The following is a 60948-nucleotide window of genomic DNA, read 5'->3' as shown; positions in this document are numbered from 1 at the left end:
TAATGTAAAATTAATGTGAATGTTAGTTACCGCACACACAGACAAACATCATAACCTGCACTTGACTGATGGCTTGGCTAGCAATCAGCATTTTAAATCATCTGTTAGGTGTTCTATGGGGTTAAGGTCAGTGCTCTGTGAAGGCCACTGGAATGTTAAATTATGTCTGTATGGACCTCCATTTGTGCACAGGTGATAGACTTGCGGGAACAGAAATAAGCCTTGCACAAACATGTCTATGTAAACGTTTAATATATAAATAAAATGCTTAGTTAATTTTTAGAGTTATATTTAAGCACTGAGGGTGTTTGGGGCTTGTTATTTTCATACTATGCTGAAATTGTTTTCCATGTTTATAATTATAATTCATCTCAAATTTCCAATCAAAACATTCAATAAGCTTGCATTTAATAACAACATTATCATCAACCTCTTCAATACTGCACTTATTTCTGGTAGACGTAGTGTTGGTTCTAAAGTTTTGCAATTTTGAGCTGTTTACACAAACAAGCTGCTCGTTGGTAAGGGTGGTCAAACTATGTCCATTTAAAGTCTGGGGACTATCACAGTGAACCTGACTTAAGTCCTCCACGGTGTCTTTACTAAAGTGCAGCCACTCTTGAAGGTACCGCAAGTCACAATCACATCGCCAAGGATTACCATGAAGCCTTACCAAACATTGAAAATCTAGGCTGTCAAATAAGCCACGTGGTAGATTCTTCAGTCTGTTCTTGGACAGATAGAGCCGTGACATTGTTTCCAGATCTTTGAACAGATCTGCCTTTAGTGAGGTTAGATTGTTCTGTTGCAAATAAATGGTTTTGATTTGGAGCAGCCCTCTGAATACACTGCCTGGTAACTCTGCAAGCTTATTGACAGACAAATCAAGATGCTCTAAGGAAGAAATGTTCTGGAACTGTTCTGCCTGAAAAGTGGATAGCTGGTTCTGGGACAGGTCTAGATGAGTGAGATTATGAAGGCCGTGAAATAAGGTTGTAGGAAGTTGAACAAGTCTGTTTCCTCTGAGGTTAAGCTTCTTTAGAGTTGAGGGAAACAATCCATCACTAAGCTCCAGTATTTTGTTGTCTCTGAGATTTAGTTCCTCTAGTTTGTTTAACTGGGTGAAAATGTTTGAAGGAAGCTGAGTAAGCTGGTTACCCTGCAGGGAGAGTATTTGTAGCTGAAGGTTACAATTAAAGGTGTCCACATTCAGAGAAGTGATCTGGTTTAAACCTAGATCCAACATCTTCAGCCTGCTCAGGTTACTGAAAAGATTAGTGTTAATTGTAGAAAGTTCGTTTAAGGACAGGTCAAGCTTATGAAGGTTGTAGAGGTTGTGGAACATGGTCATGTCTAGATGTGTAAGGTTATTTCCTCTAAGCTGAAGTGTCTCAAGCTTTTGCAAAAAGTTAAAAGTGCCTGCTAAAAATTCTAGCTGGTTGTTGTTTAGTAGAAGCTTGGTCAGATTGCTCATCTTATTAAAAGTTGCTACGTCCAAGGCTGTAAAAGGACTCCCAGTGATCTCAAGCTCCTCCAGATTATCCAGTCCATCAAATGCATCAGATAAAATATGTTGCACCGGGTTGTTGATGAACACAGCTTTGGTCAGACCGAGATTTTCTTGGAAGGTGATAGTTTTCATGTGAGATGCCAGCACAATCAGTGTTTTCACCCTTGACGGGATATCCCTGGGCAAAAAACTCATCTTTGAATCTGAGCAAATCATCGTGGTCCCAGAGAAACAGTTACATGGTAGTGGGCAGCATGTAGTAACAAGGAAGTTGACTTGAAGTAGAAGAAATAAAGCAACTACATGGACCCTGTTCATTTTCCCTGGGAAGACAGTGAAGACAGTTTCTGATAAGTATGGAAATCAAGACAGCTTTGCAATGCTTTGCTCACTTTGTTTGATTAAAAAATATTTAAAATGTCATTTTGTAACAGTAAAACACCTGTCAGTTTATATATTTGCAAAATATTATGACTTTATGAGCAGTGCACCAGGTAAAGTAGAGTCTACACATCACCAGGGCCTGGGAACCTGTGTTTTGGTCCTAGCCTCAGTCAGTCAGTCAGACAGGTCAGTGTCTGTGAGAAATGTTCTTCTGACATTTGCATCATTATTATCTTTCTCTTTTGAAGCTATGTAAATTATGTTTAGTGGCGACAACTCCATAAAGACCCACTAAAATAAATGTAACCATAATACAAATTCAAATAATGACTTTGGCTTTACATTAGCTGATATCTACATCCATTTCAACCAACTGGCAAATCAATTTTTCATGCCCACCTCAAAACAGTTACATAAAATAGAAGACAACAGAAGAACATAATTTATAAAAGAATATAATTCTCTCACTTTTAAATGAAAGTCTTTTACCTGTTGTTTCACTACAACAGACCACAAGGTTTAGTGAAGACTTATAGACCCTAAAATTATTCAGCTCCACCATGGCTTCCAGATCTCCTAAAGAAGTAAAATGTGTTTTACATCACTTATAATTTACTCAGTACCATGTACTGGCCAACACTACACTTGTCTTTAGAACTAGATTAGAAATGTCTCTTGCATTGATTGTATGTCTTTGTATTTATTGTACTGTATTTTATCTGTGCATGTTGTATTGTTTTGCATTTGTGTTCTGTGTTGCACCCTGGTCCTGGAGGAACGCTGTTTCGTTTCAATATGTACTTGTATATAGCCTCTCTTGAATTCTCCATTCTTAACGTGTTCAGTCAAGGTAGACTCTCCTTAATCTCTAATATCACAGCTCAGAAGCTTGAGCAGTGTAGAGGTGGATGCTCTTTTATGTAGCTTAATTGATGGAGTTTAAGAGAACATATCATTACCTTCTCCAACTGTCTAATCCATATGAGGGCAGCACACACTCACTTACTTAGGTACTGCCAGAGCCGTAGATAGAGAGAGTTGCGACACTCCTTGATCTCGCCGCTACGCGGTCACGTGGTTCATGTAACCCTCAATAGTTCCAAACAAACCCGGCGCTGTCATGTTCTCAAATGGGACAGGCAGCAGTAAATGAAATATTAAACGGCAAATAATAAACATTTGTACAATTTCTGGGTATTTTCAACTGCGTTTACATTTACTGCATCTGCTTTAATGTCAATTTGGTATATAAAGTGGAAGATTGATGTTTATAATGACTTGTTAATAGGTCGTTCTTGTTAACACACAGTACATTATATTAGCATACATTACATAATGCGATATCCTTAAGTAGTAGAGACAATATACAGTATAGACATTAAAGTTTTTTATGTTTTGATTTTTGCATAAACTAATCTCCCTTCACTTTCCTGAGGATTCATAATAATAATCATTTTTGCTAAACACTAAGTCATGTGCTGGATTCATAAGGTTTACCTGCACTGAATGAACAGATTGATAAACACATTACCGTACCAAAAACATTATAGTGCAGGTACATGAAAAAGCATTCATTCATCTCTTATTTCATGAGTGATTAATAATTGATTCCTACATGTAATACATTAATGAATTCATTATGAATATGCACTAGTTCATTTTGTCTAATGTAAGTGGTGGACAAGGTAGACAAACCATGTAGTTGAGTTAAAGTAGAGATATCCAAGGTAACATATTACTCCAGTAAAAGTAGTAGTAAAAGTAAAAATACTCTTTACCTCCACTAAAGTACTAAACTAAATTTACCTTCAAATGTACTTAAGTATGAAAGTAAAAGTATAATGATTTATTGTGGTTCTAATGTTTTATGATCATTTCTGTAACAAGAATCTTGATTAATCAACTCATTTTAGGTGAAAAGACTCGTGTGTCATTAATTAAGCTTAACTGACTAAGCTAAATTGGGTTATACCTATTAATTAAGATAAACATGTAACATTTAGTGCTGAGCAAATGCTAAACAATAACAGTATTAAGTATATTAATGACATTAAATTCATAATTTTTTTAAAACAAAGCAACATACAGCTAAAAATGTTTGATAAGTAGTGGAAATGAATGGGGCTCTATGGGTTGTTTGGAACTATACAGAGCTCCACAACCCGGAAGCTGGGCAGAAAAAATGTCCCGCCCCCTTTCCAACGGTTCCCTATGGGAGTGTCGCCACTCTGTTCTCTCTACCGCTCTGGGTACTGCTACCTAGAAACAATTTAGAATAGTCAAAAGAGCTACTATTATAGCTGTAAAGTGGTGTGAACATGTGGTTTTGGAATGGGACGTCCAACAAGATCATGTGTGAACATACTTTTGGGCATACGCTGTACATCTTTAACCACATGGCTGATTACGACCTATACAATGACATTGTAGTGCACAAAAACTTAACTTTATTGTTTGACTGGCCAATGTATTTCTACAAGGAACATTCAAGCAATGTCATTGTTTATCATCAAACCTACTGTCCTGCCAAAAAAGAATTACACAAATGTGTGGGGTAAATAGCTATCCAGACTTTGGATTTGGTTTAAAGGTCAAAACGACCATGTACATTTTAAGTTTAATAAACACATGGCATACAGAGCAGAAAATAACTGACTTACCTGTGTGTAATGGATATATTTCACCTCTGATATTGAATTAGCCAGGTTGGTAGTTTAAGCTGTGTTTGGTTTCAGGAGTCTGATACATGACACTGTGTCCTTGTCTGCTTTGTAAAAGTAAAATATTTGCTATTGGTCATGCTGTGACTTCTGTTACAGGAAAATGTTACAAAACAGTTGACACTGGTCAAAGTATTAAAACAGATTTAAATGCAGAACATTACGCTGCTGTACCATAATTATACTGTTATATCTTTAAATAATGTTACAATGTGCATTGTCATTATTTTGGCAATATAATAATACATGTGTTCATATAAAAGAAAGTGTCACCTTTTATTGATAATAGTCTGTATGGTCCTTTTTGGATTTTAGCATGGATAACTTGACGACTGGTTTTCTCAAAAACAAGCTGAAACACAGACTGAGATTTCTAAATGTACTAAAACTTGAAGGAGAAATGTTCTTTTTGTAGTGATTGACAATTATATGAAGGAGCACACACACACACTTTTTATTCTAGTGGCGATGTACATGTTGGTGTATTGAGCAGCAGGTGGCGCTATTTGATCAGGTCTGGCCTGTACTGTCATGAACGTGATAAAGACTACCTGTGTCTGAGTGAGCACAAAATACCATTTGCAGTATGCACTTTACATTTAAAAGTAAATTGAAGTTGTTACAAAAAATAAAAATAAATTAAAGCCCTGTAAAGTGTAGCATTATTTTAGTATTATTTAGGATTATTTGCTGAATTCTTACTCCATTACAGATGTGCAGAAAGACTTATGCTATAAGATCAACCCTAAACTTTATACAGGGCAATGAATAATATAAAAATCTAATCATTTAAACTGGTAGTTCAAACCTGGTTTCTGGTCATCTGTTGGAAAAAGTGATCTTTCAATCGCATAAAAGATGCAGACGGTAGGTTGGCTACTCTGTGCCTCTATGTGTAGTTAAGTTATATAAAGTATATGATTTGATATAAATAAATAAAGGTGTTAACTTGCCACTCCGTTGTTACAATATTATGTATTTGTTTAAACATAGTAACGTTACATGTCTACATGTACAGATGCTACCAAATATTACAGAGTGAGTCAGAGGGTTTTCTCTATTATTAGAATAAATCACTGCATGATACATTCATTTAATAACTTATTAGGATTTTAACGTCATGCTTTACACACTTTGGTTACAATAATGACAGGACAGGTAGTTACTAGTTACACAAGATTCATCAGTTTAAGTTTTCAATGTCAAACACAGTCATGGACAATTTTGTATCTCCAGTTTACCTCACTTGCATGTCTTTGGGCTGTAGGAGGAAACCGGAGTGCTCGGAGGAAACTCACACAGACAAGAGGGGAACATGCAAACTCCACACAGAAAGGACCTGGACCGCCCCACCTGGGAATCAAAACCAGGACTTGTATTTGATACATTTAAATTAAACAGTTAAACACATCAATTTATATATACTGTATATATATATACCCTGTCCATTTTATCAGCTCCACTTACCATATAGGAGCACTTTGTAGTTCTACAATTACTGACTGTAGTCCATCAGTCTACGGAGCAGGTATTATGTGTATGGTGGGTCATTCTCAGCACTGCAGTGACACTGACATGGTGGTGGTGTGTTAGTGTGTGTTGTGCTGGTATGAGTGGATAAGACGGGATGGAGTTTTTAAACACCTCACTGTCCCTGCTGGACTGAGAATAGTCCACCAACCAAAAATATCCAGCCAACAGTTATAATGTTATGGCTGATCAGTGTATATATGCTCAAAAAAATCAATCAACTTGAGTGGAGATGTACGCATTGGTATATTGAGCAGCAGGTGGCGCTATTTGATGCGGTGTCTGGCTGCTGTACAGTAATGAAGGTGATGGAGGTTTTGCAGAATGAGAGGATGGATGTTGAATGAGAGGTGTGGCGCTGGTGAAGCTCTTACGTGTTGTGATGATGTTCATCTCTGATGTAAACTCCAGCCCACTGATACTGAAGCAGGTCAGAACTTTCCTCACTTCACTTTCTGCTCTTACTGGAACGTCCAGTCTTCTAGCGGACATGGCGAACAAGGGGATTCAGCTGCTCGGCTTCATTTTGGCTTTTTTCGGCATCATCGGTTTAATTATTTCCACCACTATGACTGAGTGGAAGATGTCTTCGTATGCCGGTGATAATATCATCACAGCACAGGCGGTGTATGAGGGGCTCTGGCAGTCCTGCGTCTACCAAAGTACCGGCCAACTCCAGTGTAAAGTCTACGATTCCCTTCTGCAGCTGCCAAGTAAGTTTTAATCATTATTTCTGTGTATTCTATACATTAGATTTAGTTTGTTCGTTTATTTGTAGTCGAGGACACCTCTCTTATAAATACCATTAATGTCTGGTTTAGTTTTATTTTAATTAATTGCAATTAATTAATTATTTGTATTTAGTTTTATTTATTTTACCTTAAGAAATCCTCATCCACTGGCATGCAAAGCATCATTTTTATTCTTTTCTTTTTGTTTCTTTTTTTGGTTTGTGAAAAATTTTGTTTGTATAGAATTAATATATGTTATCATATAATTATTCGTATATAATCATATAATTCATATAATGGTACATAAATATTTAAAATATACTACTATTTTATTGTAGTCCATCACCATCCCCAGCTTATGTTGTATTTCCATAAAATAAATTTTTTGTTCATATTGTTTAGAACCCTCTCTTACAATATAATGAATTGTTTTTTAAATAATATAATATTCAGCAATAATATAACAATTAATAATAATAATATTAACAATTGTTTAAGTTCTGTTTATACAGGACCCCCTTAGAACTGTCTGGTGTGTCTGATTTTCCCTTAAATTCTCTTCATGAACTTGGTTTATTTATTATGTGCTCAAACATGTAGGAACATATAAGGTCTTAGTCTGAGTATTACAAACACCATATAATTCTGAGTAAATTTATGTTTTTTTTTTTTTTATAAATATGTATTTTATTTTTTATTTTTTCATCATCTTGTTTAAACTATTTAGTATTTATAATTTAAAACTTTTTCAACAGGATTTAACAGCAAAATTTTAATCTAGGTTATTAATCTTATTATGTATGTATTAATATTATTAGTAGTAGTATTAGTACCAGTAGTAGTTGTGGTAGTAATAGTAGTAGTTTTAATAATATTATTGTTATTGTAATTTTTTTTACCTGTTTGTGCTATTAAAGTACAACCCGTAGTATAGGACGTCTAGGATTTTTTATGGATTTTGGATTTGGAGTTTTACGGATCCTTTTTTCTTCCTTAGTTCTTAATTATTTTCTTCTTTTCACACTAAAGGCAAAATGTACCACCATAAATACCGCTTCCTCCTTGTTTGTCTCGTTTAAGCATCTCTTCTTGCAAGTTGAGGCAGGTTGGACAAATGCCTTGAATTCTTTACCTGTGTCTGAACGAGCTCGACCATTTCAACCCAGAGAATACCAACATTTGCAGTATGCACTGCACACTTTACACTTTAGATTAGTAAATTAGTGACTTATTTACTAATAATTCAATTCAATAAAGTAAATTAAGGAAATACCCTTCCGAAAAAACGAAGCCCCAACAAGTGTAGCACAGTAAAATGAGTATTTATTAAATCTATACTCCAGAGCAGAAACAGTTATCATGTAAGATCAATCTTAAACGTCATACAGGGTTATAAATAGTATAACAATCTAATAATATAATGATAAGGTAGTACAACTGGTAGTTTAAACCTGGTTTCTGGTCATCTGTTGGTAAAGTTTATCTCTGGGTGCTTTGTTCCTTCAACAGCTTAAAACATGCAGATGGTAAATTGGCTAGTCTATGGCTCTATGTGTAGGAAGGTAATAAAAACTATGTTTTGATATTAATGAAATAGGCATGACCTTGCCACTTTTTTTTATATTAGCAATTTACAGGCTCTTCATTTAAAATATATCATTTAATATTACCACCAATGTACAGATGTTACTAACTATTACTGTCTGAGTCTTGTAGAGCCGGGATGTTTTAGATACTATTAGATACATTTAACACCAAAAGTTGAGTCAATAACTTCAATCAAAATAAACAAGGCACTGCTTTTTCTTATGGTCTCAGTGATTTCCATTACAGCTTGACTATGACTAAGCCTGCTTGCTAAAGCAGCCTATTACAGGCTTTACTGTGCTAGCCTTACTGAAACGTTGTTTGGCCGAGGTGTTGTAACACGATCTAATAGTAGCATGATTAATTACTCTCACTCACTTTCTTAACCGCTTATCCAATTAGTGTCTGTGAGAAATCTCACACCAGGATTACAACACTGACCCTAAAATCCCTGAATTTGATTATTTCCTCTGGTTACTGTCTGTGAAGAGTTTGACATGTTCTCCCAATGTTTGCCGAATTTCCTCCAGTAGTCCAAATTCCTTCCCCTCCCAATAGCATTGCAGTAGGTGGATCAGCTACTTTAAATTCATCCTGAGACATAGAGTAAGTATATAAGTTAGTGTATGGTGCCCTGTGATATATAGTATTTCAGCCTTGCACCCAGTGCTTTCAGGTGGCACTGAATCCACTGCAACCCTGACCAAGATGAAGTGGTTATTGTAGAATAAGTCAGTCAGTGCTGTAAAATAGAGACAATATTATTAATTAATTTGGAATAGTGCACTGTGAATTGTTGGAATATCAAATGTATGTCATTATACGCAAAGTAGGTGGCACAGTGGCTTACAAGCAAGAAAGGTCTGAGTTCGATTCCCTGGTCGTGCAGCCAGGGTCCTTTCTGTGTGGAGTTAGCCCTAAGAATAGGGTGAATATCTGTGTTTGTCTGACCTATGTTGGACTACCAACCTGTTCAGGGTGTTTCACCCAAAGAATCAGACCCACTGAGACCCTGACCAGGATAAAGCATATAAATCACTGAAATGCAAAAGACAACTGACATCTGTGCTTTTATTTCCCTCTTTCCTACAGTGGAGATTCAGGCAGCTCGAGGGTTTATGGTGACTGGCATCATCCTTGGTGGAATCGCAATCCTGGTAGCCGCGATGGGCATGAAGTGTACCAAATTCATGAGTGAGGACAAGCAGCTTAAAAGCAAAGTGGCTCTAGCTGGAGGAGTGTTGTTTCTTATTGCAGGTGTGTGAATATAGAATGGTTTTCCATATACCTTGACAGGGGAGCACTGATTACAGTATCATGCCCACCAGCCATGCCGCTAATGGCCGACAGAGGAGCATGGAGGCACAGATGACTGAAAGTGCCAGTTCCTTTAACTATCAGTCTTTGCACCTCATTAAGCATTAATTCACTTCAACTGGACGAGTCACATAGTGACCTCAACTTCTGCCATGCTATACAGCAGGTTGACCTGTTACAGTTATTAAATATAAATGCAAATAGAAAATATAGTGTGGGACAAAAGTTTTAGACAACAATGAAAGTAATTTTATTTGGCATTTTTCTTGACTTTCATACAGTTTACCATTACAAATTATATAATAAACATAATAATTTAAGTAAGAAGTTAACTGACATAAATTTTAGAATTACTTGGTCTTTAGTTTAGCCATATTTATAATAGTTGAAAAATGGCTTCAATTGTATAAACGTAAATGAGCTTCTGATACGTAGATCAAATCTACCTACTCAAAGTGGTCTGAACATGTGCTTCAGTAAACAAGATAAAATTCAAGAAAATCTGATCTTCATTGCAAAGTGACATGATCAATTTCACTTTCTTGTCACTTTCTTTCGCTTTCTTGTCTGTAGTTTACTAAAACAATACCAAAAACATAAATTTTTTTTTTTTTTAGATTTTAAAGATTCAGTTTTTAGCTTAAATTGTTCTGCTGTTTATCGTGTCAAATTTCTAATACAATTTATTTATTATAAATTCAAGAAATACTAAATAGAAGCATGTTCATTAGTGGTGTTAGACTTGTGCCCCCCCCCCACATTTTACTGTACTTTTAAGTGAAGGAATAAGATAATTGTATATATCTGTTTTGCAGTAATATTTGGGAACGTTAATATATTATTGTTAAGTGTAATGTTGGGCAAGTTTGTTAATAATTGATCATTGTTAATTATTTTATTTATTTTATTTTATTTTAATTGTTTATTTTTTTTTTTCTCTTTAACCATCCTCTTACCATTGCACTGGAGCAAAAAAACATGTGCATCCTCTTACTACCAGGTTTAATTCTTTTGAAGTTTTACTTCATGTTGCTTTAAATATTAGACTGCAATTAAAGATTCGATTTCTCTCATCATTTTATAGAGATAATTAACAACAAACATTTTGATCCTGTTTTACACAAATTCATTGGTAAAACCCAAGACAGTGGATTAAAGAAACAAAAAACTGTGTATGTAGTGGTACTTAGTACCAGTACGTTTGCATTTTACTCTTTGGTGTGTCATGAGTTTTTCTTCTCACATGCTGCCAGTACTCATTTTTGCCCTGTTCATATTAGCTATCTTGGCAATTTAGAATAAACGTATATAAACTGTATTACCAAGGGGGCACTAGGTGATGCTCACCTTTCCCATTCCTCCTGTCTAGTACAAGACAAGTGATGTTAATGCTAGTCTAAGTAACGTTCATTCAGAATGTAATACTAAAACACACACACACAAACAATATTGGACAGACTTTGTATTACAGATTTACTGTACATGTAAATGTTACAAATATTTATTTATTAAAATTTTTATTCATTATGTGTTGCACATGTACCAACATCTAAAATTGCTTGTATCATTTCAAAGCTGTGCATACACATTTAAATAATATTTGTGCAGATTTGTGCAGTACTTTGTATGAAGACTTCAATTCCTACTTATTACTCACATGACTGGATAGTCATCAAAGCATTTCACTACTAGTTGTACCATGTATGATTATGTATGTGAAAAGTACACTTTAATTTGATTTGATTTGAAAGTCCTGCCTGTTGAAATCAGTTTGATTTTGTTTCTTTTTGCAGGTTTAAGTGCTTTTGTTGCCACTGTTTGGTATGGAGATAACATACGACGGAATTTTTTTAACCCCTTCACTCCGACTAATTCAAGGTGAGCAGTCTGATGTAATTATATGGTATTAATTATGGAAATCAGTAAAGCGTCAATAATAATTTTATTATTAGCATGGCTCTAAGCAGGATGGTCATCTGTGAGACTCTGGCAACTGTACTTGTTAATATTCCAAACCCATACCTGTTTCCTGATGTTTACTCAATTATTTACAGATAATCTATAAAGGAATTAATTGAAAGTAAATAGAGTGGGTGAAATAAAGGGAAATGCAAAATATATAACATATGAACATATAAAACATTAAAATAATATAAAAATCTAACTTAAACAAATTAAAGCTATAATATACAGTTGGAGCCAACTAACCTAACAACTAAATAAGCCAGTTTAATACACAGTCAGCTGTAAATAAAATAAGCTGAAAAATAATTTTACAATGTATATAAAATCTGTTTTCTACCAGTAACCTGTTGATATTTGTATAAATTGCAGGTTTGAGTTTGGAAAGGCTCTGTATATTGGTTGGGGAGCCTGTGCTCTGACTATAATTGGAGGCAGCATGCTCTGCTGTAACTGTGGCAGCAAGTCATCATCAAAATCAGAACCTCGTTACCCTGCTGCCCGCCCTGCCCAGCCTGGCTCTGGCTACGTGTAACACCAATCTGCCAGTCCATTGTAGGACGGTGTTTCTTCTCAGGAATGTCACTGCAAAGGAAATTACCTATCTATGCCAAGATAAAATCTAGAGACTTGTTGTAGAGATTCATTTTCTCCATAGTTATCATCGTTTATCGTTTGTTCGTGTTACTGTACTGCAAAATATTTACTGGCATAGCTTAGATCACTGGAAATATCCATTCAAGAGATTTTATTTGGATTTCATTCAATCCAAAGCAACTTAAAATTGTGTCCAAATCAAACAATTATGGTTTAAGGGCTTTGCTCAGGGGCCCAACAGTGGTTGGGCTTTAACCAGTGATCTTTCTGATTACTAGTTCACTACCGTAACCACTGAGCTACCACTGGTCTGTAAAGAAGAAACAATGAGAAAGATCTTTTATATATTTTGCAATACAAAATTCTAATCTTTTAAATGCAATAGATGTTGAAGTGCCAGACTATCTGGAACATTTAGGTTAGTTTTAGGCACACCTGAGGAAGACTAACAGTTGATGGGTTTGATCACATTGGCTTGTGTTATGCCTTTCAGCCAAGACAGCCAGCTAGCAGCAGTTAGCATGCTGCTCTGTGATCGTTACCACAAAAAGCAACAAACTGATTTCTTTATTCAAATTAGCTTGTCATTACAGACATTAGGGACTGGATTGCAGTACTTTTACCCACAAGGCAGCCTTTAGTTATGTTTTTTATTTGCCTCACAAATGATTAAATTTTTTTTTTGTGTGTTTTCTTGCTGGGTCAAAAATATACATACAGCAACTTAGATTATTCATTTGATAAAAGGTAAAACAAAGAAAAAACATAGAAAGTTCAATATCATTATTTTACGTTGTGATATGTGATTTCTTTTTAATGAAGAATATTAAGTACAATTGGTCACTCACTCACTGTCTTAACTGCTTATCCAATCAGGGTCATGGGGGGGGGGGGTGCTGGAGCCTATCCCAGCTTTTCATACATACACACATACACACACACACACATATTCACCTATTAACCTGACTGCATAGTATTGAACTGTGGGAGGAAACCAGAGCACCCGGAGGAAACCCACGCAGACACTGGGAGAACATGCAAACTCAGCACAGAAAGGACCCGGACCGACACGCCCGGGGATCAAACCCAGGTTCTTCTGGCTTCCCAGTACAATTGGTAAAAACATTTAATAGAACATTCTAGAGAACTTCGTGCAGTTAACTATTGATTTGTATAAACTGAAAACACTGTGATTGTGATTAATTTCCTGATTGTTGGCATTTAATTTTTTTACTTTTTGTTTTTAAGATTATAACATTTTTGCCTACTTGTTATGTTTCATATTGAGTTTCAATGCTAAATCATACATTTCAAAATGGTTGAATAAATGTTACCTTTTTATGATCTCTGTCAATACTTATGCTTTCTTTGGTCATGCTCAGTCTATGTAGAGCTTGGTCTTTTGCATATGTTCATATGTCAAGTCAAGTCAGGTCAAATTTATTGTCCTGACATTGTCTCAAAGCAACTTTACAGAATCCAGGACCAACAGACCAAATACAGTAGAGCCAACAAACCAACTATTGAGCAAGCCGAGGGCAACAGTGGCAAGGAAAAACTCCCTTAAAATTACAGGAAGAAACCTTAAGAGGAACCAGACTCAGCAGGGACCCATCCTTCCTGCCTGGATGATACTTTAAATAAATAGGATTTACACAAATCATACAAACACAAAACTAAATTGAACTGAAAGTTATAACTAGCAAAAAAAAAAAATTGGAGTTCTTCATTATTCAGTCCAGTCTGTGATAAAGCCCATTGTAAGTTCTGGACATTTTTGGTGCAAACATGCCAGGTTCCCGTCACATCTAGTAGAAGCAGCATTGTTGGCACAGCAGTTTCGACTTGCAGTCTTTAACCTCGAGAGGGTGAACAGGTTTCCATCAGAACCACCTCGGGGTAAAACAACAGAAGATGTAGTTACAATATGTGCTTCCACCGAGTGCTTATTCCATCTCATTAACATGTCACATACAGGCTGGCTTCTCTAAATTAATAAATGTTATTAAGTGTAGGTGCCAGAAAATCAGCTTGCACAATAAAAGTGCAGCAAGTAAGCTGATATGGCGTAACAGTAGGAGCTACGCTGCTGGTAACAACAGTGAGGCTAGGCTCACAAATACAGAAGATACATGGCATTACGTGAACCTAGCTATTGGGAGAACACATATCAGTGCACCCTTAATGCTGGTCCCAAGCCTGGACAAATAGGAGGGTTAAATCAGGAAGGGCATCATCCGCTGTGGCAACCAGCATTAAGGACCAGCATTAGGAATGCGGCAAAACCCCTTCAGTCACAATTAACCATTCGCTTCGGTTACTGCACATTAATCCACTGATTCAGATCTTTGAACAAATCATGCTACTTTACAAGAGGAAATACAGTTTTTACTATTTTATTATGATCTGATAATCCAGTTACATTTACATTTTCGACATTTAGCAGACACCTTTATTCAAAGTGACTTACAATAGTGTGACTCTACTGTCTAAGCAATTGAGGGTTAAGGGTCTTGCTCAAGGGCCCAACAGCAGCAACCCAGCAGTGGTGGGGCTTGAACCGGCAACCTTCTGATTACTACTCCAGTATCTTATCTTATCCACTAGGCTACAATGTACCTGTTAAAATTACCTAAATTAACCACAACTAGTCCTGATTTCAGCCAGAAATATCCATGTTTTGGCATTTTATGAAAATATTATTTTGATCAGAATTACGAGTTAAAATGCTGACTTGAATCCAATAGAGATGATGTGACAAAAATTAGAATGAGCGACCTGTGCCCAGAAACCTTGAAGTGTGTTTAATTTGAAGAAGTTCTGTAAAGAGTGAGCTACAGTTTTTGTACAGTGAGATAAAAATAATAATATTAAAATACTGAAAGGGTTTAGTTGCAGTCATTGTTGCTAATGGTGTTGCAACTTGCCAAAGGCCAATTCATTATTTTACAAGAGGGATATAAGTGTTGGATAACTTTGTTATTTTAATTAATAAAGTTTAATTAAGGTTTTTTTTTTCTTTTTCTTTCCTGCGGCCACTCCCTTATTTAGTGTTCACCACAGCAGATCTGGTCCACATACCAGACTCGGCACAGCCTTTATGCTGGATGCTCTTCTTGACCAACCCTTCTATTTTTATTGGGGTTTGGGACTTGCATCTCCCAATGGCTAGGCTGTTTCAACCATCCCCCCTCAGACATTAGTCAGTCATGTCTGTGCAGATGCCTGACTGGCCAAAAGCACTGCTGCAATTTGAACCCTTGATCCCCAGATCTCAGTAGTGGTGGGCCACCCGAGCACCCTGAGGGTTTTTAAGTTTCCTTTTGTGTAAGACCATGTTTTAATGTTGGTATCATAAATAAGTGGTATTGAAGGTAATCGAATATGTAGGTGGCATTTTTGACACCACTGTATATGTTCCTAAAATATCACACTCATTCATTATTATAGAAATGACTCAGTGCACTTCACCACAAGAACATGTCTGCTGTGGTGATTAGTCACAGTCACATCTAATTACAGTTCTAGATGTATGAGTAATTTGTTTGAGTGGCAGTGAATTTTCTTTTACTATGCTCAGCCTCCGCTCTGGAATGAACTCAAACTGACATTTTGTGGCTGCTAAAGAACTCGTGGTATGTTCATAGGTTTAGAATCCTGCACAATGCTGGGGGGAAAGGCTGAAACAGGGCTGTGAGTGTGTTTACAAAAACACAGTGCTCATAATAGTATTAAATAGTAATAAATGCAGTTACTATAAAAAAACGGACAATCAATGGCAAACATTTACATACACGCATAAGGGACATGATGTTTTTGATACTTCATTGATTTCTGACACTGTTCTTTTTTTACGACTAAATGATTGAAATACACTTGTTTCATAAGTCAAAGTTCAGCAATATAAGAGTATTAATTTGGCCTTCTAGTTCCCTGTTAATGATAATGATTAACTATTGGCCATATACGATGCTTACAAAAGCATGGTTTGTTTAACTGGACTTATTAAAACTGACATTAAAAAGTAATTGTAAGAAAACTCAAACAGAAGAAAGATGTCCAAAAATTTAAGTGGATGACACTGTCCACAGTTAAATTAGATTAAAATTTATGGCTTTCAGGAGACACTTTTATCCAAAGCAATTAAGAATTAAGGCCCTAGCTCAGAAGCCCAACTGTGGCAACTTGGTGTTGGGGATTAAACTAGGGATCTTCTAATTACTAGATCATTGCCTTACCCACTGAGCTATGACTTCAGTTTTATATCGCTCTAGGCTTAGAAACTGCAGCATATTAAAGACGCCCTTACTATTTCAGTTGTGAACATGTTGCATGTTAAAGCTTGACTGAAGTGTGTAGCAATAAAAAATCACACCCTGAACAGGGCACCATTCATTTCTGGACAACACACTTATTTATTCATTTAGTCTTTTACATTTAAGGGCAATTTAGAGCAGCCAGTTCACCTGCTGTAAGTAAAACAACAAAACAACGAAATAAGAAAAACATATCAAACTCATTACTGGAGCCAAGATTCGAAACAGAAACCACGCACCACCCTGTGTAGAAAAATATAAAGCAGTAGTTTCAGTCTACTTGTCTGTCATCTTGAGGAGCTACAGGTAAGAACTTAGATGATGATTCATTCATCCATCATACATTGATATCAGATCATTTGCTTTATAAACAAATTCCTCTCAGCATAAGGTAGCAGTTTCGGTTATAAGAGCTCTGTACTGGATGTAAGCGCTCTGTACTGGTTATAAGAGCTCTGTACTGGATGTAAGCGCTCTGTACTGGTTATAAGCGCTCTGTACTGGTTATAAGAGCTCTGTACTGAATATAAGTTGTTAAATTGTGTTAAATGTACCTATCACACAACTCATAAACAAGTCATCCAAAGAAGAATCTTGCTCTTTGAAAAAACTTTAATTGATAAATCCTTACAATATAATATATATATATATATATATAGTTGAATATTTCTGATTGCAACTGTATGTATATTTTTTGACTTTGAACTGTATCTGACAATTTTATCCAGGTTCTTGAGAAAGTATATGGTTGGAAACTCTCCCACCCCCCTCATCTGTAACCCCCATTCATCTTATTAGCTGATAACTCCAGCATAGCTCCTCAAACATGTTATAGAATCAGGCTGTGGAGAAACCTGTGGAGACATATCCTGCATGTGTGACAATGTAGCAGAATAAAAACTGAAAATGTGCATTCTCCTTTAAACAGTAGATATGATCATGATCCTTTCCTGCGGTAGAAGTGTAGAATGCATTTTCCAGCAATGCTTATGGCTTCAAGGGAAAGATCTTTTGGCTGGGTGTGGTGACTTGTACGTGTCTGTACCTGCTGCCATAAAATGTAGCCTGAGAATATGAGTTAGTTTGCTTTTACAGATTTGGCCAAGATTAAAGCCTGTACAATACCATGCAGAGATAATACATAGGTAGGTAGGTAGGTAGGTAGGTAGGTAGGTAGGTAGGTAGGTAGGTAGGTAGGTAGGTAGGTAGTTGGTTAAGCAGGTAAGGTAGGTTCAACTTTGTCATTGATCAGTACAAGTACAGGGCAACAAAAAAGTGCAAGAAATAGTTCTGTGCAACAGAATATAGAAAACAGTGCAAAGCAGTATTGTATACATATTATGGAATATGAATACATCCATGACGCATATGTATTATGTATCAGCCATAACATTAAAACCACCTCCTTGTTTCTACACTCACTGTCCATTTTATCAGCTCCACGTACCATATAGAAGCACTTTGTAGTTCTACAATTACTGACTGTAGTCCATCTGTTTCTCTGCATGCTTTGTTAGCCCCCTTTCATGCTGTTCTTTAATGTTAAGGACTCTCCCAGGACCACTACATAGTATGTATTATTTGGGTGCTCTGTACTGGTTATAGGAGCTCTGTACTGGTTATAAGTGCTCTGTACTGGATATAAGAGCTCTATACAGGATATAAGAGCTTTGTACTGGATATAAGCGCTCTGTACTGTATATAAACGCTCTGCACGGGTTATAAGCACTCTGTACTGGATATAAGCGCTCTGCACGGTTTATAAGCGTTCTGTACTGCATATAAGCGTTCTGTACTGGATACAAGAGCTCTGTACTGGATATAAGTGCTCTGTACTGTATATATGAGCTCTGTACTGGATATAAGCGCTCTGTACTGGATATAAGCGCTCTGCACGGGTTATAAGCACTCTGTACTGGATATAAGCGCTCTGCACGGTTTATAAGCGTTCTGTACTGCATATAAGCGCTCTGTACTGGATACAAGAGCTCTGTACTGGATATAAGCGCTCTGTACTGGATATAAGAGCTCTGTACTGGATATAAGAGCTCTGTACTGCATATAAGCGCTCTGTACTGGACATCAGCGCTCTGTACTGGATATAAGAGCTCTGTACTGGATATAAGAGCTCTGTACTGTATATATGAGCTCTGTACTGGATATAAGAGCTCTGTACTGGTTATAAGAGCTCTGTATTGGTTATCAGCGCTCTGTACTGGTTATAAGCGCTCTGTACTGAATATAAGAGCTCTGTAGTGGTTATAAGCGCTGTGTACTGTATATATGAGCTCTGTACTGGATATAAGAGCTCTGTATTGGTTATTAGCGCTCTGTACTGGTTATAAGAGCTCTGTACTGGTTATAAGCGCTCTGTACTGAACATAAGAGCTCTGTTGTGGTTATAAGCGCTCTGTAGTGGTTATAAGAGCTCTGTACTAGATATAGGAGCTCTGTACTGGTTATAAGCGCTCTGTACTGGTTATAAGAGCTCTGTAGTGGTTATAAGAGCTTTGTAGTGGTTATAAGAGCTTTGTACTGGATATAAGAGCTCTGTACTGGATATAAGAGCTCAATACTGGATATCACTGTTCATTTCTTTAAAAATATCAGCGAATATCAGCGACAAACCGGATTAAAATGTTATCAGATGAACTTAGATATAAAAATATAAAAAATAAGAAAGAACAGTGCGAGAGGGTTTTACAGTTTCTCACTCGACTGCACCCAAACCTCTATATTGTGACGTCACGCGCAGAACACTTATGCACGTTAGGCGATGACGTCATATAGCGAGTTCTAGCGCTTCAGTCATTAGCTACTTTCCTTACTGAGGAGTTGGCAACACTGTTTGTTCTGTTTGTGGGATTAAACTCAGATTGAGGAACCATGCATCGCTACGAGCTTTCTCTAGTGCTGAAGGCCATGAAGAGAACCTGATGGAGAGAGGAGCTGTGGTGAGGAACCTGGAGAACCTGATGGAGAGAGGAGCAGTGGTGAGGAACCATACTTATCATTTTTTCCTTTTCTGCCTCTCTCCTCTTTATTACATTTTCTAACAGTGCCACCAACTGGTCAAACCAAGTAACAGTATTTATGAACATGTATTATTCCAAATGTAACACAGTACTTAAATACTGTATACAGAACACAACATTTTCCCCCTTTGTAAACAATTTAACCATGTATCATTTAAGCATTAAATCTGCAGTCAGCACTGAAAAGAACATTAAACTGAACAACACACTGTTAAACTAAACCTGGTTCTTCACCACAACTTTCTATCATTTGTCTTATTACTTGGGGTTCAGGTGTTATAGTCTTTTAACCAGGCTGGTGGTCTGCGTTTATGCTGATTTACTCTCCGGTTGTCTACTGCAACCCTGGGAGATAAAACAGAACTGTGTTCCTCTGTTTGTGTAGGTATTTGATTAGGTAGGTGCACTGCATCCTACGAATGTCCATCACTTAAATGGTAGCTGTGTTTTCCTTTCTTTGCCAGGATCTTAAGTGAACCTGTGATTTCTAACTTGGACCATATCACCTTCTTTAAACAGCAGTGTTTTGGTGCAACTTTAATGTCTCTATAGAATACACCTGTGGTGTATCCTATACAGGCCCATAGTACTAGAAAAGGTGACGCTGTGTGTTCCAGCTGACCCGTAGTTTAAGGATTAACAGTAAAGACGTCTGGAACGCCTGTCTATGTAAGACAGAGATATTACCACGGATGAAATCACTATATAAGCGTCATTGTGTGACAGTAGAACTGGAACATTGTACTATTGGTGACGACAGGTAGTATAAGTTACTTTGTCCGCTGTCAGTCTGTGGGATAGTCTTAGTATTTAGTATTCTAATTTCCCCATTAATATGTATAATTAATGGGTCTCATGAGCAAGATTTACTACGTGTCCCTGTTACTTCCTCTCATTACACATGCGTCATGAATGGAAAGTTCATCCCTCAACTTGAAATACGGGATCATTTCAGCTGGTAAGGTTTTAGATGTTGCAGGCTATCCACTCACCATGTATGTCCATAGTGTAGTTATCTCTGGGCAGGTAGAGCAAGCAGCAGTAAAATCAGACACCAGTATGGCAGCAAGAAACATGGTGACACAGTCTCTGGTTCAGTATCTACAGTTGTATCATTGTGGTGAGGTAAGCGAGATAGGCAATCAGCAGCACGATTATCTGCGCCTCTTCTGTACATGATGTCATAATTAAAGCAAAGTAGCCTAGCTGACCAGCGTGCTATACACAAACCTGCACGTCCCATGCCTTTGGATGTCAGCAGCGTAGTTAAGGCTTGGTGATCGGTCCGCAAGGTGAACTTTGTACCCCACAAATATGTCCTCCAACGTTCTACAGTCCAAACGCATGCTAGGGCCTCTTTTTTTTTTTTACCATGGAGTACTTCCTTTCAGTAGTCGTGAGAGTACGTGATGCAAAAGCAACTGTCTTTTCCATGTTATTTGGGTGTATCTGTGTTAAAACACCACCTATTCCATAGTCCGAAGCATCTGCTGATACTATGGTAGGAAGGTTTGGATTGAACAGAGCCAGTGCAGAACTCTCAGTCATCAGCTCCTTTACTTTCTGAAAACTTGCTTGTGCAGCATAAATCCATGTATATTTAGTGTTCTCTCGAAGAACAGCTTGCATTGGTTTAATCACAGTAGCATAATTGTGTATGAATTTAGCGTACCATGCTGTCAGACCTTTAAACAACCTGAGTATAGATGCGTCCAACAGTGCTGGAGCATCCTGAATAGCCTTGAGATGAGCATCATCAGGTAGTATGCCTTCTTTGCGAATCACGTGACCCAAGAAATTTAGTCTTTCTCAATTAAATGTGCACTTTTCACCATTTATGCATAATCCTGCATCTGCTAACGTCTGGAGTACTCTCTGAAGGTTGAGATCATGTTCCGCAGCTGAGCGACCATACACAATTATGTCGTTTCTCAGAACAGTAGTCATAAGTTTTTGAAATGCTGATGGTGCTGAAGCTAGTAGGGCTAGTTGGGCTGAAACAATTACTCGAGAAACTCGAGTAATTCGATTGCTAAAAATCATCGATTCAAATTTTTCGCATCAAGGCCTCGTTTAATCCATACAACTAAATACAGCTCACAGTGTTTCGCACTTTTGCACAACGCGTTCACTCTGTGGTCAGGTGACGTGAAGAAGCCAAGGGCTGCATCCCAAATCTCACACTTAAACAGAACTTAACAGGACTTAATCCGGGTTCAGTATGAAAGTAGCGATTTGAAACGCAGCCGAGATTTGATATCGCAGACTGCAGAATTGATGGCCGAACAGAGGAGACTGGTCAGAGAAAAAGACAGAAAGTTTGAGGTCATTTTAAGCTAAAAAAAACCACCAAAACAACATCCACACCATCAAAGCGTCGTGTAGATACGCCAACTTTTCTACACACACACAAACCAGATCTACCTCACCTAGGAGGTACAATCCTGACAGAATTTCCTACAAATGCCACAAAGTCTTCCAACTGAATATTAAAGCTTTATGTTCTGCCTGAGCTGTAGCTGAAACCTTTAGTTCTAAAAGTTGCACAAATTAGAATAGCTGTTTATGCATTATTGTTTATTATTATTTATGCCTTAGTTTTAGGTTGACTGTATACATTGTAGGTTACCTGTAGGCAAGGAATAAAAATGTACAGTTACAATATACAGTGTTACAATATACAGTGCTGTGAAAAAGTATTTGCCCCTTACAGCTTTTTTGTCATACTTACATTTTTCAGATTATCAAACAAATTTCAACATCAGACAAAGATAACCTGAGTGAATACAAAATGCAGTTTTTCAATGATGATTTCATTTATTAAGGGAAAAAAGCTATCCAAACCAACCTGACCCCTATGTGAAAAAGTAATTGCCCCCTAAACCTAATAACTGGTTGTGCCACCCTTGGCAGCAACAACTGCAATCAAGTGTTTGCGATAACTGGAAATGAGTCTTTCACATCTCTGTGGAGGAATTTTGGCCCACTTATATAAAAGGTATAACTATCTTACTTATGGGAAATTAGATGAACTCATGATGAGGGTAAATATGTTGGTATTTTCTGATTTCATTCGTCCCCGATGCGTGTGGGGAAATGATCAGACTCTTTGTGCAGGGTTTTAATATCATATAGGGGCATCATTAGACCCAGTTTATTATTACTTATGGTAGTGAAAAGTTAATAAGAAAGCCCTGAAGCTTTTTCATTTTTATCCTGGATTGTAAAGCAGAACTATAGGATGCTACGAGAATTCCCCTTCCCAGAATCTTTGTAAAGGTTTGAGCGGCTAAGGTTTTCAGTCAGACCCTTTTTTTGCATGGAGTAAAGAACATCTGTAAATAAATGGAATAAAAAAACACATTTTCACCACTTCAACATTATGAAATGTTATGAAAACACTGCTGCTCAGCTACAAAGGCAAAAATGGACCAGCCCCAAGCTATCTTCAAGGTTTAATCAAAGCCCGCTCGGTACCACTCAATCTCCGAGTCAGTAGTCTCGCCCGACTTGATCCTCCATCCATGATTCGACACTGTGGTGGTGAACACTGAATAGATTTGGACTGACTGTTTTTATTTCTTCGACAGAATCCACATGAACAAAATTCAGAATATTCAGAACATTTCTTAAGTGTTTATTTGTTATTTTCTCTTACAATTTAGTGTTAAATCACTTCATCTATTTAGTGTTGTACAGGCTTTTCGGCATCTTATAACAGTCAGTGTATAACAGCTTTATAAAATAAAGGGTTTCTTTTAAAACTGCACTGTTTTATTACGAGCTCATGAATCGATTCTGCAGTGAACCAGATTCGATACCTCGCGCATGCGCATTTTTACGCTTTACAGTTAAGACACATAACTCACTCTCCTGTCCATCCGAGGCTATTTTACTGTAATGTTTTCGTTCTGTATAGTCATTCGTTGATATTTTGTGCCGATGTCAATCCTTTACTGCCTTTTTCTTTTGTTTTTCTCCACAAATACGAGCGTTGCTACTGGTAACTGTTCGATAGCCAATAGCAGTAGAGTCTATTTGCATAAATCGCAAATCTTTTTATTTATTATAAATATTCAACAACAGTACTTTGTTATTACAGACAAATTATCCAAAACATTATACTTCAGACCAGTGAACATATATCTGCTTAAAAACCAAAAGAAATAGCTTAACAGGTTTTTGCCTTTACCGTCATCTGGAAGCTTAACGGAATTCTGCTCTATATAAACCAAGCGTTTCATTTATTTATATTGGACGTGAGAGCGAATTGGCAGCGACATCCGTCACCCCCATTGATCGCTTGGATTAGGATTAGAATCGGCAGATCTGGTTGGTTAGGCGTGTGTACCCTTCTCCTCACAGCTCCATGTACGTCCCTCCCGAAGCTCCACAGGCTCGGTGGAATAGGGGACAGAAGCTGCTCAAGCTCAAGGCTTGAATGATGGAAGTAGGACGCAGTGAACTACTTGACGGACTGCTTCATCTTTTTGTACTCATTGTCAAAGGTGGATTTTGTTCAATGCTGCAAATACTTGGTTACTTTTTGTTCCCAATCTAGCCAATTCTTTTTACAATTTCTGCTGCCTGCAACACCTGCGCAGACTAGCACTACTAGCATCCTACTAGATGTTTACACCAAAAAAGTCCAGAATTTACAACAGACTTTTATCACAGACTGGACTGAACAATGAATAACTCAAATTATTTATTTATTCATTCATTTTTGCTAGTTATAACTTTCCCTTCAATTTAATTTTGTGTTTGTATGATTTGTGTAAATTCTATGTTTTTAAAGTATCCTCCAGGTGACCCAAGAAGGATGGAGGTCCCTGCTGAGTCTGGTTCCTCTCAAGGTTTCTTCCTGTAATTTTAAGGGAGGTTTTCTTTGCCACTGTTGCCCTCGACTTGCTCAACAGGGGTTTCTGGTCTGTTGGTCTTGGATTGTGTAAAGTTGCTAACAAGGTCCTGGCTTGGATGCCCAAGTGGGGCAGTCCAGGTCCTTTCTGTGTGGAGTTTGCATTTCACCCCGTCTCTGCGTGGTGCTCCGGTTTCCTCCCACAGTCTAAAGACATGCAAGTGAGGTGAATTAGAGACACTAAATTGTCCAAAACTGTGTTCGATATATATGAAAAAAAAAAACATTTTGACCACTTATTTGACACAATGTTATGAAACGTTTTGAAAGCAATGATGCTCGCCTACAAAGTCAAAAATTTACCAGCAACAAGCTACCTTCAAGGTTTAATCAAAGCCCGCTCTGTACCACTCAATCTCCGAGCCACTAGTCTCACTCGACTTGATCCTCCACCCAGGACTCGAGGTAGATCAGCACCAAGAATTTTCTCTGTACTGGCACCCATGGAACGAGCTTCCTCTGTTTGTCCGAACATCTGAGTCTTTTACTGTCTTTAAAACACGATTAAAAACCTTCATCACCTCTTACTAAGCACTTAATCTGACATGTACTTACTTACTAACACTTTTCTGTTCTTGAACTGTTGTCTACTTGAACTAAAGTATGATGATGTTTACTATGGAAGCATTTCTGTAAGTCGCTCTGGATAGAGCGTCTGCTAAATGCCGTAAATGAAATTAGAAATTGCACAAATCTCTCACATTTTAGCTTCTGTCACATGAGTAACTGCAGTTTTGGCAAACTGCGTGATATAATCCATGTGGTCACCACCATGATTCGACACTGTGGTGGTGAACACTGAATAGATTTGGACTAACTCTGTTTTTATTTCTTCAACAGAATCCACATAAACAAAGTTCATAATATTCAGAACATTTCTTTAGTGTTCATTTGTTCTTTTCTCTTCCACTTTAGTGTTAAATCACTTCATCTATTTAGTGTTGTACAGGCTTTTCGGCATCTTATAACAGTCAGTGTATAACAGCTTTATAAAATAAAGGGTTTATATTGAAACTGCACTGTTTTATTACGAGCTCAGGAATTGATTCTGCAGTGAACCAGATTCGACTCCTTGCGCATGCGCATTTTTTACTGTTTACAGTTAAGACACATCCAACTCGCTCTCCTGTCCATCCGAGGCTATTTTATTGTAATGTTCTCGTTCTGTATCTCTCATTCGTCTGTCTATTTTGTGCCGATGTCAATCCTTTACGGTCTTTTTCTTTTGTTTTGCTCCACAAACACGAGCGTTGCTACCGGTAACTGTTCGATAGCCAATAGCAGTAGAGGAAATTTGCATAAATCTCAAATCTTATTATTTATTACAAATATTCAACAATAGTACTTTGTTATTACAGAAAAATCATCCAAAACATTATACTTCAGACCAGTGAACATATATGTGCTTAAAAACCAAACCAAAAAGCTAAACAAATTTTTGCCCTTACCGTCATCTGGAAGCTTAACGGAATTCTGCTCTATATAAACCAAGCGTTTCATTTATTTATAATGGACGTGAGGACGAACCGGCAGCGACATCCGTCACCCCCATTGATCGCTTGGATTAGAATTAGAATCGGCAGATCTGGTTGGTTAGGCGTGTGTACCCTTCTCCTCACAGCTCCATGTACGTCCCTCCCGAAGCTCCACAGGCTCGGTGGAATAGGGGACAGAAGCTCTACAAGCTTGAATGATGGAAGTAGGACGCAGTGAACGACTTGACGGACTGCTTCGTCTTTTTGTACTTTTAGTCCTCGTTATGCCCATATTTGGGTCTAAGCCCGATTTCCCTGTGCTAAATAAACATGTTCCGAACCCTATACGTTTTGTCCTATGTACATTTTTCTCCTGTATATCACTGGATCCTTTAAGTTACGAGGTTGTTAAAGGGTCTAATAATGCTACACGAAAGCTAACGCTACTGCGCATTTATTAGACGTCACTGAACTACACCAATCGAATCGACGGAATGAGCGGCTCGCTTTTGGTGAGTGCAACCAAAGGCGTAACACCCAACCATCCTTGCTTTCTACTTTAATGTAGCTAGCTACTAAAAATATAAAGTAAAACTTGTGAATATCACTGCACTGTTACACTGGTGAATCGCGCTGCTTCGTGCGCTTATTTAAGAGGCTTATAAAAGAAAAAAGAAGAAAATTTAAGAGGCCTTCAGTCTAGTGACGTTAACTCAGTGTGCAGCAGCATTAGCTTACATGTAGCAATATTCATATTTTGACTCTTTAACGACTTCATAATTCAGAGGATCCAGTGATAATAGACAGAAGAATCTCCATAGAACAAAACGTAACAGCTTTGGAAAAATTTTTATGACTACAGGATGCGAGAGAGGCAATTTTCGAAATCTCCATTCATTTTTCCTATTCAAATTTCTCTTAGACCCGGGTTACCAAATATGGGCATAACAACATGGCGTGGACTACAAAATGATGACACGACTTCAGTGGTCTATTGCTGTGCTCTTGGTGCTTGTGGTGAAGGTCTCCAGTGGCAGAGCTGTGCGCTAGTGTGCCATGTGCTGATACTAGTCTACACTAACCTTTGTAACAGAATTAAAGTGGTTTCAAATGAATACACGACTTTAAAGTAAAACGTTTACATATTAAATTAGGGCTGTCAGTAATCGCGTTAATTAACGTTAAAAAGCGCTCTGACTTTATTTCAGAGGAATTTGGATGCAAAGTCCATGAACTGTACACATTACAAACACTGGTGTTACATGGATCGCAATGTTAACATTGTTAACAATGTGGGTCGAGCACCTGTTTTCAGTGGCAGGGTTATGAACAGGAAAAGATCCTTACTTTTGCCAAATAATGTGAACAGACTTTTTAAATAACTGGCTGAAAGATATGTAGCAGTTAACAACTCTATATAGGCATTATTTGGCTTTCTAAAAATAATTTATATCTAATAATTTGATCATAATTTTATTTATTTAGTTATTGGTAAACATGTTCTTGCAATAAAAATGTGCAAATGTTCAAATTGTGCTTTGTTATTTTTGCAGTCGATTAATCGTGATGTGCTGGTACGAGTGGATCAGACACAGCAGCGCTGATGGAGTTTTTAAACACCTCACTGTCACTGCTGGACTAAGAATAGTCCACCAACCAAAAATATATCCAGCCAACAGCGCCCCGTAGGCAGCGTCCTGTGACCACTGATGAAGGTCTAGAAAATGACCAACTCAAACAGCAGCAACAGATGAACGATCGTCTCTGACTTTACATCTACAAGGTGGATTAACTAGGTAGGAGTGTCTAATAGAGTGGACAGTGAGTGGACACGGTATTTAAAACCTGTAGTGAAGAGAAGAGTAAAGAAGATTATGTTGAGAAAAAACTACTTCTGAGCCAACATACTTACGTATCTCCTCTCACTTGACTTTCTATGTTCGACACAGACAAAACATCAACAAAGTTCAGAATATTCAGAACATTTCTTTAGTGTTCATTTGTTATTTTCTCTTCCACTTTAGTGTTAAGTCACTTCATCTATTTAGTGTTGTACCAACTGTTCGGCATCTTATAACAGTCAGTGTATAACAGCTTTATAAAATAAAGGGTTTATATTGAAACTACACTGTTTTATTACGAGCTTGTGAATCGATTCTGTAGTGAACCAGATTCGATTCCTTGCGCATGCGTATTTTTACGCTTTACAGTTAAGACACATAACTCACTCTCCTGTCCATCCGAGGCTATTTTATTGTAATGTTCTCGTTCTGTATCTCTCATTCGTCTGTCTATTTTGTGCCGATGTAAATCCTTTACGGTCTTTTTCTTTTGTTTTGCTCCACAAATACGAGCGTTGCTACCGGTAACTGTTCGATAGCCAATAGCAGTAGAGGAAATTTGCATAAATCTCTAATCTTATTATTTATTACAAATATTCAACAATTATTACAGAAAAATCATCCAAAACATTATACTTCAGACCAGTGAACATATATGTGCTTAAAACCAAAACCAAAAAGCTAAACAAATTTTTGCCCTTACCGTCATCTGGAAGCTTAACGGAATTCTGCTCTATATAAACCAAGCGTTTTAATTTAGTTATATTGGATGTGAGGACGAACCGGCAGCGACATCCGTCACCCCCATTGATCGCTTGGATTAGGATTAGAATCGGCAGATCTGGTTGGTTAGGCGCGTGTACCCTTCTCCTCACAGCTCCATGTACGTCCCTCCCGAAGCTCCACAGGCTCGGTGGAATAGGGGACAGAAGCTCTACAAGCTCAAGCCTTGAATGATGGAAGTAGGACGCAGTGAACTACTAGACTGGACTGAACAATGAAGACCTCAAATTATTCATTTATTTATTCATTTTTGCTAGTTATAACTTTCCCTTCAATTTAATTTTGTGTTTGTATGTTTTATGTAAATTCTATTTATTTGAAGTTTCCTCCAGGCCACCCAAGAAGGATGGAGGTCCCTGCTGAGTCTGGTTCCTCTCAAAGTTTCTTCCTGTAATTTGAAGGGAGTTTTTCCTTTAAATTAAATTAAATTGAACAAAAATGCAAAATAGAAGCACGTTCACTGGTGGTCTTAGACTTTTGGCTCCCACTGTCATCCCAGTGAGTGTATGTAAACTTTTAACTTTACTGTGACGTGATTTAAAATGTTTGTTTATGTTAAAACTGTGCACGTAGGTTTTGGTAGAAATGTTTCTTATGTTTACTTCTACCACTAGAGGGCGCCCATGTTTTATATTCATATTAATGAGCTTTATTTTGAAGCAAGTTGAGAACGGTGCTGAATATACAGTACGAGTTCTATTGAATTGCATGAGAATAAACAGCATGTATCATTTATAAAAGGGGCCCAACAGTGGATACCTGCCAGTTTTGGGACTTGAACCAGCAACCTTCTGATCAATAGTCCAGTATCTTAACCAGTAAGCTGCCACTCTTTCTGGAATTGGCAGAAGAACTGTATATGATTACTACTGATTAGACTATGTCTATAGTGCACTTCAAGTGTTTTAGATACAAGTGAGTAATGCCCTGTAATAGATTGATGCCCATTATATGTATATTCAACTTATGAATAGACATATTTAATATTCCATTTTCATGCCTGGAAAAATACAATTTCAGACACCCCTAAACCATTTCTAAACCATACCCTTTCACATCTCATCTACCTGCCTTCACTTCCATTACTGGTTGCGACTTCATTAAACTGTATGTTAATGTACGTCTATCTAGCTTGTTTAATGCATCTTATTGCATTTTCAGCATTTAGCAGACGCCTTTATCCAAAGCCACTTACAGTAGTGTGACAGTATATTGTCTAAGCAATCGAGGGTTAAAGGCCTTGCTCAAGGGCCCAACAGTGGCAACCTGGCAGTGGTGAGGCTTGAACCAGCGACCTTTAGATTACTAGTCCTGTACTTTAACTGCTAGGCTACAACTGCTTTGAGTTTCTGCCAGTTGGATATTGATAAAGGCTAACATCAGCTAGCTTTTTGCCTGAAGTTACAGTTTAGCTAACTAACAACCCCTCCGAACTGTTTTACTGTTTTTCCCCTTTTTTTGGGGTCCAATTATCATTCCCCTCGATTTAAACCATGCTTCAACCTCCCAAAACAAGAAGAAAGTGGCTACTCTGCTAAGTGATGAAATGGATGAATTTGTGATACCTTGTAATGGATTGGCATCTTATCCAGAGTGTATTCCTGCCTGTGTAGCATCCATCTTGACCTTAACCATTTGCATTGCTGGATTGTTTTGTATTGTATAAAAATGTTTGGTCAACATTTTAATTTGAAGAATCTTAGGGTTTTGATTTTTTGAAGGAACAAAGTAGAGGTTTAAAAAGTTATGGGAAAGTTCTACAAGGGTTCTGTTAAATCCATTAAGACGTATTAAGAACCAGCCAAACCAAAATGTTCTATAAAGAACCAGCTATAAAAAGGTTGAGTCAACCAACAGTGATTCATCTAGTGTTTTGGTACCAGTTGGCATGTTTTTTCTTTTTTTTTTTTACTACCAAATGTGGAGACATAGTGGCACAGCAAGCACAATTGGTGGTGGCACAGCGGGCACAATGGGTGGTGGCACAGCTACACAGTTTCTGAGGTCATTGGTTTAATCCTTGCTTTTGATCTCTGTGTTTGAGGAATTTTACATTTGTTTTCCTACTTAGATTCCCTGTTACCTTTTAAAAACATACAGTAGGTGCATTGTCTGCACCTAACTGTCAATAAGTGTTTGTGAGTGAGTAAATGTGCCGTTTTTATTACCCTGCAATGGACTGGTGCCCTGTCAAGTTATTAAAAATAAATGAGCACCAAACGTGCTGGCAAACAAAATCATTTAAGGGAGGATTTGTAATATTAATGGGATTTTGTAATATTACTTCATATATTGTGACCCAAATTAACCTTGTTCATGTCAACAACGTAAGATGAATGTCATAAAAATATTACAAAATGTACGTAAAATACATGAACCTCTAACCACATGGATGTTGTAAAATGCATCATAGCTTATTAAAATATTCCAGTGAGTCTGGAGCTCTTATATTAGTTGTGCCTGGACTGGCTCCCACTCTCAGACTTGTCTTAAAAAACGATAAAAATCTATTTCCTGTTTTTCATTTTTAGAAACTCATGGTAAAAATGGCTGCTGTGGCTTTCAAGAAAGACGCCAATGTGACAGACGTAAAAGCAGGTCAGTGAAATTACATAACACTGAATAGTCTGGAAATGTGTGTGTATTCATTTATGATTTAATAATACAGTGTATTGGGCGGCACGGTGGCTCAGTGGGTAGCACTGTCGCCTCACAGCATGGAGGTCCTGGGTCCTTCTCCCCACTCTGTCTGCGTGGGTTTGCTCCGGGAGCTCCGGTTTCGTCCCACAGTCCAAAAACTGGTTAATCTGAGACACTGGATTACCCTATAGGTGAACGGGTGTGTGTGTGTCTCTGCCCTGTGATGGACTGGCGCCCCATCCAGGGTGTTGCTGTGTGCCTTGCTGTAATCCAGGGCTGTAATGGGCTCCAGCAACACCCACCCCCCCCCCCCACCCCCCGCACGCGGCCCTAATTGGATAAGCGGTTAAGACAGTGAGAGTGATTGAGTGAATAATACAGTGTATTAAATTATCATGTTTATTTGTGTATTTTAAATACACAGCTTAAAGTATGCAACAGCCTTCATTAAAGTCTGAGAGTATTTACTGAATAAAGAATAAATTGAGACTTGTTTGGATCAGTTGGTTCCTGGAAGCAGCATATGCTTATTATAAGAGACTCATTAAAAAGAAAGAAATCTACTGTTCTGTAACACGCAAGCTCCAGGCCACAAGTCTCGCTCGTCTTGATCCTCAAGCTAGAACTCGAGAAAGACAGGCTCTTCTCTGTACTAGCACACAAGTGGTGAAACAACCTCCCTTGTCTGTTCAAACATCTGAGTCTCTCACCATCTTCCAAAGACAATTAAAGATCTCTTTACTAAGCACTTTCACCGACCAGGCATAACATTATGACCTGTGAACATTATGAACAAGTGAACACTGATTATCTCTTCATCACGGCACCTGTTAGTGGGTGGGATATATTACCAGAAAGTGAACATTTTATCTTCAAAGTTGATGTGTTACGAGCAGGAAAAATGATCAAGCGTAATGATTTGAGCGAGTTTGACAAGGGTCAAATTGTGATGGCTAGACGACTGGGTCAGAGCATCTCCAAAACTGCAGCTCTTGTGGGGTGTTCCCGGTCTGCAGTGGTCAGTATCTATCAAAAGGGGTCCAAGAAAGGAACAGTGGTAAACCGGCGACAGGGTCATGGGCGGCCAAGACTCACTAATGCACGTGGTTGAGCGAAGGCTGGCCCGTGTGGTCCGATCCAACAGACGAGCTGCTGTAGCTCAGATTGCTGAAGAGGTTAATGCTGGTTCTGATAGAAAGGTGTCAGAATACACAGTGTATCACAGTTTGTTGCGTATGGGGATGCATAGCTGCAGACCAGTCCGTTAGGAAGGTGGTCATAATGTTATGCTTGATTGGTGTAAGCTTAAAAACTATCTGTGAAAAAACTGTATCTATCTTCTACCAATTCCTTTGTTCTAACAGGGTTTTAGCAGATTTGTAGCATTGGACTGTTTATTTGACTAGAGTAGGGAAATGTTTACTGTGGAAGCTCTTCTGTAAGTCGCTCTGGATAACAGAATCTGCTAAATGTCAAAAATGTAAATTTAAATGTAAATGTATCCCAATAACCGTCTATGGCAGAGGCTTACATTTTGACAAATTCTTGGTAAAAACATCTCCTGACTATTGAAGAACAGCATGAAAGGGGGCTAACAAAGCATACAGAGAAACAAATGGACTACAGTCAGTATTTGTAGAACTACAAAGTGCTCCTATATGGTAAGTGGAGCTGATAAAATAGACAATGAGCATAGAAACAAGGAGGGGATTTTAATGTTATGACTGATCGGTGTATACCTCAATTGCTTTCTTAGGATTAGCACTTTTACTGTTAATAATAATATTACTGGTTCTAATAAAAAATAATAGTCAGAATCATATTAAAGACCTCAGTTATATTTAAAGGTGTTTTGAAAAAGCCCAGGCCTCAGTGAGTTTGATCTAGTCTTCCAGCACCAGTTTCACAAAGTCAGCTCACAGCTTTGTGCCCAGTGCTAATGCTATTTTTCCATTTAGCAGCTCACACACATTGAAAAAAACTCATTTCTCTTTACACCAGTCATGTATCGTCCAGGCCACATGGAGAAAAGCCAGTGTTTCTCTCTCTGTGCCAACAGTGACACCTTTAACTCACCCGAAAAGACATTAATAATTATGTCAGCTGTATGTCAACACTGAGTCATGCTGGCACAGTTTGGTGAAGATTACTACCAGCAGTCTTTAAATTTATTTACTTTAGTAAGACATTCCAAATGCCACACAGAAAGACGACTGAAGCCAACTTCTACCATTAAGAGGTGTGAAGAAACGGTTTTTAAACAGACTACAGTCACACAAGTTTAGTCTCTGAGTGCATTTTCATTTATAACTAACCTTAGGATGATGGTGCTTTTAACCAAACAGCAAGAAATCATTCAAATAGAAGATTAAATAAATTAAATTTCACACCTTTAGGATAAATTGGAACAACAAATGAAAGTCTGAGAGATTTTTTTTTTACTAAATGGGCACAAAAATCTTAAGGTTTTAGGCCCAGTTTGAGATTTGCCCCAATCTGAGACCAAACGCAGAATTTAATATCCTTTATTTTTCCACAGATCATTGCCGGGAGACACTAGTGACAGAAGAATCAGTATCAAACTGGGAAATCTGATCTAAGGAAGGTGTGGAGCTAAGCGGTTAAGGTAATGTACTATTAATTAAAGGTTTCCTGGTTCAAGCCTTATCACTGCTAAGTCACTTTCACTGTTGGGCACCTGAGCAAGACCTTTCCCTGATTACTTGTAGAGTATTTAATTCTAATTGAATCACCTTGAATTAAAGCATCTGCTAAATGCCATAGATGTTTTTAACCCTCTGCTAATCAGTGCCAGAGTGTGCAGTACAGGATAAGATATTACATTAATTAATTCATTAATTGTCTGTTTTACCACCACTTTATCCTATTTAGGGTCACAGTGGGTCCAGTAATGTAGGAAACACCTTCATCCATCACAGGGCAAACACACACACACACACACACCTAGAGCATTTATAGGATCTCCAGTTAACCTGACTGTAGTCTCTGGACTGTGAGAGGAAACACATGGAGAACATGGAAACTCCACACAGAAAGAATCCGGACCTGGGGATCAAACCCAGGAACCATGCTGCTTTGGGATATTACAGTGTACAATTAATTCTTAAAAGCATCTTTTAGACAGGTGATCCCAAAAAGTGTTCTTCAAAAAAGTTTCCGCACTTTATTAAACTCTATTTATAAAGAATTAAAAAAATATAAAATTACATCACATAGTCACATTCTGATGCATTTTTTCAAGCATCATACCAGCTTTTTAATGCCATTTGCAAAAATGTTTTTTGTTGAGCGTGTAGCCACTGATGCACTGCTGCTTTCACATCATCACATGAAAATCTTAAAGCTTCTATGAGCGTCCAAAAAGGTGGAAATCTGTTGGTGCTAAATCTGAACTTTAATGGCTAGTTCACACTACACGATTTTTGCCCTGATTTTCGCTCGCCGACTGGTCAGTACTAGATTTGCCGACTCGGGAGCAACTCTGCGATCGAAACTCGGCTCTCAATCGCTATGTGTGAACTACTCAACAACTGAGTGCTCAGCGACCGAAGAGAGATTTCTAGCATGTCAAATATCTGGATCTGAGTTGCCCAACTGACAATGAGTGCATTGTCGAACAGCCAATGAGAACGCAAGATACATGGTAAGTGGAAACGCAGGGGAGGAGTGTAAAAAGGTGGGACAGGGGCATAATATAGTTTATATCAGAATACATCGGCACACACACAAGTTTTACAGTATTTCTGACCTTATCGTTCTCTACAAAACATAACACCAACGTTGCATTGCAAAAAATATTTATTAACCTCCAACTCACTACAGAACAATCCCTACTGTTCATGTAGCCAAATCCACTCAGATTCATTTATTTTTCTTACTTGCTTTTACGCTGCACATCAGCGCACAAACTTTGATCGCTCGCTACTTGTTGACGTGCATTTTTGGACGTGGTATCATTAAACCCCTCGTCACTTCTCACGTTTGTTTTCGTGACAGAACGTAGTTTGGGAGACCAGAGAAGCTCGCCTGCAATTCCAGTTGGTGATAGATGGTGTAGTGTGAAACCCCCTATCACTGATCAGTCGTGTAGTGTGAAATACACACCGACTTGAAAGACTCCCGATTACAAGAGATCCAGTTGTGTAGTGTGAACTGTACAGCAACCTGACTTGGAAAGTCGTGTAGTGTGAACTTGGCATAAGCATCTCTCAGTCTCTCAGACATGACCAATTACTAGTCCTCCCACCATCACTTTTGGTTTACACTTTTGGTTTACAACCAAAATATAAAAGTGTGGAAACTTTTTGAAGATCCCTCGTGTTGTATATTTCAATATTTAATTTATTCGATTTAACATATTCTAATAAACATGATGTTAGCAAACTGCTGAAGTAAAATGCTAATCTGTGATACTGGATTTCAGGTTTCTTTACTGAATGATTAATAACTATGAAACTTTAAACTCACCACCCTATTATTTTGTATAGGATATTGACCAGTTGCCATGCCCTGTCTGGAAAAAAAAACAATCCTTTCCCATTTAAAAAGTACACTGGTAATAAATCCTTGCTATTCTGAGTCTTACAAAAATCCCACAAAGTCACAACTGCCAAAACCATTTTAACCACCAAGGGTTCTGCTTTAAAAAACACTTTCAAAAATGAGAAAATCCAGAAACGTTTTTTTCAGCACGCAGGTATCAAGCTACTGTGATTAAAGCGTGTTCGACCCTGTGGTGAGTGATATTTTGACAGACCTACAGGTCGTGTATGAATAACCTGGAGTATTGACATAGTGATCAACCACACTGATCAACTTCCAAGAAAACTCGTTTTTCTTTACTGAAGCTTTGACCAACTCCTGGCAGCTGAATTGAGGTCAGAGATCCAAAATATTTTGACTCCGGGATTTTTTATAGCCGTGTTTAAACTCCGCTTCGCTGGAATTGGAGGTTCCCTGAAGTCCTTGCGGTCCATGAATCAGCCTTCATAAAGTTTGCAGCTTGATTTGCGATTACTGACTGTAGAGAGTCGAGACTCTAATGCAAACATAACGTAGACTGAGCTTTTGTGTGGGGAAAATCTCACATTGATTTGTATTTTGGATAAAAGATAGAGAGGGTTTAACAAAGACCACACAAATGTAAAAGTTTACTTATACCTCTATTAACTTTTAACCATACACACTCACTCTCTCTTTGTTTTTCAGTGTTTCATCTGGGTTGGGTCAATCTGTTTCTCATTGTCTGCGCTGGTGACTCTTACAGGCTCTTGCTTTGTCTGCACTTTTTTACTTGGTTTTGTTTTGTTTTGTTTTTTTTCCTTAGATTTCAACCCAGTAGTGGAAATATCAACCACTGTACCTGATTTATTCTCATTATATTCTAAGGGACTTTTTCCATCGTATTGTATAGTTGTTTGACTTAGTTTCAACATTCATTCATTCACTGAATGTGATGGCCGAAGCCCTGTGATGGATTGGCGTTCTAACCAGGGTGATTACTGCATTGCATCCATTGATTCCAGGGAAACTGTACTCGCTGTGACCCAGATCAAGATAAAGCGGTAGTAAAATATGGAAATAAAATATTATTATCAACATTATAGGAAAGTTCAGAGAGATTTAAAATGTGTGTGTGTGTGGTTAGGTGTGGGGAAGTACCAGCAAAAGGTGACTATAGACAGCACTGAAACATTATAAATTATTAAATTAAATTGTTAAAAATGATAAACTATTCACAAACACAATAACTTTTAAAATCTGGTACACAATTTGAATTTATAACATGTTTAAAAATCAGAGAAACAGAGAAATATCATGTAGAGATATCATGGCGTCAAAATATCTGTTAAATTCCGGCCGGATGCCTACATGCAGACATGCATGGCTAATGTCTGCCAGGTGGGAGGGCCAGAAGGATTCCTTATCACTGCTGCAATTATGGGCTTCTGCTGGCTGGTTAATGGTGACTGCACAGAGATGGTGAATAATGGAGAGCAGCGCAAAACTCTACGTGACCGTATGCGATACTGATCTCTTTCACACTACACCATCTATCATCAGGATGAGGTCTCCCAAACTACGTTTTTGTCACGAAAACAAACGTGAGAAGTGATGAGGGGTTTAACGATACCCTGTCCAAAAATGCATGTCAACAATAAGGGAGAGATCAAAGTTGTTTGTGCGCTGATGTGCAGTGTAAAAGACAAGAGGACAAATAAATGAATCTGAGTGGATTGGGCTACGTGACCAGCAGGGATTATCCATTCTGGAGTGAATTGGAGGTTAATAAATATTTTACTTGCAATGCAGCATTGGTATTATGGTTTGGTGTGGACGATGTATTCTGATAGAAACTATATTATGCCCCTGTGCCACGTTTTTACAACTCCGTCCCTGGGTTTCCCCTCACCCTGTATCTTGCGTTCTCATTGGCTGTAGTTCGACACCGCACTCATTGCCAATCGGCCAACTGATCCAGATATTTAGCATGCTAGATATCTTTTTTCAGTGAGCGGGCGAGCCGCTCAGATCAAGTCATTGAACAGTTCACACATAGCGATTGAGAGCCGAGTTTTGATCCCCAAACGAACACCGAGTTGCTTCTGAGACGGCACGTCTAGCGGCGACCAGTCGGCGAGCAAAAATCAGGGCAAAATTTGTGTAGTGTGAACTAGGCATAAAGTAACGTCCTCTGTGTTCTGGGTTATTGATATTGTACTCAAATCAACTGTATCATGCCTCGTTATTGTTGGTTGACAATTGTCTCTTGGTTCACTCACACCTTCACATTGCATCCCTGATCGTGTGCTGTATTAAACAGTCTATATGTTCTGCTCCCTACATCTATTTAACCTCTTATGCTTATTTTTAGCCATTAATACTTTTTAATAATAATAAAAATGTCTTTGTGTTGATAGCCCCCAGCTCAAATCTTCCCCCATTCCAGATAGTAAAAACAATAAAACATGTGCATCAAGTGTGAGAAGCTCTGTGAGAGCTCTAAGGATCCATCGAATATAACAAGCAGAGGAAAATAAATTGCACTTTTTTATTCTGCAGAATTGAAGCACGATTAACACACTCTACAAATTGTAGCTATATAAAAACAGTACTAGAATGTAAAAGATCAGTGATTTTATTATTTACATTACCTTCTTCCAGGATTTGTTCTACTCCTTGCCAGCAGGAAGTTGTAAATTCAGTTTATGATGTCCCTTCGGCTTTGGTGAATTAAAGCCAGAATATCTATGTGCATTTTTGGTTACACAATGTTTCTTTCCTTTGGTCAAGCAAATTTGAATTAAACAAAGCAACACCATTTTTACAGCACATCAGAGCAAAATAAGCCTAGTGACTTTTAACTGAACTGTAAATGAAGCACAGACTTTTGCATTTGGTTTTTGACCATGATACAGTTTATTAAGTGCTGAGGGAGGTATGTCCAAAGAGCTGAGCTTCTGAGTTCTTCTTTTCCTGACATTTAGGTTCTTTAAAATCAGGCTTTCCCCATCCCAACTGTGCCAGCTTTGTCATTTCATGTTTATGGTAATGACGATGACAGGAAGCTTTATTCTTGTTTCAGTCGATGGGCCTGATCAACATGCGCACAGATTTCATAGAGTAAAAGCCTCCGCCATAGTCTGCCCAGAAGATTCCATCCTGGAACTTGCTGCGATACACACCTCCAGAATACCACACACCATTGAGGTTGGCCTGACCGCACGCGTTGTACCACCAGCCGCCCTTATGAAAGTGAGCGCAATTTCCTGGGATGAAAGGAGACAAATCAGGAAAGAGGGCAGAGTTAATACCAAATATACACTGATCAGCCATAACATTAAAACCACCTCCTTGTTTCTACACACATCGTCCATTTAATCAGCTCCACTTACCATATAGAAGCACTTTGTAGTTCTACAATTACTGACTGTAGTCCATCTGTTTCTCTGCATGCTTTGTTAGCCCCCTTTCATGCTGTTCTTCAATGGTCAGGACCCCCACAGGACCACCACAGAGCAGGTATTATTTGGGTGGTGGATCATTCTCAGCACTGCAGTGACACTGACATGGTGGTGGTGTGTTAGTGTGTGTTGTGCTGGTATGAGTGGATAAGACACAGCAATGCTGCTGGAGTTTTAAAACACCTCACTGTCACTGCTGGACTGAGAATAGTCCACCAACCAAAAATATCCAGCCAACAGCGGCCCGTGGGCAGCGTCTTGTGACCACTGATAAAGGTCTAGAAGATGACCAACTCAAACAGCAGCAATAGATGAGCGATCGTCTCTGACTTTACATCTACAAGGTGGACCAACTAGGTAGGAGTGTCTAAAAGAGTGGACAGTGAGTGGACAAAGTGAGTGTAGAAACAAGGACGTGGTTTTAATGTTATGGCTGATCGGTGTAAATTCATTGTCTGTTTATTGTCAGGTATATTTTGCCTTAACTGTGCTTCAGATGTATTTAGATCTAAATTTGATTCCATTTGTTGCAATTTGAATGGTTTGAACATTGTATGGAAAGGCAGAAAGCTGGGTTTAGGGTTAGGTTAGTAACATTTGCTATAATCCAATAACATTGGCACTAACACTGGCTATAATTTATAAAATCAGTTATTCTGAAATCAGTTTACCATCTGATTCAGTTCTCTTAAAGCTATTTTAATACACTGGTGCACTTTTTGCACCCTTTACTGTGGGTAACAGCACAGCACTAAGGTCCAAAATCTAGTGCTGAAAGGCAGAAATCTGGGTCTATAAGGCGCCCACTGTTTACACTGCACTGTCAGGACATAAGGTCCAAGGAACTGTCTGTGGATCACCACAATCAAATTGTGGCTAAATATTTGAGGCTTTGAGTGTTCCCAGGCCACAGTGGTCTCCATTATTCTGAAATGGAAGAAGCTTGGTACATCCTTAAACCTTTGTAGAGAAGCCTAACACAAACATGCCATATGCTGAATTAGGACCATATTACAGTGGACTGTATGGGGCTACTACAGGGTTATGCAGGGTCATGCTAGAACAGGAAAGGGCCTTCCCAAAACTGTTGCTACAAATTAAGAAGCATGTAAACTATTTTACATAATTGGCTTTTTAAACCTGTAAGCAAATCCCAATAAAACACAATAGTTAGAAAGCCTGTCCCAATACGTTTGTCCATATAGTGTGTGTGTTTATATTGATAATAACAAGTGGGTAGCACTGTCGCCTCACAGCAAGAAGGTCCTGGGTTCGATCCCCAGGTGGGATGGTCCGGGTCCTTTCTGTGTGGAGTTTGCATGTTCTCCCTTCATGTGTCTGCGTGGGTTTACTCCGGGTGCTCCGGTTTCCTCCCACAGTCCAAAGACATGCAAGTGAGGTGAACTGGAGACACTAAAATTGTCCATGACTGTGTTCGATATAACCTTTGTGAACTGATGAATCTTGTGTAATGAGTAACTACCGTTCCTGTCATGAATGTAACCAAAGTGTAAAACATGACGTTAAAATCTTAATAAACAAACAAACAAATTGATAATAACCTGCAAAGGCATCCTTGTCATGATCCAGTGTGGTGAACTGTTTGCCATTATGGCTGGTTAATGAATCCCCAGCGTTGCCCTGGTAGGTGCCCAGACGCAGACGGTATGATTCACTCTCAGGCTCTAGGTGGAAGCTGCTGTACGCTGCATAAACCTTCTTATCCATCCAGTCCTGCAGCTCCACCAGTAACTTGTAGTCACTCTGCTTCCCGAGATTGTATATGTTCTCCAGACCCAGCCAGTACTCACCATCTATGTTGCCAAAACCTTTCTGGAGCAAAAAAAGAAAGTAACATTTCAGTATAGGAGGTGCAGTTTTCAGCTTTTTTTATTTATTTGTGTATTTGTTGTGCTTAAAATGCATCTGAACTGTTCATTTTCATAACGTTTTTACATTGCTTGTAACAGGTATTTGCCCTCTTTCTAATTTCTACTGTGTTGCATATCTCTCACACTTAATTGTTTTTAAACTAAATTAAATTTAAGACAAGCTGAGAAACACAAATTATACTTTTTAAATGATAAAAAGCTCCAACACTAACCAGACCTGAGTGAGAAAATAATTGCCCTTTAAATTACTCATTTATCCAATTACCCAAATGTAACTGAAAATGAAGTTTAATTAGACTGGCATTGTTGATTATAAACATTTTAGCAGGTGGCTAAAATGTCTCAACAAGGAGCACACCGCTGCAATCAAAATAAATTCTGAAAAAAATCTGATAGTTTTGAAATATAAAATGTAAATATAAGGTTATAAAATGAATAGGAGGTAAATACTTGTCTGAGGCTCTGGGACTCTACTGAATCACAGTAAATGTTGTTTTTAAATAAACAAAAAAGACTTATTAGATGTCTATTAGACCAGACTGTTTTGGAAGGGGAGTTTGTTGTACTCTGTAAGTACCCAGTTAGTCTGAGCTGTGACTCTCACACTATTTTATATTATAAGAATTGGCCATTTAAGATTTTTATGTTTTGATTGCTAGTTTACTGACATCCTAAAGCAAATAAGCAAATCAAAACTGTTCTTGCAATTGCATTTCAATCACAAAAATACACCAGACCATGTCTTTGTTATTTGTGTTCATTTTGTTCAAATAGTGCAATTTGTGTCTCACATTTCTTCCAAACCAGACAGAAGAATTTTTACCCTGTTGATTCGGCAAGGAACTTTCCATCAGTAACTGGAATAATGACAAACAGCTTACGGTTTCTTGAGGCACCTTTTAGCTTCATAGTTCTCAACTGCCCTTGCCAGCTTTTTTCTTTTTTTTTTTTTAATTTTTAAGTGCAGAGCAAGGTTTTTTTTTTTGGTTTTTTTTTTGCATTTCATTTCAAGAGTAAATATTAGCTTAGTTAATTTATCTGGGCATCCACAATACATTGCGGTTTTTATAGGAATATTTATATTTCCCAAAAACTGTTACATTTCTATTATAATGTGCAACAGGTTTTGTAGATGATTTCTTCTTCCCTTTCAAAACTATTGCAAAGTAATTATGCGCCAAAAGGTGGCTTAGTTTTTCCCTTTTAACCTCCAGTCTTCTGTTTGATTATTTTGCATTCATTACATTCAGTGACTACTGGCAAAGCCCTGTGATGGATTGGCTCCGTGTCCAGGGCATTTTGGCCTTGGTTTTCTTCTAGTGGAAATGGACATACCACAGGATAAAGTGGTTGATGCAAAATTACATTTAAAGTAAATTAAACATCTGCTAAGCTAGACAAGGTAATCTTTCATACAACCCCAAATCAGAAAAAGTTGGGACAGTATGAAAAATGCGGTTCCACTTTAAAATAAGGCTACCTTTATAAAGGGTTTATAAAGGGTTAATAAACTGTTTATTAAGGGTTATTAAATAGGTTGTAAATGCCTTATAAGTCATTAATAAGCTGTTATAAAGCATGAATAGAAAGGGCAACCGGAGTGTCACTTGCCAAATAGTGATCCTACATCATTGCAAAATAGTGAACCCACATCAATCTGTAATGTTAAACCTCAGATCTTGTCAGATACTTATCTAGCTTTGTCTTCTCTATCAGTCAGCATTAAACCTGTCAGCGTCATCACGTTAATAAGTTTAACCATTTAACCACCATGTTTAACCATTTAACCACCAACAGGATGCCTTTTTTAGTCATTAAAAATAATGCGGCGAACATCAACATATGAAATGACTAAATTCACATTCTAAGGTCTTATTTATTTTTACCTTGACATTTTCAGCATACTGACATCTTCCTCATGGTTGCCACAGGTTCTGGTTTGCTGCAGGTGACTCTCAGATATCTGTGACCTATCTAAACCATCTTAAACTTATTTTAAAGTGTAACACACTTCACCATTTGTTAATGAGTTATTAACATTTATAACTGCAAAACAGGAGCCTTATTTTAAAGTGTAACACACTTCACCATTTGTTAATGAGTTATTAACACTTATAACTGCAAAACAGGAGCCTTATTTTAAAGTGTAACACACTTCACCATTTGTTAATGAGTAATCAACACTTATAACTGCAAAACAGGAGCCTTATTTTAAAGTGTAACACACTCCACCATTTGTTAATGAGTTATTAACACTTATAACTGCAAAACAGGAGCCTTATTTTAAAGTGTAACACACTTCACCATTTGTTAATGAGTTATTAACACTTATAACGGCAAAACAGGAGCCTTATTTTAAAGTGTAACACACTTCACCATTAGTTAATGAGTTATCAACACTTATAACTGCAAAACAGGAGCCTTATTTTAAAGTGTAACACACTCCACCATTTGTTAATGAGTTACTAACACTTATAACTGCAAAACAGGAGCCTTATTTTAAAGTGTAACACACTTCACCATTTGTTAATGAGTTACTAACACTTATAACTGCAAAACAGGAGCCTTATTTTAAAGTGTAACACACTTCACTATTTGTTAATGAGTTACTAACACTTATAACTGCAAAACAGGATCCTTATTTTAAAGTGTAACACACTTCACCATTTGTTAATGAGTTATTAACACTTATAACTGCAAAACAGGAGCCTTATTTTAAAGTGTAACACACTTCACCATTTGTTAATGAGTTACTAACACTTATAACTGCAAAACAGGAGCCTTATTTTAAAGTGTAACACACTTCACCATTTGTTAATGAGTTATTAACACTTATAACTGCAAAACAGGAGCCTTATTTTAAAGTGTAACACACTTCACCATTTGTTAATGAGTTATTAACACTTATAACTGCAAAACAGGAGCCTTATTTTAAAGTGTAACACACTTCACCATTTGTTAATGAGTTACTAACACTTATAACTGCAAAACAGGAGCCTTATTTTAAAGTGTAACACACTTCACCATTTGTTAATGAGTTATTAACACTTATAACTGCAAAACAGGAGCCTTATTTTAAAGTGTAACACACTTCACCATTTGTTAATGAGTTATTAACACTTATAACTGCAAAACAGGAGCCTTATTGTAAAGTGCAAAACACATCATTTATTTACAAACATTATTACAAACAATAACATTTAGCTAATATAAGAAATACAATCTAAAAATGCACACTGAAAAAGCTTTTTGTCTTTGAACAAATGTCCAAGTGGCCCATCAGTATGACAAGAGCCAAGCCAGGATGACCATTCGAGTACTCTTCTTCTGGCATTCCAACTTCTTCAGACAGTTCACTTCTTGTTTCTCCTTGTTAAGCACTGTTGCAGTATGGGTTATATCAGAGGCTGAGCCTTAAAAAAAAACAAGAGTTATAACAATTAGAATGACAGAACATCTACTGTCTAATTCGATATCATGTATTAATTAAGCCAAAATCAGTTCTCAATTCAGAATCAGTTCTGACTCAGAAACCCTAATTTAAACTCAACAAAAAAATTCCAGAATCAATCCATTCTCAAGATTTTAGCAATATAAAATAGCAAAAATACAATATATATATATATATATATATATATATATATATATATATATATATATATATATATATATATAGCTATATAAATAAATTAGACTTGAATTAAAAAGAAACATAATCGGTAGCAATTGTAAATGCAACTCCTATTGTTATGAGGTCAAGCTTGTACCAATAGAAGAACTCTTTTGGTGCTATATAGAAATCCTTTGTCATGCAAAAGGTTCTTCGAAGGTTTCATGGTTCAAAAACAACAATAATAGTAGTAATAATAATATGCTTTCAGTTTGTATGTTTTAGATTTTTTTTCAGTTTAGATTTTGTTTAAATGCATTGTATTTAATTGTATAGTTTTCATCGTGATTCTTTGTGATATACAACAATATTGGGCCTGTATCTTGATTGGAGCTTAAAATATATCTTTCATTCGAACTGATTCTCTTCTATAGTGTCTGACAGGTGTGAACACCAAGTTTGAACCAGGTATATGGTAAAAATGATCCGTTTTGGCAATTTAACTCATTCTGTAATCATAAATGCATACATATATAACTTATTTTTTAACAGATCTATGCTCAAAAATGTGGAGTATTATCAGGTAACCTAAATTAAACTGTAATTATTACTGCATGTATATACACTTGTTACATATTATTAGTTTTGACTATGTTTCGGTTGACTATGTACATGCACTGATTTACAATTAAACTAATTTGCAAGCTGGATGCTACACAGCCACGTAAGGTGAGGTAACGTTAGATTATCTGAATAGTTGAATTAGCTGATAAATAGACGTAAAATAACGTAAAACTTACTTTCTCGCTCATCTGTTGAAGCCTTTGAAACTGGCAGCAGAGGAACACGATTCTTTTCCATTTACATCATCCATAACTCTTCTTTAATCAGCTGTCAAACCCGGAGGAGACGATAGCGCGCGGATCAGTAAGTCTGCCTGTGATTGGATGTTTGTATAACATCGTCTGTGATTGGATCTTTGCGTCCTAGCGCCAAAATCTTTTGTTTGTTTTTTTCTCGCCTAAATCGGCTACAAGCAGATGGTACCATATGATCTCTGCTAAGATTCACTCACAAACAGGTAAGCACTCTTTAAAATAATATATTTGTCTCACCTGTAAACATGTATGATTTATTTAAACTGCAGGATAGATGCAATAAGCTCTGGTTTTCTCCCACAGTCTAAAAACATGCCAGTTAGGTGAACTGAAGATACAAAATTGTCCATGAGTGTGTATGTAATCTTGTGTAAAGAGTAACTACCGTTCCTGTCATGACTGTAACCAAAAGTGTGAAAAATAAGACGTTAAAATCTTAATAAATAAATCATGCTTATAAATACATAAATTTTTGTTCATATTTATAAATAAAAAGACAAAACACATTGTGTAAAATTTTGAAGTGGATACATGTACTAGAAATATACTAATAACAATATCATGTAGATGTTCACTTCATTAACTAAAATCATTGAAGCAAGATTTCCTATATTTTCTGTAATTTGTGTACACTAAATTGATCATTCACCTTTTTTTAGGATGCATGAGGACGGTTTGGAAAAATGCGGAGAAGGAAGAAATGGGTCTTTGGAATGCTGGGAGTCAAAGACAAAAGATGGGCCACTTGGACATTAGTTCAAGGACAAAAAGCTTTTTCAGTGTGCATTTTCATAATGTATTTCTTATATTAGCTAAATGTTAAAGTTTGTAATAATGTTTGTAAATAAATGATGTGTTTTGCACTTTACAATAAGGCTCCTGTTTTGCAGTTATAAGTGTTAATAACTCATTAACAAATAGTGAAGTGTGTTACACTTTAAAATAAGGCTCCTGTTTTGCAGTTATAAGTGTTAATAACTCATTAACAAATGGTGAAGTGTGTTACACTTTAAAATAAGGCTCCTGTTTTGCAGTTATAAGTGTTAATAACTCATTAACAAATGGTGAAGTGTGTTACACTTTAAAATAAGGCTCCTGTTTTGCAGTTATAAGTGTTAATAACTCATTAACAAATGGTGAAGTGTGTTACACTTTAAAATAAGGATCCTGTTTTGCAGTTATAAGTGTTAATAACTCATTAACAAATGGTGAAGTGTGTTACACTTTAAAATAAGGCTCCTGTTTTGCAGTTATAAGTGTTAGTAACTCATTAACAAATGGTGAAGTGTGTTACACTTTAAAATAAGGCTCCTGTTTTGCAGTTATAAGTGTTAGTAACTCATTAACAAATGGTGAAGTGTGTTACACTTTAAAATAAGGCTCCTGTTTTGCAGTTATAAGTGTTAGTAACTCATTAACAAATGGTGAAGTGTGTTACACTTTAAAATAAGGCTCCTGTTTTGCAGTTATAAGTGTTAATAACTCATTAACAAATGGTGAAGTGTGTTACACTTTAAAATAAGGCTCCTGTTTTGCAGTTATAAGTGTTAATAACTCATTAACAAATGGTGAAGTGTGTTACACTTTAAAATAAGGCTCCTGTTTTGCAGTTATAAGTGTTAATAACTCATTAACAAATGGTGAAGTGTGTTACACTTTAAAATAAGGCTCCTGTTTTGCAGTTATAAGTGTTAATAACTCATTAACAAATGGTGAAGTGTGTTACACTTTAAAATAAGGCTCCTGTTTTGCAGTTATAAGTGTTAATAACTCATTAACAAATGGTGAAGTGTGTTACACTTTAAAATAAGGCTCCTGTTTTGCAGTTATAAGTGTTAATAACTCATTAACAAATGGTGAAGTGTGTTACACTTTAAAATAAGGCTCCTGTTTTGCAGTTATAAGTGTTAATAACTCATTAACAAATGGTGAAGTGTGTTACACTTTAAAATAAGGCTCCTGTTTTGCAGTTATAAGTGTTAATAACTCATTAACAAATGGTGAAGTGTGTTACACTTTAATATAAGGCTCCTGTTTTGCAGTTATAAGTGTTAGTAACTCATTAACAAATGGTGAAGTGTGTTACACTTTAAAATAAGGCTCCTGTTTTGCAGTTATAAGTGTTAATAACTCATTAACAAATGGTGAAGTGTGTTACACTTTAAAATAAGGCTCCTGTTTTGCAGTTATAAGTGTTAACTCATTAACAAATGGTGAAGTGTGTTACACTTTAAAATAAGGCTCCTGTTTTGCAGTTATAAGTGTTAGTAACTCATTAACAAATGGTGAAGTGTGTTACACTTTAAAATAAGGCTCCTGTTTTGCAGTTATAAGTGTTAGTAACTCATTAACAAATGGTGAAGTGTGTTACACTTTAAAATAAGGCTCCTGTTTTGCAGTTATAAGTGTTAGTAACTCATTAACAAATGGTGAAGTGTGTTACACTTTAAAATAAGGCTCCTGTTTTGCAGTTATAAGTGTTAATAACTCATTAACAAATGGTGAAGTGTGTTACACTTTAAAATAAGGCTCCTGTTTTGCAGTTATAAGTGTTAATAACTCATTAACAAATGGTGAAGTGTGTTACACTTTAAAATAAGGCTCCTGTTTTGCAGTTATAAGTGTTAATAACTCATTAACAAATGGTGAAGTGTGAAGTGAAGCAGTTATAAGTGTTAATAACTCATTAACAAATGGTGAAGTGTGTTACACTTTAAAATAAGGCTCCTGTTTTGCAGTTATAAGTGTTAGTAACTCATTAACAAATGGTGAAGTGTGTTACACTTTAAAATAAGGCTCCTGTTTTGCAGTTATAAGTGTTAATAACTCATTAACAAATGGTGAAGTGTGTTACACTTTAAAATAAGGCTCCTGTTTTGCAGTTATAAGTGTTAATAACTCATTAACAAATGGTGAAGTGTGTTACACTTTAAAATAAGGCTCCTGTTTTGCAGTTATAAGTGTTAATAACTCATTAACAAATGGTGAAGTGTGTTACACTTTAAAATAAGGCTACTGTTTTGCAGTTATAAGTGTTAATAACTCATTAACAAATGGTGAAGTGTGTTACACTTTAAAATAAGGCTCCTGTTTTGCAGTTATAAGTGTTAATAACTCATTAACAAATGGTGAAGTGTGTTACACTTTAAAATAAGGCTCCTGTTTTGCAGTTATAAGTGTTAATAACTCATTAACAAATGGTGAAGTGTGTTACACTTTAATATAAGGCTCCTGTTTTGCAGTTATAAGTGTTAGTAACTCATTAACAAATGGTGAAGTGTGTTACACTTTAAAATAAGGCTCCTGTTTTGCAGTTATAAGTGTTAATAACTCATTAACAAATGGTGAAGTGTGTTACACTTTAAAATAAGGATCCTGTTTTGCAGTTATAAGTGTTAATAACTCATTAACAAATGGTGAAGTGTGTTACACTTTAAAATAAGGCTCCTGTTTTGCAGTTATAAGTGTTAGTAACTCATTAACAAATGGTGAAGTGTGTTACACTTTAATATAAGGCTCCTTTTTTACAGTTATAAGTGTTAGTAACTCATTAACAAATGGTGAAGTGTGTTACACTTTAAAATAAGGCTCCTGTTTTGCAGTTATAAGTGTTAGTAACTCATTAACAAATGGTGAAGTGTGTTACACTTTAATATAAGGCTCCTGTTTTGCAGTTATAAGTGTTAGTAACTCATTAACAAATGGTGAAGTGTGTTACACTTTAATATAAGGCTCCTGTTTTGCAGTTATAAGTGTTAGTAACTCATTAACAAATGGTGAAGTGTGTTACACTTAAATATAAGGCTCCTGTTTTGCAGTTATAAGTGTTAATAACTCATTAACAAATGGTGAAGTGTGTTACACTTTAAAATAAGGCTCCTGTTTTGCAGTTATAAATGTTAATAACTCATTAACAAATGGTGAAGTGTGTTACACTTTAAAATAAGGCTCCTGTTTTGCAGTTATAAGTGTTAGTAACTCATTAACAAATGGTGAAGTGTGTTACACTTTAAAATAAGGCTCCTGTTTTGCAGTTATAAATGTTAATAACTCATTAACAAATGGTGAAGTGTGTTACACTTTAAAATAAGTTTAAGATGGTTTAGATAGGTCACAGATATCTGAGAGTGACCTGCAGCAAACCAGAACCTGTGGCAACCATGAGGAAGATGTCAGTATGCTGAAAATGTCAAGGTAAAAATAAATAAGACCTTAGAATGTGAATTTAGTCATTTCATATGTTGATGTTCGTCGCATTATTTTTAATGACTAAAAAAGGCATCCTGTTGGTGGTTAAATGGTTAAACATGGTGGTTAAATGGTTAAACTTATTAACGTGATGACGCTGACAGGTTTAATGCTGACTGATAGAGAAGACAAAGCTAGATAAGTATCTGACAAGATCTGAGGTTTAACATTACAGATTGATGTGGGTTCACTATTTTGCAATGATGTAGGATCACTATTTGGCAAGTGACACTCCGGTTGCCCTTTCTATTCATGCTTTATAACAGCTTATTAATGACTTATAAGGCATTTACAACCTATTTAATAACCCTTAATAAACAGTTTATTAACCCTTTATAAACCCTTTATAAACCCTTTATAAAGGTAGCCTTATTTTAAAGTGGGACCAAAAATGCAAATAAAATACAAATGCAGTGTTCCTCACATTTACTTTGACTTTTATTTGATGACATACAGGATGAACCTGAGATGTTTCATGTTTTATCTGCTCAACTTCATTTCATTTGTTAATAAACATCCATTCCTGCAACACGTTCCAAAAAAAGTTGGGACAGGGGCAATTTAGGGCTAGTAATGAGGTGAAAAAACTAAATAATAATGTGATTCCAAACAGGTGATTGTAATCATGAATAGGTACAAAAGCAGCATCCAGGAAAGGCTGTGTCTTTGATGAGCAAAGATGATCAGAGGATCTCCAGTTTGTCAACAAATGTGTGAGAAAATTAGGGTTAGCTAATTTAATTTAATTTAGCTAATTTTTAATTTAATAAAAATGCCGTCATCTTTTCCAGGGACATTTTTCAAATGAACCACATAAACCACATGCTGTACACATTACTGGCACAGCATGGCTGTGGAAGAAGAGGGTACGTGTACTGGACTGGCCTGCCTGCAGTCCTGACCTGTCCCCAATAGAGAATGTGTGGAGAATAAAAATAAAAAAAATGTGACACTGACGACCCCGTACTGTTGCACATCTTAAGACGTGTTTGCAGGAAGAATGGGACAAAATAAAAGCTGAAACACTAAATCACTTGGTCTCCTCGGTGCCAAAACATCTTTTAAGTGTGGTGAAAAGGAATGGCAACAATACAAAGTGGTAAATGCTTTACTGTCCCAACTTTTGAAATGCAGGAATGGATGATTACTAATAAATAAAATTAAGCTGAGCAGATAAAACATGAAATATCTCAGGTTCATCCTGTCTGCAATCAAATAAAAGTCAAAGTAAATGTAAGAAACTCTGTGTTTTTATTATTTGCATTTTCCATGCTGTCCCTACTTTTTCTGATTTGGGGTTTTATAAGGATTTATGATTGACTTAATCAAAGGCACATCACCCTAAAATAATTTCTCAGTGAGGCAATGTAATTTATGTGCATGATTAGCTGCATCCTACATGTGCTCAGTTGTGGCTCCATCGAGTTCCATTTAGTGCTGTACCTTCTTCTGTAACAGCTGAGTAAAAAAAATTTTGTTCATTTTTAAAACAGTGACAGTGAACTTCACCTTATAACTCTCCCAGTCTCTGAAAAAGTTAACAGATCCATCCTTCCGTCTCTGGATGAGGGTCCAGCCTCCGTTGTCTAGATCGTGTTCGCACCAGGCTTGTATCGGCCTCTCACTTCCGTCTGGTTTTAAAAGGTATATTCCACTGGTGGCATGACCAGCCTGCGTTGCATGAAGGCAGTCACGGTAAGGACCTCAAAAAGCAAGGACAGCACACACAGCACAAAATCTGTTTAGTTACCAGTTTCATTTATTTCTAGTTTTTTATTACTGGTGTTTGGAAATACAAACGTATGTATTCGGGGCCATAAAGTGTCCTAAAGGTAAATGAAACATATTTTTTTAAAGATATTGACTGTTTTAGGTGAAGGTTTGTTACAGAAACTGGATCAGGTATGCATGTTGACTAACCAGCTATGTTATTAAGGACACTTACACAACATATTTATCTAATCAGCATGTATTTATCTAATCATGATGTATTAAATAAAACAGAACCAGGCCCAGAGCTACGTTCCACACAGGCCAGTTAACGTTCGCATCAAACATCAAATCAATGTTTGTTGCTACCAGATTGGCTTTCTTACTGTTGAGCTATAGGGTGGTGATTTTGAAGCAGGAGCATCTTTCGCCTCTAAGCCCTTGGCATTGCACAGCTTGCTTTACTGTGGATAATGTCCCCCGAGTTACATGAGCGTCTAACTCATAGAAGACCTGTTTTTGGTGGTTTTTGAATTACGTCTGACAATTTAAGTGAATTTCCACTCAGCATATAGTAACAGTTTGGGGTTTGTTCTCAGTCTTGGCAAGAGAAGAGTTCTATGTACTGTAATGAGGGCAGTTCAATTATCCATATTTATAAGGACACAGGGAAGATACCAGCTTTAGTCATTCATGCATTACTAACAAATACTTATAATTTCTAATAAATGTATTAAATTTTAAATTTGCATTGCAAATCACAAATCTAGGAAGCAATTTAAGTTTTAAACTATGGCTGATGACTTCTCTGTGTCCAGATTAAAGGGGCTAATATGATTGTACCAAGTTAAGAAGTACATAAAACATTATTTGCCAAGGTTCTAAAGTAAAATTTATTTGAGTTTTGTAATTTAGGAACCACTAAATAAACATAAATCAAAAGCTGTCGGAACATGGATGACACTGTTCACAGTCAAGCAAGCTGTTGTTTAGCTAACATATTCCTGCTTTTTAACTGTCAAACTATAAGGAGATTTTGAAGTAGAAGCTTCCTTTATGCACTTGGCAATGCACAGCTTGCTTTACTATGGACAATATCACCCAAGTTTCAGGAGTGTCTAATTTATGTTAGTTGGTGGTTTCTGAATTACGTCTGACAATTTAAGCGAATTTCCACTCAGCATATAGTAACAGTTTGGGGTTTGTTCTGAACCTTGGCAAGAGAAGAGTTCTATGTACTTTATTGAGGGCAGTCAAATTATCCATAAGTATAAGGTCACAGGGCAGATACCAGCTTTAGCCATTCATACATTAGCAACAAATACATATAATTACTAAAACAATTATCAAATTGTATTTTTTTTTACCAATTATTTGCTATATAGTTAAGACAGTTCAAGTTCAGGGGTGTGTTTTCTGTTAATGACTGATCTACAAACAACTTTAAGAACGACGTGTTCTTTTCGCCCATGCACTCAGCACTGGTGTTTTTATCTGCTAATCCGGGTCCTTACCAGTGGCGTAACTAGGAGCTCATGGGCCCCAGTGCAACAAATTCCATATATACTGTATATATATATATATATACTGTATATATATATATATATATATATATATATATATATATGCTGATCAGAATGAATTAAAGGTACTCACTCAGAAGTTCATGTGGCGTGTCTTGCGCTAAGCAAAATCATCTACAATAGACGTCAAGTCCAAATTCCTGGCTCTGGTATTTTTTTATGCACAGTTTTAGTTATTTTAATTTTACTTAACGAAATATAATATAATATAATAATATAATAATAATGACCTGGCGAGTGCAGCCAATGGGGGGGCAGTGAGGTGAGTGGTTGAGTTCATATCGTGGAGGGGCACCCCCCTGCCATGGGCCCCAGTGCAACTGCCCCCCCGTAGTTACGCCCCTGGTCCTTACACAGCATTTGAAGATACCACCCACATAGTCCGGTCATCCCGCCCCCTAGCAGACATGGTGCCCAATTCGTGTCTGCTGCAGGCACTGCCAATTATGCCCGCTAGATGGCACCCAGCTGACCAGTGGCAACACCGAGCTTCCAACCATGGAGTTCAGAATCTCGGCATTGGTGTGCTAGAGGATTATCCCGCTGCACCATCTGGGCGCCTTTCTTAAGCCCTTTTAAGAAATTACAAATGAGTTTTATGTAGTTCTGCATCTCTGCTGGAAAGGCACCGGCAGTCGAAAACTGAATCATCGTTAGCATACAATTTCTCATTATATCACAAAAAGCCAACAATTCATTAAAGCAAATTATTTTTAAACATAATAACAATAGGTCTTTAAATTACTGATATACAAAGCATGAAAACATTACATTTGCGATTCCTATCTATTGCATATTTATCCTATAAATAGGCTTATAAACAGTGTTGCCACTCCTTGGGATTTTTTCCAAAATCTTGGGATTTGGGGATTTTGCTAAGTAATCTTGGGATTTTTAATTTGCACCTAAGCAATTAAAATCTGCATGCAATTTTATGGCCTACAGTCATAAATAAGGAATGACAAAGCTTACTGCTACTAAATAATAACCTTTGGTTGTCACTGACTATTTCTACAGCTGCTGTACATTTACTTCTTTACTTGCTCACATTTTCTCGGACATGAGAACATGACGTCACGATGTTCTTTGTGCATTTTACTTCTGTTTTTTGGTCATTGTTGTGATAGATTGCAGGAATAAATCTGCGTCAATTATTGTTTTCTTTGTAATACTGCAATTTGTAAATATTAATACTGATAATAATCCAGCTTTTTCCTTGTCAGTTAACTCCAGATTTTTGTTTTTGTGAAAATACATTATATTTTTCAGTTACTTGGGATTTTTAGTACAATATTGGGATTTTTGTGGCAAGGTCTTGGTAATTCTTAAAATGAAGTGGCATCACTGCTTATAAGTGTATTTTTTATAAAGGTGCTGTTGCCGTGCATAGAACCAGTGCAGAGTTTTTAAAAGCAAATTTGCTGCATTTATCATTTTTTGTGCATGCAAACGTCAAGTTAAGAAGTACTTACGAATGGGTCAGACTACTCTTAAGTTTACAAACAAGTTTAAGTACTACGTTAGTGGCCACTCAGGTGGCACAGGGGTAGAACATGCTAGCACACCAGAGCTGACATCTCTGTCATCCGGCTGGGCTGGGTGGCTACATGAACAACGATTGGCTGTTGTTCATACAGGGTGGGAAGCCGGATAGGGACCTCATAACAGGTGCAATTACGACCTCTGCTGGCTGGTTGATGGTGCCTGCACAGAGTCGGCGAATAATGCGTTGATCAGGGTGTGGCTCTCCGTACACAAAGCTGATCCGCATATGCACTAGCCTCATGCAGGTGAAAAGATGCAGTCGGCTACTGCACACGTGTCGGAGTGGGTGTGTGACAGTCTTGCTCTCCTCAATCAGCAGTGGGAATCAGCATGAGTAGAGAGGAAGCATAATGCAATCGAGTAATTGGATACGACTAGATTGGGAGGAAGAAAAAGTACTAGGTTAGTTAGGTAGGATTTTGGAAAACACTCTTAAATTTAAGATTGTTTTTAAGTACGAGGTTATGAAGTACTTAGTGTTACAAACATTTTGGAAAACGCACCCCCAGAACAGTAGCAGAAATCACTGATGCGCGTGTCTTTTATGAATTAATGTTAACTTTTGACTTTTTGTATTTTATTGTTGTCATTAATGGAACTGAAAATCACTGACACCCCCCTTTAAGTGCACAGAAGGCAAATCTTGTTCATCTGGAACTGAAAAACAATCCCCGCACTTGTGGACGTAGTGTCTAAAAATTGTGCTGAATGGTTGGTAAAATATCCTGAAAGGTGATTTAGGATGTATGTAACATACTTTGTGGTTAGTGGTCAGAAAAAGAATTGTGGAATGTGCAAGCTCTCTGGTTTCATGTCTGGGACTCAGCAAGTTGAAGATTTTACTGCCTACAGATGAACATTCTTCTAAATGACTCTATTGTTTTATAAAAACCAAATTGATTTCTTAAAGAATGGATGACCACAGTAACTTGTTTTTCACTGACTAAGCCAGAGTGAACTTGCCATGCCAGCTGTTTCTCATTACCTTCAAAGCTAAAGTTGCCATCCGGAGGTCGATCGAGTTTCAGAGTAGTCCCAGTGGGATCTGGGCCTGCTCTGGAGCCCCTGTCCCTGGGGAAAGCCTGGCCAGGGTCCCTCTGGATCTCATTGAAGAAACGGGGCACATGCACCGGAATGTTCTCTGGAACCACCTGAACCATCGGTGGAGGCAGCGGCTCCTCTCTGGCATTTCCGTACCCCTGTAGGCACCTCTCTTCCAGAGCACCGATTAGAACCGACTGGTTATTGACCACAGCGGCGAGAGAGGAAAATCGCACCTCGAGCTCCCTGTAGCGGGCCGAGAGCCGCAGCGCCTCCGCCGTGGCGTTGAGGATGCGACCCTCCAGCTGCGCCAGCTCCAGCGAGTTGTCCCTCTTCCGAATGATCTCGTGCAAAAGCTGCATGTAGAGCTGTGTGACGCGCGAGTTCATGTTGCGCGACTCCTTGCGCATTAGCTTAATCTCGCTTACCATGTTGCTGTCCACGTCCACCACCATCCGCAGAGAGTCAATCTCACGCCGCTGCTTGGACATCAGATCACGAACGTCCGCAATGTCCATGCGTGTCACTCGGTCTTTGTCAGGCAGTGAGGGTCCACGACTTGCACAAATGGGTCCTGTGATTTTCTGCTCAGGTACCAGGAAGGTGTAAGCACACTTTTTAGGACCGTTGTCCACATCCTCCTCCCAGCCTCTTCGTTTACGGGACAGAGCCACACTTTGCTCGAATGTCCAAGCACAGAACAGAACCCACAGGCTCCAGGCGTTGGGGCCCATGGTGACTTCTCTGGCTCTTGCTGGCAAACCAAGTCACTGAAAAATGAAAGACATGATGAATGATTTTCTTAACATGTTAAGAGTTAAATTTAAGTGTAATTTGAGTGAAGAAAACAAGCATATTTAGACTTTGTTTGTAACCAAGTTTTCTATGCAAAAAAATCTAACAATATCTTCTGATTTCTGATGATATTCTCAAGCCCAACAAGCTGTCTAAATAGATATAATGGAAAAGACTCTGGATTGTTTCCCAGCCCCACACTGGAGCTTGGAATGTTCCTTAATGTTGTCAAACATAAAGACAGGCTGGATCTGACAGTAATCCATGAAGATAAATTATCAAGTTGCCTTGTAGGCAGTTTTTTCAAATAGAATAAGAAAGTGTCTTCAAGCTGAAACATGGACATATAAATAATAATTCAAGTCGATCCAGCCCTGACCAGAAAAAAATATATTATTGTCAACTTTTATTATAGTTGATTGTTATTCATTAGTTAGTTTTTTTTAGTTTAAATCAGTATGAGATTTTTTAAAACTTGAATGAAGTTATATTATTAGGTTTTTTTTAGATATGGGCAAAAGTATTAGGACTGGTATTTGTGGCACGGTGGCTCGGTGGGTAGCACTGTTGCCTCACAGCAAGAAGGTCCTGGGTTCGATCCCCAGGTGGGGAGGTCCGGGTTCTTTCTGTATGGAGTTTGCATGTTCTTCCCGTGTCTGTGTGGGTTTTCTGTGGGAGCTCCGTTTTTTTCCCACAGTCCAAAAACAGGTCAGGTTAATTGGAGACACTGAATTGCTGTAAGATAAGATAGACTTTATTGTCATTGTAGTTATACAACAAGACTTTGTTTGGTGAATGTTGTATAGGTGAATGGTTGTGTGTACGTGTGTGTGTGTGTGTATGTGTGTCTGCCCTGCGATGGACTGGCGCCTCGTACAGGGTGTTACTGTGTGCCTTGTGCCCATTGAAATGTTAACATAAATAAAAAAAATAAATAACAGTGTATACTTGTTGCAAATATTTTATTTTTATTTTATTATTATTATTATTTGGAATTTAAAACTACAGTTGATGGGGTAAGTAGAAGTACATAAAGGCACAAAGAATAAAACGCAACTGGAATGGCAAAAGAAATACTGAATAATGTTTTCAAAACAATGAGGTTCTTAATCTTGGAAGTAATTTGCAAAAGCAGATGAACTCATAACGGCTAATTAGGCTTAAACTAATGCCAGTTCCTCAGTCAGCCTGACTTCTGGCTATTCATCTAGTATAACACTATAATAACAACAGAAAAGCATGAAGACGTCCATCATAAAAATCAACATTAAAATTTGCAAGAATAAGGTTTGCTAGGATACTAATATTTATTACAGTGGTCATTACTGAGTCTCAGTGGAACTGTGGAGTTAATACTAATCACACAATATTTATGAGGTAGGAATGGAGTAAATCCTGCCTCATCACATCTCTGTGGTTATTTGATTTTCTTGTAGAAAATTACCAGTCTATGGAGAAACATTTTCTTCCTCCAAATAACCATTGCTCAGGTTCTTCAGATGTTCTTCTCATTTAAAAGGTGAGGAGTTACCTCTGGCTATTTTACATGTTATTTTTAGTATTAGTGAAACATGCAGTGGAAATTCTGGTGTAATATTTAGAAATAATAATGAACACATTACAGAAAGCTTTAACTTTAATATTAACCTTAACTTTGCTCTTTATTTATTTTAATCATTCAGAAATGCCTTGTTTTTGTAAGTCTTAATAACATTAAAGGGCAGCTGTAGCCTAGCGGTTAAGGTACTGGACTACTAATTGAAAGGTTGTTGGTTCAAGCCCCACCACTGACAGGCTGCCACTGTTGGGCCCGTGAGCAAGGCCCTTAACCCTCAATTGCTTAGACAGTATTCTGTCACAGTTCTGTTAGTCACTTGGAAAAAAGCGTCTGTTAAATGCCGAAAAAGTAAACGTTAAAAAATGTGCACCTACAAAACAATGTTCTAACTGTGTGCAGTTGTAGCCTAGCGGGTAAGGTACTGGACTAGTAATCGAAAGGTCGCCTGTTCAAGCCTTACCACTGTGAGGTTGCCACTTGAGCATGGCCCTTAACCCTCAATTGCTTAGACAGTATAGTACTGTAAGTCGCTATGGATAAAAGCATCTGCTAAATGCCGTAAATGTCTGTGCAGGATTCCTAAGTACTCAACGTACCTAAATGTCATTAGTTGTATTGGCTTCTTAAAACTGCCCTTGGGGTGAGTACAGCCCCGGTTCTGGACTGCTTTGCTTCGGGGGGCAGTAAAACCTAATGAGGGGGCATGTTGATAGTCATGTTTTTGAAGCCAGAAATATATTCAAGGCTTGATTTGTGCATGAATGATGACAGCCAAGCTATTGATACTGGCTTAAAGTGATGTATGAGGTAAAGAAATAAAAATGCATGTTTTCGAACTTAAACTTAAAACCCAATGATTAAAAAATACATGTTGATTATGTAAATGGAGAAAAAAGATTATCTAATTGTATTTCATTTTAATACGCCCCCTTAATTAAATTGCCATTACTAATAGAACAACTCTATTTCTTGAAAGGCTTTAATACAAATTTAAGTCAAAGCTGACAAATGTACCTACACACAGACTGAGAATATTCAAACGTGGAAATAGGAATGAGTGAGAATATTTATATTATTGGGAAATTAAAATATAAAGAAAACAAAAGAATACTAATTCTGTAAAAAAAAAGTGTTTACCAGTATACCTGCCTCTCGCTCACACTAACAGAACATATACTGCCGAACTGAACTGTTTGGGGCAGTCTGCCGATTTTTATATGACTCAAAGAGCCAATCAGGAATAAGCAAGGAAATATCTTCACACTGTAAAACAAAATGCATTTTTGTGATTGGTTCAGAGATAATTTTAAAAATAGCCGTTGCTTGCATTGTGCTTGGGGGGGCAAAGACACAATTTGGGGGGGCAATGCCCCCCTCAGCCCCCCCCCTAGCGCCGGCCCTGGGTGAGTAGGTTAATGGGTGACAGAGTGATGAGCTGGCTCACCTTGTGCTTTGTGTGTTTCTGGGCAGCTTCCAGGATGAAGCGGTTAGCAAAGATGAATGAATAGAAAACTAGCCTAAAGATGAAGTGTTGAACTGAGGCCCAGTAGTGTGCTCTTCCAAAAGGTTTTTTTCTTTTTTACTTTTTTTGTGAAAAATAGTGCTGACACATCAACAACTGTGGTTTTAAAAGGAAATCTTGGCTGTTTTGTGGTTTTAGTTGAGTTCAGCAACCATAATTCTTTTACTGGTTTATATTAGTGTCCTAATCTTCTGTCAGAAAGGAGAAAAAACATGAGACAGAAGAGAATAAGAAGCTTGTGTTTTATGAGCACTTGTAGTATTTTGGCTTTAATCTGTGCTAGCAGGACTTCTATTTATGCTTAGAAGCTGACAATTGTGAGAAACAAAGTCAAAGTGCACAACGTGAATCAATTTTAATATATGCACTAAAAGGATTGTTTGATAGGGCTAGTTTATTAAAAGTCGATGAAACAGTGGTCTCTTGCCAAAGTTGGGACGAAAACCCATCTGTATGTTCCTTATGGTACCTCAAATCCACAATCAAGTTTGGTGCAGATCACATAGACAAAAGAAAAGAAGGACAGCTGTTTAAAGATTGAGGGCATTTGTTTTCTCAGGTGATTTTCCAGGTATTAAAATCATTCAAGTCATTCACATCTAATTTATTAGTTTAAATGAGTTTAAATAATTGACGTATTTGACATGTAAGAATATTAAATTAAATTCACCAAATCAATTTTAGCCTTTAACGAGGTGGTATGTTCCCTAGTCATTTACTTCAGAATGCAGTTGACTAAGCTGTTTAGTGTTTCTTTGTTTATTAGGATTTTAACGTCATGTTTTTTTCATGTATTTTCTCCCCATTTTCCTCCCGATTTAGCGCACTCAATTTTGTCTTCAGATTGCATTCGAGGAGAGCACGTCGCTGTACACGCCTCTAACGACATGTGTACAGCCCTCCTCTTCTCTCCCGTGCTTTATGCACAGGCGTCTCTTCCGCTAATCGGGGTCCTTACACAGCGTATGAAGACCCACCCACCCACACATAGTCCGGCCCCCACCCTGCAGATATGGTGGCCAATCAGTATCTGCTGCAGGCACTGCCAATTATGAGTTTCGAATTGGTTTTTGAAGTTTTGAGTTGATTTTCAAAAACTCGGTGCTGGTGTGCTAGCGGAATATCCCACTGCGCCACCTGGGCGCCCCGTCATGTTTTACTCTTTGGTTACATTCATGACAGGAACGGTAGTTACTCATTACACAAGATTCATCAGTTCACAAGGTTATATCGAG

The 60948-nt window shown here is 37.4% G+C and overlaps 3 protein-coding genes across 4 annotated transcripts; 1 reads left to right on the top strand and 2 right to left on the bottom strand.

Moving 5' to 3' along the window:
* Positions 1-239: 239 nt before the first annotated feature.
* Positions 240-4645, bottom strand: zgc:153913 (carboxypeptidase N subunit 2). 2 transcript variants are annotated; one of them, XM_062993386.1, is made up of 2 exons: positions 4555-4645; positions 240-1833 (listed from the first exon to the last, which is right to left on the bottom strand). In XM_062993386.1, the coding sequence occupies exon 2, from the start codon at positions 1826-1828 to the stop codon at positions 269-271; it is 1560 nt and encodes a 519-aa protein (XP_062849456.1). In that variant the 5' UTR covers positions 1829-1833; positions 4555-4645; the 3' UTR covers positions 240-268. The 2 variants fall into 2 exon arrangements, with proteins under 2 accessions (XP_062849456.1, XP_062849457.1); XM_062993387.1 differs by lacking the exon at positions 4555-4645 and adding an exon at positions 2384-2446.
* Positions 4646-6634: 1989 nt separating this feature from the next.
* cldn1 (claudin 1) lies at positions 6635-13551 on the top strand. Its single transcript, XM_062993385.1, has 4 exons — positions 6635-6857; positions 9555-9719; positions 11573-11657; positions 12114-13551. Exons 1-4 carry the CDS (start codon positions 6635-6637, stop codon positions 12274-12276), a joined length of 636 nt encoding a protein of 211 aa, XP_062849455.1. The 3' UTR covers positions 12277-13551.
* A 24865-nt stretch (positions 13552-38416) lies between these two features.
* On the bottom strand, positions 38417-56572 carry angptl1b (angiopoietin-like 1b). The gene is made up of 4 exons (XM_062993384.1): positions 55783-56572; positions 51469-51662; positions 40894-41164; positions 38417-39136 (listed from the first exon to the last, which is right to left on the bottom strand). Exons 1-4 carry the CDS (start codon positions 56570-56572, stop codon positions 38949-38951), a joined length of 1443 nt encoding a protein of 480 aa, XP_062849454.1. The 3' UTR covers positions 38417-38948.
* Between the last annotated feature and the right edge of the window lie 4376 nt (positions 56573-60948).

Source organism: Trichomycterus rosablanca, chromosome 4, assembly GCF_030014385.1.
Source record: "Trichomycterus rosablanca isolate fTriRos1 chromosome 4, fTriRos1.hap1, whole genome shotgun sequence".
Taxonomy (NCBI): Eukaryota; Metazoa; Chordata; class Actinopteri; order Siluriformes; family Trichomycteridae; genus Trichomycterus; species Trichomycterus rosablanca.
This window is presented reverse-complemented; position numbering and strand designations above follow the sequence as displayed.

Excerpts from the sequence above, each read along its gene's own strand:
- zgc:153913 (XM_062993386.1), bottom strand. The coding sequence starts at position 1,828 with ATGAACAGGGTCCATGTAGTTGCTTTATTTCTTCTACTTCAAGTCAAC.
- cldn1 (XM_062993385.1), top strand. The coding sequence starts at position 6,635 with ATGGCGAACAAGGGGATTCAGCTGCTCGGCTTCATTTTGGCTTTTTTC. Across the intron at positions 6,858-9,554 it reads TTCCCTTCTGCAGCTGCCAA|TGGAGATTCAGGCAGCTCGA; the intron begins GTAAGTTTTAAT and ends TCTTTCCTACAG. Across the intron at positions 9,720-11,572 it reads AGTGTTGTTTCTTATTGCAG|GTTTAAGTGCTTTTGTTGCC; the intron begins GTGTGTGAATAT and ends TTCTTTTTGCAG.
- angptl1b (XM_062993384.1), bottom strand. The coding sequence starts at position 56,572 with ATGGGCCCCAACGCCTGGAGCCTGTGGGTTCTGTTCTGTGCTTGGACA. Across the intron at positions 41,165-51,468 it reads GAGACTGGGAGAGTTATAAG|AAAGGTTTTGGCAACATAGA; the intron begins GTGAAGTTCACT and ends TTTTTGCTCCAG. Across the intron at positions 39,137-40,893 it reads TGACAAGGATGCCTTTGCAG|GAAATTGCGCTCACTTTCAT; the intron begins GTTATTATCAAT and ends CTTTCATCCCAG.